At 31.2% G+C, this 72,089-nt stretch overlaps 2 protein-coding genes across 2 annotated transcripts; one reads left to right on the forward strand and one right to left on the reverse strand.

Moving 5' to 3' along the window:
* Nucleotides 1-1,503: 1,503 nt before the first annotated feature.
* Nucleotides 1,504-7,501, reverse strand: LOC139500251 (hillarin-like). The gene is made up of 4 exons (XM_071288990.1): nt 7,343-7,501; nt 3,766-3,828; nt 3,169-3,422; nt 1,504-2,371 (listed from the first exon to the last, which is right to left on the reverse strand). The coding sequence occupies exons 1-4, from the start codon at nt 7,499-7,501 to the stop codon at nt 1,504-1,506; spliced, it is 1,344 nt and encodes a 447-aa protein (XP_071145091.1).
* A 3,526-nt stretch (nt 7,502-11,027) lies between these two features.
* On the forward strand, nt 11,028-34,188 carry LOC139500252 (leucine-rich repeat-containing protein 70-like). Its single transcript, XM_071288992.1, has 9 exons — nt 11,028-11,093; nt 13,580-13,651; nt 14,827-14,898; nt 17,901-17,972; nt 19,204-19,275; nt 20,499-20,570; nt 25,082-25,153; nt 29,233-29,304; nt 34,113-34,188. Exons 2-9 carry the CDS (start codon nt 13,638-13,640, stop codon nt 34,186-34,188), a joined length of 522 nt encoding a protein of 173 aa, XP_071145093.1. The 5' UTR covers nt 11,028-11,093; nt 13,580-13,637.
* Nucleotides 34,189-72,089: the final 37,901 nt, after the last annotated feature.

Raw genomic sequence — 72,089 nt, forward strand, 5'->3', positions numbered from 1 at the left:
TTTCTTCATCCCACAACTATTGGACGAAATAGCATATGCAGATTAGATATCAGTTGCTTTATCATTGATAAACTTTTATTAGATATTTTTTAAGTCAATACATTTATTCATTTATATAATTACTTCTTCTTCATCAGCTGGTTTTCCAAAGAGTAGTAGCACCCTTCTAATGACGTGCTTTTCTTCTGGGATCAAACTACGTTTGTCTAATATATAATGGTTGGCTGGACTGGGAAGAAGAACAGTACATGTTTCTCAAGTGTTTGGTCAGACTTCTTAGGTTTTTATGCATGTCATAAAACCTTTTCTCATATTGACTCTGTCTTACAATAGTTGAACTATCAAATGATTCTTTTGGAAAGATCGTACTGTAGATTTGTGATTTCTCTGTAAAAAAGATGTCAATATTTGAACTATCAAATGATTCTTTTGGAAAGATCGTACTGTAGATTTGTGATTTCTCTGTAAAAAAGATGTCTAAGGTTATGATTACAGTATAATGTCAAGCAATCAATATTTATAGACAACTCTAATTTCTTACTTTTCTACAATACAGTTCAGATACTCAAATATGGCAATTTTCTCTAAATTTTCTTGTGAATTATTATGATTAAGTTTACATGCTTGACGCGTTTTTTTTTTTACAGAACTCGTAAATTAACTTTTCCGTTTGTCAATATTTCTTATTTATATTTTCCGCCGTTTCAAACAGACACATATTAGAATACACATATCTAAATAAGATTATATTATCACTTTTGGATGTCTTTAGTAAAGCAACTTTTCTTCTTGCTTTCTAGATATCGAGGTCGTTTTCATGAAAATGTTTATTTATGCAGTCTTGTATCTTGGTCACTGTTATAAATTATAAACCGCTAGAAGTGCACGAGGAAGGAGAGTGTTTCAAGTTTGCAGACCGAATTCGGCTCAATACTAGTTTCATAGAGATAATAGGAAGATGTCAGTATCTGGAAGTCAATGAATTGTTCTATCTTGTCTGTTTTACACTACTACCATATTATATGGGGAGTTCCGATTGCAAATGCTTAAAGACCATGTATGTTTTTTTTATGTTGCCCCTTTGTTATAGATTCCAAATAAAACTGTCCATGATAATAAAAAAAATGGAGAATCAAGCCTTAGTGTTAAATCATTTTCATGAGAGAGGAACTGCTGTAATAATTTGATTATAAAAATGATAACGTGTGTAATGCTAAGTATACAAAAGACATAACTTTTGTTCTTAGTCTTACCTCAATAAATACTTGTGTTAAAGCTTTATAAACCAGTAAATTGTAGCAAGCACTCGTCCATTTTGTTAATCTTTGTTGGTTAAAAGTTCGAGCATATAGTAACCTGGGTCATCAGGAGTAGTGACAGTAATCGTAACTTCCTTTCCCTGTATGATGTTTCAAATAGAGCGTTCCGTTATGCTAGTGGTATCTCTTTTCAAAATAATCCATTTGAATTGTAAAGATTGGCTTTCATTTTGAAACATTCGGGCTATTTATAACCGACTCGAAATTTTAATTTCAATCTATTATTCATTTCTAATTGAATGGCTCCATTTTTATATGTTGGAGTTATTAATCCACACATTCTCGCAAATGGTCCGGGTACTAATCCAACACATCCAGGATCGACAGCTAGTGGAACAGGGTCTGTGTAGGCTTCCTTACAAATCAAGCTAAATTGAGAAATTGCCGTAAGAGGTTTGTGCAATTTTCCACCATAAAACACAGTTCTGTACGTTCCTTTGACAGGAAGTAAAACTTTGCATACCCAAGAGGTACCATTTCTAACTAGAAAAACAGATCTTTGGAAATAGTCATGGTCCTGTATATTTGAGTCTTTTCTTGTCTCACCGATTGATCCAAGAAGACTTAAATCATACCACAGAACTAGATCGTTCACAGATTGCTCAGTACCATGTAGTGTGATAGATACCTTCCCTTTTGTTGATGTTATTTTGTATTGTCGTCTGCTTGTCAATCGTGGGTCTGTTTCCCACCACGTATGGTAACATAACTCTTGTTTAATTAATTGTTTTTCAGTAATCGGATCAGGTATTAGTTGCCAGTCAGTATCATCAGGGAAGAATTCGTAGATGAACTGCTCTGGCTTTGGGTTAATGTAATAATCTAGGAAAGAGGTTTTGAAAATTTCAACATCGCTCGTTTTCAAGTCCTCATTTTTAGACTTGAACCATCCTTGTGGGAATTTTCCAGAAAGAGCACGACAGATGCGATAAGGATGAACAATTTGCCACGCTTCATTGACATTTACTGCCGCCCATTCTGATGATGCCACATTGTCCAAACCATCAGTTTTGTAGACACCTTTTATTTTGAAACATTTTATGCCAGCAGACCTATATAAAATATAATTTACTGAAAACATCCCGTCATTGTGTTATTGTACTATGGTAAATTTGTGTATTCTTGTCTTTAATTCTTGCTAATATGCTTGGTCTATATGCCATTTTGTGCTTCTTTGTTACATGTTTGTTTGTTTTTATAGTGATTAAGATTATAGAAATGTTGACTGCTGTAACCCTATTTTGACATTTTTACCTATTATGTCTGTTTGGTTTTTTTCAAACTTCGTTGTCAATATAACGGAATTTGATGCGACTGTCATACAAGATAAACGTTTAGCTAGCTTTAAAACCAGGTTTAATTCACCATTTTCTACATAAGAAAATGCATGTACCAAGTCGGGAATATGACAATTGTTATCCATTCGTTTGATGTGTTTGAGCTTTTGATTTTGCCATTTGATTAGGGACTTCCCTTTTTGAATTTTCCTCGTTGTTTAGTATTTTTGTGATTTTACTTTTTACTAAGCACATGCATATATTGTATAACTTTGTTTGCGAAGTTGAGTTGCTGTCTCATAAAAGTACCGTACTCTTCATCTCGTGTTGTCACTTATTTCTTTATACTTTAAATGTGAACATTAGCAATCAGACTGTCCCATTTCTCTATTGCTCTTTTTGTTTAAATTTGAAAATTAAGTGTTCGACTAAGTGATTTTTCATTTACAATATGATTTTTCTCTGACCGCATCTTTTCCATTTATTTTATTATAAAAATTACTGATAATAAAATTTGTTTATTTAGTTCAAATAACCAATTGCAAATTTGATAGTAAACTATTTATACTTACCAACAAAGCAGTATAAATATTGAATTGTAGATATTCATATTTTTCTTTAGTAACTTCAAATACTCATCTGGTGTTCTGCTGTCATTCTCTTTCAGATCCTGCAGAGGTAACGCCTCGGCATCTGAAATATCTAATCCCCCAAGCCATATTAAAAAGGAGCGGATTAGCAGCTGATGTTTGTCCTTTTTATCTTCCAAGGATCTTTCAAAATATCCCAGTAGATTCTTGAAACTTTTAAGGAATGACTTTGGAACCTGAAAAAGTATGAAGTCAAAATATATACTTATGATTCGATATGGACTGTATCTTAACTTATTCCAAAACGTATTTGGGTTTCATGATTTCAAATAATATATGATTTCAAAGGATTTGAGCTGAACGTTCCTTCTTAACGTTATACAGGAACACTTGATGTGCTCTTTCAAATAATTATTATATGTGCTTTGAATCACTTATCCTTACTTATTACCTGTATGCTGGCTTTTCTGTTACCGGTTTTGCCCGTCACATCTATTTCCATGTTCCATTGATTTGAAATGTATGTGTGTGTGTGTGTGTATGTGTTGTGAATCTTTTGACTGTTATTGATCTACATACCTGTTTCGCATGACTGTCGAGATCCTGTACTGTTTCAATACTTTCAGAATTGTTGTCATCGTCCTAAAACAGTTAATTCAAATACTTCACATTTTCAATTTGTGTTGGTAATATTATGACAAGTTCCTTCGATTTATATCGTACATAATTAATGATCTTCACAGTCATTTAAGTCATTCTTTATTGTTTACATTTTGCGTGCTGAATGCAGGGTAAACAATCCTTTTTATTTATTTATTTGAAAGAGACAGTTATCTCTAATTTCCTTTTCTAAATTATGAGGTTGTGAATGGGGGTTGTCGAGAATAATGGGCAAAAAATATAAAGAATAGAGAAAAAAATAGATCAAACAATTAAAGAATATCAAATAATGAAGTGCTTAAATAAAAATAATAGAGAATAACGGGTAAAAAGTATGATAATTATATAGGGAAAACTTGCATAAAAAAATAAAGAATACAGATTTGAAAGACTCCCATCCATACCATTTCATTGTACTTATTTGAACCAAAGTGCATCTTGTACACTGCACAGTCTCCAGAAAATCAGAAGTGACGAATTTTATCTCATAAACATGTATCTTGGAATTACAAAATAATTGACAACATGATAAAACACAATTTTTATCAGAGAATTTAAACACAATGGTGCCACTAGTGTAACAGGAAATGCTAACATTTCCGGTGCATTACATCCCATCCCCGTTTTCAGATGGGTTAGTTTTTCTCATTCTTTAGTTTTCTACGTCTCGTGTTTATTGACTTGTTTGCCTGCTCGTTTTTCTTCTTTCTGTCATAGTTTATGTCTGTCTTTCTTTTTACTTTCGGTTTTTAATCTGACCAATTTTTTATCTTCTCGGATTTTTTTTCAATTTGGTACTTTTTCGTGCTTATACATTTTGTACATGTAGTTTACCGTTTCTAGTACAGCTTAACAGTGGATTAATTTTTAAGCATTACATGCAAGAACAGAGCATAATGACATAATCATAAAAAAAATAATAAGATGTTATAACAGCGAATTATAATAATATCGTTTCTCGTCAACCGAAAAAGTATCTATATCGGTGTCATCATATTCAGCCTCAGAATCATCATTATTGTCAGAAGAAATAACAACGTCAACAATTTTAAATGAGGGCAACAACGCTTCATCTAGGATACTAGCACACATACCCATTGTATATGGTAAACTGTTTATACAGTTACATGTATCCTAGATATTTTCTTAATAATGGACCCATTAGATAGCCCTACGATATCAATGCTACCTATGTTATTCACGCCTCAATGTCCGAAATCTAACGCATTCATTTAGCCAAACAAGGGAATGTTTTGACAAGCGTATTATGTCCAGCTGAACGTCAAAATGATAATTAGTTTTCGCTCCTATACAGACGGAATTTTATAAAACAACATTTTATTTTATGACATGAAAAGTAATACCTGTTAAACAAATAAGCCATAATTTTCTGGTCATATTTTAACAAAGGATGTTTATTAAAATGCTAATTATTTGGCACTGTTTATTATATTACTACACCTTTAAGTTATCAGTTTTAAAATAAATTAAGTTTTAGTGAATTTCAAAGCTAATATGAGGCAGGCATTACCTGTGAATGGGGACGAAGTTTGTTTAAATTATTTTTTTTGTATTTTAAATATTTGTTAAAAAAAAGATACGGAAATACCGTACCGTTTCCGATTTTGGTTCTGTTGTTAGGGATTTTACTTGTGACGTTATTTAAGTTATGACGTCATGTTCAATGTAAACAAAGAAACGCAATGCATCAGGCCTAACGTTTATTCATACCAAAGACAAAGAATGATTAAAAATGAAATATTGGTATTGTGTTCCTTGAGTTCCTATATTTTATTAGACTAATCAAAGTCTCACGACAATAAGACCGGAAGAAGGAAGTAGAGTTATATGTTCTGCGCAGATCCGGAAATTAAAAAACACAACAAAAAAAAAATTGAACGATTTTGAGTTCATTAGGTAGCAATACACAGTTAGAAGTTTAGTTTCGCATTATGGCCCCTGTGAATTTTTTAAATATGAAAGTTTTTGTACAATAAAATTGATTTTTAGATACTTGAAGAATAATATAGCCTTCTTAGTGGGTTTATATGAACATTTAGATTGTTTTTAACATGTTTTATAGGCCATTTATATGATTGACAGTCCGTATTTTCCTATCCGTACCGTCCATAGGTACATAAATTATTGTAGTGTTTATCAACAAAGATTTTGCGCTCGATCTTTTCAATTCAATTTTATGGAAAAACGAGCAGATAGACATATGATTTTTTTTTTGACCACTTGAAAGATATAAACCTATGGATTCAGGAAAGGTATCACTGTAATTGATTGAAATTTTCCTTTAGACCAAATTTTGGAGACTTTTGTGACATGTTCACCCCCCTTTTTTGCTATATTTTGTATCTAAGAAATGCAGATTGTTGCCATGGTTACACCCAAAAGGGATTATATTTCACCCTTATGACCATTAGAAATCAAATAAATAGATTTATTAAACCTTCGAATCCTTTGTGCTTTTTACTAAAAGTTAGGATTTTAATGATTTTGGTTAACAAGACTATAGATGATATGGCTACCGTTCGTATTGCCGGATGTCCGGTGAGTTGTGCCAAATGTTCACTTTCGTTCTGTTGGGCTGACTTAAAGGCTACTTTCTTCTCAAAGGAAGATTTAGCTTTGCTCTTCATCAATATCATCTGACGACTGGACCATCTATTAAACATATTTCAGATCATACTTGATGGTAACAAGAAGGGTACATAAATAACCTAAATAGAAAAATAACATAGGCCAAAACAGATTCTTCTTTTATCTATATTTAAGTTTCAGAGTTACTTTATTCTAAAAGGCTCGTAGAGTAAGGTCAAGTCTAATCTTAGAAGAGAAAATTCAATGAAATTGGGACAAGATTTGACAAATGCTACATCGCGGTAACATTTGAGGCTTTTGAAAAATATCACTCATTTAAGACAGAAAAAACGTCCAAACAAATAACACGACAAAATTTTAAAAATTCTAAAACATAACGATAAAGCGTGCTCTATTATGTGGCGCTGATTTAGCGACTTTCCATCAGTTCGATTTCATATGATCTTCTGACAATCCATTAATCATGGACATCTAGAAACTTGTTGATATTACTCATATCGGTCTTTTATTGTTACTATACGGTATGGGTTTTGCTCATTGTTCAAGGCCATACGATGACCGCAGTTGTCTATATCATTATTGTACTGTTTTGTTTTCAAGGTATGTACCAATAAGCAATCATATCACATTTTCTTGTTGATTTTTATTTTTATTTTAAAGTTGTTTAAACATGTTGCAGTGAAATTATTATTATTATAAAAAGTAACACCGATTACTATTTTGTTTTGAATAATTTTTTTCAAACAGAGCAATTTTTTAAAATTTCATATGATTTTTTTTCTATCAGTTTTTTATTTGGCAATTTTACTTTTGATGGTTTTTTGTTTTTTATTTAATTCTTAAATTTTCTTAAATTTTTCTTGATAATCATCATAAATGTACGTACTTTCTTAAAAGCGTTAAGGGTTTTAGGTTTTGCATCCGAAACTGCATCTATTTCATCTACAGAAAACATTACTGAGTCAGTTTCAGCTGTGACAATGACATCTTCTACTTCTATACTCGGTGAAAGACATTGGTCTAACAGACTAACAGTACTACCCATTTTTGATACTTTATGACACGAGATCTTTCATTTCAGGACTTCTGATCCAACCATGTAGTATGGCATGTTATTGAGATATGGTTTTGGTCGATGGATGTTCATGAAGGACCTGTAGTACAAAGTACATGTATATAACTGGATTTAGCTCTTTGTCTAAGTGTATTATTAAAGTACTTTGCTGTGAGCTCAGTTCATTGTTATGCAATTCATTCTTTGTGAAATAAAGATTTGACAGACAACTCTCATGAACAAGGATTTGTCAAAGTACATGTATTATCACCTCTATGTACAATGTAAGTAAAAGGGAGATGAAAGCATTCTATTTCGATTTGAACCAAACATTTTATGTCAATTGACCAAATTTTAAAAAAGAACAAAGGAGTAGGTCCAGTAAGACCCGTTTTTGGCCCCAAAATATAGCAGTTTTACAAAAGTGATATAATGTAAACTTTTAGTTCTTTACTGGACAGTAGAATGCTTCTGCTACTTAAATATGGGCTGTTTTTGACAATACAATGCACATATATCGGGTACTAGCACCATAAAGTCATGCTTAATTACTGAAATCTTCACAATTCTAGCATTTTAGTTAAATTTTAGACGGTTTTCGTGTAAAACGAAAGTGGCCGCATTCGTTTTCATCCTTAATATTGAAATGAAAATTGTATTTTATGATAATACATAACATATATAAAGGTTGAGGATGAACACGGATGCGGCCACTTTCATTTTTGACAAAAACCAAACCGAAAAGAGACATTTTCCGGCATATTTGGTAAATATTTCATATTTGAGCTTGAATTGGATCGTTTTTAATGACTAAATCAGTTAAAATCTTTCACATAAACTAATTGATTCAAATGAATTAGACACTTGAGTGTTTAAAAAGTGGTCAAAATCTTTCATCAGATGAACCTGAAATTTGAGGCCAAAATCGGTCCTTACCGGACCTATATAGTGAGTACTCCTTTACCCGACAATGCTACTCCCGCTACTAGAAATATGATTCTAGGTTGTTATAATACATCTGTACTGCCTACTGATGACTCGGTCCTGAGTGTAAATGGTCCTTCAATTATGTTTAAAAAAAATTATAAGTCCTTTCTTGCCTAATCGATTTCTAAAACTATATTTTATTGTACATGTTCAACATTTTTCATTCATTTGTTTATTTCTCGATTTGTATGAATTAACATTGTTACAGTAAATGTTAATTACTACACTTTCCTACCACAACAAATTCTATATTTCATTTTGTACATGTATCACTTACATTTGTATCCATATAACAACAAAAAATGAAAAGAGAATAATTGTGCAATACCTTTTGAATACTATAACTTTTTAGATATGTTGACATATTAAGACTAATTAAGTAGATATTGATTATATCCACTTGACATGCTTGAAATTCTATCAGATTAGTTTTGGAGCAGTTATGAGTCTTTGAAGTATGCTCACAAAGGTTCTTTTGGTGAAATCATTTTCATATTGGTCAAAATTGTACTTTGCTTCGACCAGCTATGGAGGAGATATTATCAAAGAATTGATAAAAGTCAACACAAAGGTTTACTTCCTAGCTAATTTAGTTTTTCTATAATAAAAGTCTAATCACTATAAAACATTAAACTCGAAATGGACTTTCTGTTTGCGAATTTTAAAATTATGATTCGATTTCATTTGGTTTACTTTAAGAATGAACAGTAGTTAACCATACGTCTCCTTTAAAGGCACTGGGGTAAAGCTGATGACCGTAACTGCATTCACGGTCATCCCAAGATGTCGAATGAAAAATTAGCTCAGTATCTGTTTTGTCTGTTACAGTGTTTCTATATCATTTTATTTACAAAGGAGACAGTGATACGATGTAAATTTATAAAAGATTCACACAGAAATCACAAATTACTACCGAAAATTGTTCAGGAAACGCGAAATTCAATTTGAAAAAATCGCTAAGATGACCGTAAATCATTATCAAAATATTTTTAAGATGACCGTAACATAAAACAAGGATGACCGTGATTGGTAAACAGATGACCGTAACTTGTAATAGATGACCGTAATTTGTAAAGAATGACTGTAATTTATAAAGGATGATCGTAACTTTTAAATGATGACCCACAATTCTAAGAATATCCGTATTTGCATTCATAGCTTTGTGTTGTGTTTGTCTCAATACGGGCTTAGTTAGCGGATATAAACATGTTTCATCATTTATTTTTAACTGTTTGCCGTATTTTGAGTTCATGACAATGAATGATAGTAAATTGCAAATTTCACGTAAACAATGAAATATTTATTGATAACGACTTTAAAATTTTAATACAAATTGACAGAGATACGACGAAAAGTCCTACTTAAAGTCATCCAACATTTGTTTCGACCTAGCTGTTATAAAATAAGCCCACTAAGATAGCTATTATTGTTTTTAAATTCATTATTTATAAAGCGGTATATGTGTTTAGGAACATCACGAGTTTTTATAGGTTCAAGAGATGACCATGCATTTGTTTTCCTTGTACGTTCACCTGATCGGTTAAGCTATTCACGTATAATTACTATTTAAGACACACATTAGTCAGAATCTATGATATTTATTAACCAGCGTTCAAACATCTCTGCATCACTGTAGTTTTATGACAAATATTTCATTTATAAAATGTAAATTTTACCATGTTAAAGAAATGAAAAATAAGGACGTAATACTAAGGCAATTCAATAATAGATAACCTTATAGATATCACTTTTGTTCATTGAGAGATTACCCGGCATCATTTTATGACAAGTTACTAAACTGCTACAGGAATGATTATAAGAGGCTAAGATTTGTTTGTCATACATGTTTGGATTCTTTGGATAATCGATTTTATTCCAAGTTTATATAAAACATATATAAACAAATATCGATATATTTTAATAAATTACTGATTGTGGTTTAGTCTGAAATGTTTTATACGACTTAAAACAAAAACCTTTTTAATAAGAGGTTTAAAAATAGGCGCATTTGTGCAAAGTTTTAGAGGGTATACACTGACATATTTTAACCCAATTTTTATTTGAAAAAAATAAAAACACAATGAAAACATGTTGCTTAAATTATAATGTATGCATAACAGATTGTATGTATTTCACAGGAACAACTTAAGTAACTGTATTGAAAATTGAGGACTGTTTTCTTTATGTCTGCAAACATCTGCATTGACATAGCTCCAGTAAATAAACGCATCATAGATACCAGGATTACAAAATATGGTTACAAAAACATTGTTTTAAAATTTCAAATTCATCATTCGTTATGCTGTTAATGTCAAGAGGACAAACGAGGTCAGCTTAAGAGTAGATCCTAAAAATGGTATACTCCGACTACTTAAATTGTTAAGTATAAAACACTGTAATTCTGTCTTTTATGCATGCAATAGTTAAATCAATTTTCAAACAGAACAGGTCGTCGCTGCCAGTTGCCTTTGATTTAGAAAAAAAAAATGTTATGCAAAATGCAATTTTAAAATAATATTTTCAGGAATTTGAGGAACAATAACATTACAAGGATTGATGCCAACTCATTTAAAGAATTGTCGGCGCTTACAAAATTGTGAGTAAATTAATTTCGTTAAGAAGAAAAAAAAGTCGCCATCTGCTGTTTGTTATATATAATAAATGCATTATATAATATCTATTATTATTTTATTTATGTTCAATTATATTTTGTTAAAATGATATCTATAGGCATTTCTTCGTTCTTTTTCAATAAGTTAACTGCAACTTTTCGTCAAATAACAAAATTTGTGTGTTAAGTCAATTTGATGTTACGTTCACGTAGACTCTTTCGTAAACGTAAATTCTTTTCTATTTATAAAAATAAAAATACAACGAATCCTTACATTTATCCAGCCACCAATTAAACACACTAGATGCATATTCTTTAAAAGACATTGCAAAAATTCTGCTCCAAAAACGCTATTAGGCTGAACGATTGATATCGACAAGTTTCACGGTCACAATCAGAAATTGGTTGATGGAAACGAACTATATTTTTACTCAATTGATTAATGACATGTTTTTTTAAATCCTACTTCTTTATATTCCTGTATTTTTACCTAGTGTTCTGTTCCCGATTTTGAAATATTGACTCAAAGTGAATTAATATAACTGGTTGGGAATGCATAGTAAGAGACGATTACCTACTTTCAAGAGTTTCTGTTGTCGTACTTTTCAGATTTGTTTTTAAGTTTGTTTGAATTTGTTTAAATCAATTGTGTTGTAAATCTATGATGTATGTTCACACACGTTTGACTGCTTAATACCAATTATTGTCGCGTTTACCAATTATGTCTGTGAAAGTTGCTCATACAATTGCCAGAATTAAAATTGTGTACGCCAGACGATCGTTTTGTCTACGAAATACCGATCAGTGACACCTGAAGAATACACACTTAAACAGGCATAAAAGAACGAAGGTGAAATGTTAATAGGACTCAAAACTCCGAAAGGTTTTGCCAACATTAGTTAAGGCAATATATTCCTTTGGCAGAAAATACTTATTATTTCAATAGATTTCAGTGACAGTTGTTTTTCCATTCGTTCCTTCTTTTTTTAATTAAGCTTGGAATGGATTTAGATATGATTAAATACTGATGACTTTGTTTGTTTTATATAATATCTTATTCTTCAATGTTTAACGAGATTTTACTAGCAATTAAATAGTTTGTGTGTTAATCTAATTTGGTATAAGGTTAAGAAGTACCATGTTTATGAAAAAAAAAAAAAATAATCCGTACATTTTGATGTATGTAAATGAATTGAAAAGATAAAATCAAGTCTACTGAAGTTTTTTGACGGAGTTGTCTGTTTCGTTTGATAACACGATAGTTAACCTGATCACGGATGAGTAAATCATCATGAAAGCCATATCAATTCTTTCTTAAGTGAATATGAACGAATAGTATTATCAATTTTTGATAAGTAATTAACATTTACATTAAAACACGGAGAATGAACTATTTTCTTGTGAATTGCTTTAAGATTATTAAATTGTTAGGATTATTAACTGGAATAAAAGTTATTGTAACAACAAATATCGATATGATACTTTAACATATTTAAAATCCTGACTGCGATCGAGTCTGTAAGAGGCATGAAACTAAAATGAAATTGTTCTATTAAAACTGTATATGGTACCCTTGGTTGAATTGTCGTTCTTTACCTCTTTAACCAATACTACTTCCACAACTATGATTTCCTAAAATACATCAATAAACCTATTGTGCAAATTCATTATATGAGTTAAGAAATATGGATAACTGAATTGCATTTCGTGATTAAAAATCTCAGCCAGTATTCGTTGGTGACTTTATACTTCTTGCACACATTTCCCTTTATCTTTACCCTATTGACATTATTGCAGAAGGGTATCAGAAGATCCTACTTACAGTCCTCTAACATTTGTTTCAACCTAGCTGTCTGAAAAATATGATAATAACTCAAATGCTTGTGTATTCAAATTCATCTTCCGTAATGATGTAAAAGAGTTTTGACGTTTAGAGTTGACCTTTCTATGTTGTGGTGTTACACTATTTTTTGGGGTAAGGGTGAAGGGTGGTACCTATTAAAACGTTTAAATCCGCTTCATTTGTTTTCATCTTTCCTAAGTCAGGAACTTGATGTTCAGTAGTTGTCATTTGTTGTTGTGGTTCTCTTTTTTATATAGATTATACCGTTCGTCTTCCCGTTTGAATGGTTTTACACTAGTCATTTTTTGGGGTCCTTTATAGCTTACTGTTCGGTGTGAGCCAAGGCTCCGTGTTGAAGACCGTACTTTGACCTATAATGGTATATATTTTACAAATTTTGACTGGGATTGAGAGTTGTCTCATTGACACTCAAACCACATCTTGTATATACTTGACAATGTTATTCTCCAATGTAAAGTATTAAGCTTAACAACAATAAAAGTTATGTCATGTATGCATGCAATAATCAAATCAGTATTCAAATATCTCTACGTACTCAACTGCTAGTTGTCTATGTTCTACAAAATTAATGTTATGCAAAAATGATTTTTTTAAATATAATTTTCAGGGATTTGGAGAACAATAACATTATAAAAATAGATACAAACACATTCGAACTATTGTCGATGCTTACAAAATTGTAAGTAATTTAATTCCTCCAAGAAGAACACAAATGCTGCCATGTGGTGCTGGTTTGTTATTGCATTATATCATACATCTTCTGGTATTAATTTATTCATGTTGGATTATTTTTGACCAAAGGTCAATTACAACCTTTCTACAAATGTCAAAATTCGTGTTTTATTAATTTGGTGTTAAGTTCACATTGGTCCCTTTCTTAAATGTAAATCATGTTGTATTTATATAGAAAAAGCATACGATTAAACGTTACATTTCAAATTATCTTAAGTCCTACATCTTTATATGTATATACTAGAACAGTCGAATTATCCGTATTTTTACGGATTATGTCCTGTTCTTGACGGTGAAATTGTGGCTGAATTTTGATAAACATGATGATAAACATGACTGTTGATGAATGCATAGCTAAAAGTAAAAAATAAAAAAATACCGAACTCCGTTTTGCAAACAAATGTTGACGTTTAATAGCAGACATTAAGGATACGAACACTTTAACATAAACCAGTTAAGCACACGGTATAACAAAACAGTGACTATGGGATTGTATCAAAACATATATCAGTACCATATATCAACAAATATCGTTATATTCTAATTGTGGTTTAGTCTGGAATGTTTTATACGACTTAAAACAAAAACTTATTAATAAGAGGTATAAACAAAGGCGCATTTGTACAAAGTTTAAGAGGGTATATACTGAAATATTTTAATCCAATTTGTATTTGAAAAAAAAATCAATGTAAACAAGTTGCTTAAATTATAAGTTATGCATAACAGATTGTTTGGACTTCACAGGTACAACTTCGGTAACTGTATTGAAAATTAATGACTAATTTTCTAAATGTCTGCAAACAGTTGAATTGACATAGCTGCTTTAAATAAACTCATCATAGATACCAAGATAACAAAATACATTTTTTTTATGTATTTAAATTCATCATTCGTTATGCTGTTAAAGGACCAGAGGACAAAAGAGCTCAGCTTAAGAGTAGATCTTGAAAATGGTATACTCCGACTACTTAAATTGTTAAGCATAAAACACTCATTCTGTCTTTTATGGATGCAATAATCAAATCAATTTTCAAACAGACCTACGCCCTTCGCTGCCAGTTGTCTTTGATTTAAAACAAAATAAATGTAATGCAAAATGCAATTTCAAGATAATATTTTCAGGAATTTGAGGAACAATAACATTTCCAGGATTGATGACAACTCATTTAAAGGATTGTCAGCGCTTACAAAATTGTGAGTAAATTGATTTCGTCGAGAAGAAAAAAAGTCGCCATCTGCTGTTTGTTATATATAATAGATGCAAAATATAAACACATCTATAATTATTTTATTCATGTTCAATTATTTTTTGTTAAGATATTATCTATAGGTATTTCTTCATTCTTTTTCAAAAAGTTATCTGCAACTTTTCTTCAAATATCAAAATGTGTGTTAAGTTAATATGATGTTACGTTCACATTAGACCCTTTCGTAAACGTAAATTATTTTGTGTTTATAAAAATAGAAATACAACGAATCATTACATTTCAAAAACATATTTTGTTTATAGTACTAAACAGCTACCAATTAAACACACCAAATGCATATTCTTTAAAAAACATTGCAAAAATTCTGCTCCAAAAGAGCTATCAGGCTGAACAATTGATTTCGACAAGTTTTACGGTCACAATCAGAAATTGGTTGATGACGACGAACTATCTTTTTACTCAATTGATTAATGACATCGTTTTTTTTAAATCCTACTTCTTTATATGCCTGTATTTTTACTAATTGTGTTCTGGTGCCGATTTCGAAATATTGACTCAAAGTGAATTAATATAACTGGTTGGTAATGCATAATAAGAGACGCTTACCTACTTTTAAGAGTTTTTGTTGTCGTACTTTTCCGATAAAAATTTGTTTCTAAGTTTGTTTGAATTTGTTTCAATCAATTGTGTTGTAAATCTATGATGTATGTTCACACAAGTTTGGCTGCTTTATTCCAATTATTGTCGCGTTTACCAATTATGTGTGTAAAGGTTGCTCATACGATTGCCAGAATTAAAATTTTGTACGCCAGACGATCGTTTTGTCTACAAAATACAGATCACTGACACCCGAAGAATAGAAACTTAAACAGGCTAAAAAGAACGAACTTCAAGGTGAAATATAAATAGAACTCAAAACGCCAAAAGGTTTTGCCAAAATTAGTTAAGGTGATATATTCCTTTGGCAGAAAATACTTATTATTTCAATAGGTTTCATCAAAGTGATAGTTGTTTTACCATTCATTCCCTCTTTTTGAATTTATCTTGGAGTCTGTATATGTTTAATTCATGTGGACTACTGTATACGCACCAGCTTTTTCTTCTTTTAAATTTGATACAATCCCCTAGTGTTTGTTTCTTACCTCAAATTGTATTTCTAATCGGTTTATGATTTTTAAACATCGGTAAACCTTTGATAGAATGGATTTAGATATGATTAAATACTGATGACTTTGTTTATTTAATATAATATTATTAATCAATGTTTAACAAAATTTTACTAACATTCAAATAATTTGTGTCTTAATTTAATTTGGTATAAGGTTAAGGTGTACCATGTTTATGAAAAAAATAATAATCCGTACATTTGTATGTATGTAAATGAATTGAAAAGATAAAATCAAGTCCACTGAAGTTTTTTGACGGAGTTGTCTGTTTCGTTTGGTGACAACATAGTTAACTTGATCACGGATGAGTAAATCATCATCAAAGCCATATCAATCCTTTCTTTAGAGAATATAAACGAATATTATTATCAATTTTTAATTAACATTTACATTAAAACACCGAGAATGAACTATTTTCTTGTGAATTGCTTTAAGATTATTAAATTGTTAGGATTATTAACTGGAATAAAAGTTATTGCAACAACAAATATCGATATGATACTTTAAAATATTAAAAATCCTGACTGCGATCGAGTCTGTAAGTAGCATGAAACTAAAATGAAATTGTTCAATTAAAACTGTAAATGGTACTCTTTGTTGAATTGTCGTTCTTTACCTCTTTAACCAATACTACTTCCACCACTATGATTTCCTAAAATACATCAATAAACCTATTGTGCAAATTCATTATATGAGTTAAGAAATATGAATAACTGAATTGCATTTCGTGATTAAAAATCTCAGCCAGTATTCGTTGTTGACTTTATACTACTTGCACACATTTCCATCTATCTTTACCCTATTGACATTATTGCAGAAGGGTATCAGGAGATCCTACTTTTTATTTTGGGCGTCACTAGTAGATCTTGTGTGAACAAAATGCACTTCTGGCGTATTAAAATTTTGAACTTGTTGCCTTTTGTTGGCTGTTGTTCGTGTGTTTCTTTGTCAATTGTGTTCTCCAATTCATTTATACTGTAGTCCTGTGGTGTTGAGTTGTTATTTTAATGTTATATTTCACATGGCTATAGAAGAGAGAAGTTTGGCATGCCACAAAACCAGGTTTAACCCATTATTTTTCCCTTTAAAAATGTCCTGTACCAATTCAGGAATATGGCCATTGTTATATTATAGATCGTTTCTGTGTGTGTGTTACATTTTAACGTTGCGTCGATTGTTTTCTCTTATTTTTTAGTGTAAATTCACATTGCGATAAGACGTGTCACGGTACTTGTCTATCCCAAATTCATGTATTTGGATTCGATGTTATATTTGTTATTCTCGTGTGATTTTGTCTGATGCTTGGTCCGTTTCTGTGTGTGTTACATTGTAGTGTTGTGTTGTTGTTCTCCTCTTAAATTTAATGCGTTTCCCTCAGTTTTAGTTTGTTACCCCGATTTTGTTTTTTGTCCATGGATTTATGAGTTTGAACAGCGTTATACTACTGTTGCCTTTATTTATAGTCCCCTAACATTTGTTTCAACCTAGCTGTCTGTAAAATATGGTAATAACTCAAATGTTTGATAATTCAAATTCATCTTTCGTAATGATGTAAAGAAGTTTTGACGTTTAAGAGTTGACCTTTCTATGTTGTGGTGTAACACTATTGTTTTGGGTAAGGGTGAAGGTTGGTACCTATCAAAACGTTTAAACCCGCTGCATTTGTTTGCATCTGTCCTAAGTCAGGAACCTGATGTTCAGTAGTTGTCATTTGTTGATGTGGTTCTCTTTTTTTATATAGCATGTACAACACTACCAGTTTTCTATGATTTCTACAAAATTAATGTTATGCAAAAATGAATTCTAAAAATATCAATTCCAGGGATTTGAGGCACAATAACATTACAAAGATAGATGCAAACACATTCGAAGGATTGTCGGCGCTTACAGTCTTGTAAGTAACTTAATTCCACCAAGAAGAACACACAAGCTGCCATGTGCTGCTGGTTTGATATGGCATTATATCATACATCTTCTAGTTTTAATTTATTCCTCTTGAATTATTTAAAAAAAAAGTCAATTGTAACTTTTCTACAAATGTCAAAATTCGTGTTATATTAATTTGGTGTTAAGTTCACATTGGCCCCTTTCTCAAACGTAAATTATTTTGTATTTATTTTACAAAAGCATACGACTAATCATTACATTTTAAATTATCTTAAGTCCTAAATATTTATATGCATGTACTAGAACAGTCGAATTATCAGTATTTTCACCGATTATGTCCTGTTCTTGACTGTGAAATTTTACCTGAATTTTGATAAACATGACTGCTGATGAATGCATATCAAAAAGTAAAAAATCAAAAATACCGAACTCCGTTTTAAAAACAAATGTTGACGTTTAATAGCAGACATTAAAGATACGAACACTTTAACATAAACCAGTAAAGCACACGGTATAACAAAACAGTGACTATGGGATTGTATCAAAAACATAAATCAGTACCATTGACACGGTCTACTAAGAAGTACTATGTATTTTAGTGTATGGTTCACATGTAAATGGTACAGTTTGTTTTAGTTTAGGATATGTTTTCCGAGCCAGTGTTAGTATTATGGCTAGTGTTTGAAAAGGGTTAGTGTTAGGGTTAGTTATAAGTAAGAACATTCCATTAAGGTAAACGAATGTGTATGATACAATAAAATATTTTCCTATTCTGAATTGGGATTGACAGTTTGTGTTGGTGGATTACTGTGGTATTATACAAAACATCCTACAAAAATCCTATGATTGTTCAATAACGAAAAATATTGCGCAAAATATAATATAAGCATAAAGGATTGTATGGACTTCACAGGGACAACGTAGGTAACTGAATTGAAAATTGATGACTGAAATTCCTAATGTCTGCAAACAGTTGTATTGACCTAGCTGCTGTAAAATATTGTCACAATGCTGTAAAAGGGTCTGAGGACAAGAGTGTTTAGGTTGAAGAGTAGACCTTGAACAATGTTATTCTCCAACTAAAAGTATTAAGCTTAAAATCACTGTCATTATGTCATGTATGCAATGCAATAAGTAAAGCAGTTATCAAACAGTTCTACGTACAACACTACCAGTTTTCCATGATTTCTACAAAATTAATGTTATGCAAAAATGAATTCTAAAACTATCATTTCCAGGGATTTGGGGAACAATAACATTACGAAGATAGATGCAAACACATTCGAACGATTGTCGACGCTTACAGAATTGTAAGTAATTTATTTCCTCCAAGAAGAACGTAAATGCTGCTATGTGGTGCTGGTTTGTTATTGCATTATATCATACATCTTCTAGTATTAATTTATTCATGTTGAATCATTTTAGAAAAAAAGGTCAATTGCAACTTTTCTACAAATGTCAAAATTCGTGTTATATTAATTTGGTGTTAAGTTCACATTGGCCCCTTTCTTGAACGTAAATCATTTTGTATTTATATAGAAAAAGCATACGACTAATCATTACATTTCAAGTTATCTTAAGTCCTAAATCGTTATATGCATGTTCTAGAACAGTCGAATTATCCGGGTTTTTTTACGGATTATGTCCTGTTCTTGACTGTGAAACTTTAGCTAATTTTGATAAACAGGATTGTTCATGAATGCATAGCAAAAAGTGAAAAATCAAAAAATACCGAACTCCGTTTTGAAAACAAATGTTGACGTTTAAGAGCAGACATTAAAGATACGAACAGTTTAACATAAACCAGTAAAGCACACGGTATAACTAAACAAAGACTATGGTATTGTATCAAAAACATATATCAGTACCATTGACACGGTCTACTTAGGAGTACCATGTATTTAAGTGTTATTGTTCACTTGTAAATGGTACAGTTTGTTTTAGTTTAGGATAAGGTTTCCGAGCCAGTGTTAGTATTATGGCTAGTGTTAGAAAAGGGTTAGTGTTAGGGTTAGTTATAAGTAAGAACATTCCATTAAGGTAAACGAATGAGTATGATACAATAAAATATTTTCCTATTCTGAATGGAGATTGACAGTTTGTGTTGGTGGATTACTGTACATCCTACAAAAATCCTGTGATTGTTCATTAACGAAAAATATTGCGCAAAATATAATATAAGCATAAAGAATTGTATGAACTTCACAGGGACAACTTAGGTAACTGAATTGAAAAATGATGACTGAAATTCTTAATGTCTGCAAACAGTTGTATTGACCTAACTGCTGTAAAATATTGTCACAATGCTGTAAAAGGGTCTGAGGGCAAGAGTGTTTAGGTTTAAGAGTAGACCTTGAAAAATGTTATTCTCCAACTTAAAGTATTAAGCTTAAAAGCAGTGTAATTATGTCATGTATGCAATGCAATAAGTAAAGCAGTTTTCAAACAGTTCTACGTACAACACTACCAGTTTTCTATGATTTCTACAAAATTAATGTTATGCAAAAATGAATTCTAAAACTATCATTTCCAGGGATTTGGGGAACAATAACATTACGAAGATAGATGCAAACACATTCGAAGGATTGTCGGCGCTTTCAGAATTGTAAGTAACTTAATTCCGCCACGAAGTGCACACATGCTGCCATTAGCTGCTGGTTTGCTATTGCATTCTATCATACATCTTCTAGTATTAATTTATTCATGTTGAATTTAAAAAAAAGTCAATTGCAACCTTTCTACAAATGTCAAAATTCGTGTTATATTATTTGGTGTTAAGTTCACATTGGCCCCTTTCTTAATCATGTTAAACGTAAATCATTTTGTATTTATTTAGAAAAAGCAAACGACTAATCGTTACATTTAAAATTATCGTAAGTCCTAAATTTTATATGCATGTACTTACTAGAACAGTCGAATTGTTCGTATTTTAACCGTTTATGTCCTGTTCTTGACTGTGAGATTTTAACTGAATTTTGATGAACAGACCTGTTGATGAATGCATAGTCAAAATTAAAAAATTAAAAATACCGAACTCCGTTTTGAAAACAAATGTTGACGTTTAAGAGCAGACATTAAAGATACGAACAGTTTAACATAAAACAGTTAAGCACACGGTATAACTAAACAAAGACTATGGTATTGTATCAAAAACATATATCAGTACCATTGACACGGTCTACTTAGGAGTACCATGTATTTTAGTGTTATTGTTCACTTGTAAATGGTACAGTTTGTTTTAATTTATATCAGCATTATATCATACATCTTCTAGTATTAATTTATTCATGTTGAATTTAAAAAAAAAAGTCAATTGCAACCTTTCTACAAATGTCAAAATTCGTGTTATAATAATTTGTTGTTAAGTTCACATTGGCCCCTTTCTTAAACGTAGATCATTTTGTATTTATATAGAAAAAGCATACGACTAATCGTTACATTTCAATTTATCTTAAGTCCTACATCTTTATATGTGTATACTAGAACAGTCGAACTATCCGTATTTTTACCGATTATCACTGGGGTAAAGCTGATGACCGTAACTGCATTCACGGTCATCCCAAGATGTCGGATGAAAAATTAGGTCAGTTTCTGTATTGTCTGTTAAAGTGTTTCTATATCATTTTCTTTAAAAATCATACATTGAAATGATGTAAATTTATAAAAGAATCACTCGGAAATCACTAATTACTTCTGAGAAATGTGCATGAAACGGGAAATTCGATTTGAAAAAATCGCCAAGATGACCGTAAATCACAATCGAGATGACCGTAACAGAATCAGCGATTCATAACAAGGCTGACCGTAACTGCTTTTAAGATGACCGTAATTTGTAAATGATGACCGTAATTTTTAAAGGATGACCCTCAATTCTAAGAAATATCCGTATTTATATAACTATCTTTTTGTATCAAATGATTAATCGTGTTGGTATACACATATTAATATGAGAGTTTTATCCTATAGGTAGAAGAAAATAAGACGTGCTTCAAATGCCAAGATTACCATATGTATCTGTTTTACAGTAGAGGGTTTAATTTTTAAAATGAATTTGCCAAAAGACATGCAAATGAACAGGAAGGGAAAACATGCTACAAAAGCGCGATAAAATGACACTTTACAAGCATAATGAAAAAAATGCGGTGCAGAGCCTTCAACTGCTCGACAAAAGATTTTTTGTTCGTTTCTGGGATTCCTTTTAATGACATATAATAAATACACATTTTTAAAAATGCCAAAAAATTCCATGTACACCCATTGATATTATATCGTCTTTCATTTTGTCGTGCAAATAAAATAACAGAAATATTTTGAAAATATCATTCGAATAAACTAGTGAAGGTGAGCTCCAGCAAAGTAGATCCTTAAAATAGTATTGTACGAAAAGCGTATCACAAGGCGGAACGTTGTCAATTTGTATATATACAGAAATGTTATTCATACAGTCAGGATTCTACTTCTTCAAAGTTATCTCCCCATTACGCCAGTTCATGCTCACAATCGTAGAAATGGAAGCCATTGTAGGGATGACGCTCTGCCAATTTTGCTCTTGAAAACTGATAAATTTATCCACGTAGCACCATTACGATCGATCGTTATATGTCAGTTATATTTTAAAAGACAAATGTATCTACTAGCTAATGAGCATTAGTTAATGATCTTGTCTGCATTGATTCAACTTAAAAATATTGTCTGTTCGGATGTCAGATGGAATTTTTGAAAAAATTCTAATTAAATATTTCGTGGAAGGGCAGACTAAACATTTTCAGTGGTTGAAGATTATAAACCCTAGTTATCACACACAAGAAAATCATATTTTGTCGAAGATATCCATTTTCATCATCCAAATTAAAAGACTGTCGTCAAGTACTTTTAGAAAAAATAGCTATTCGAACACACCTACTCTGTTTTTGTGATTCATTAGATAGGTATCTCACTTGACCCATATATTTCATCTTTTCGTACTGTCATTTTTTTACGTTATAAAGTCAACCTGTAGCTTTATATAATAATGATAGAATCTGAAGCGAGATGCTATATAAAATACTCTTGCTTTGTACGTTTTAAAGACAAAATATACACCCCAAACATGCCCTAACATAAAAAGGTGCACTCGATTTTTCTCTTTTCGATACAATCGTTACCTGTTTTGGGGAATTTTTTCTTGATTCACATAATGGAAGGGCAGGCACGAAAATTACTGAACTAAAAGATTGATATGTTCTCCGTCCGTGATAAAAAGAAATCGGAGGTTATGCATTTTCTACATCCAACTTATAGATACTATATATAAAAAAGAAGATGTGGTATTATTGCCAATGAGACAACTATCCAGAAAAGACCAAAATGACAGAAATATTAACAACTATAGGTAACCGTAAGGCCTTCAACAATGAGCAAAACCCATACCGCATAGTCAGCTATAAAAGGCCCCGATAAGAACCATGTCGTCGACTTGATATCTTATTGTTTTGCATTACTATGTAATAGATACATTGAAAACTTTTGCAAATGGTGTTTTTAAAATAAGAAAATTGTCGTTTTATTTGTTTCTATTAACTTTTTAAAATTTTGTTACTATATCAAACATTACAGTTAACATTTATCGCTTTCTCGATAAACACACAGCTTCGATTCTTTTGTTCTATTTCAAAAGTGTTTCTGCCTGCATATATCAAGACAAATTAAGATTTTAATCTGCTTCCTCTGGATCCATACACATGGGCTCGATTACCAAATATTCGTATGTATTATTAATGTTTTTAATGCTCCATTTATTGGCATTATGTTTTTCTGGTCTGTGCGTACGTTCGTCCGTTTGTCCAGCTTCAAGTTAAATAAAATTGAAACTTAGTACACATTTTCCCTATGGTATGATCTTTTTAATTCTATGACAAATTACAGTTTTATCCCATTTTCATAGTCCACTAAACATAGAAAATGATAGTGTAGATGATGCATCCGTGTACTAGGGACACATTCATGTTTCTTCAAATTTTCGTCGTATCGCTGTCAATTTTTGTTAAAATTTTAACGTCGATATCAATAAATATTTCATTGTTTACGAGAAATATGCAATTTACTATCATTGTTTTAAATCCTAAATATGGCCAATTATATTATAGTTTAAAAAAAGAAATTTATGAAACATATTTATATCCGCTAACCGCTATATAAATTACAGTCAGTCTTTACAAATTACGGTCATCCTTTCCAAGTTACGGTCATCTTTTTACCAATCACGGTCATCCTTGTTTTATGTTACGGTCATCTTGAAAATATTTTGATTATGATTTACGGTCATCTTAACGATTTTTTCAAATCGAATTTCCCGTTTCATGCACATTTCACGGAAGTGATTAGTGATTTTCGAGTGATTCTTTTATAAATTTACATCGTTTCAATGTATGATTTGTAAAGAAAATGATATAGAAACACTTTAACAGACAATACAGAAACTGACCTAATTTTTCATCCGACATCTTGGGATGACCGTGAATGCAGTTACGGTCATCAGCTTTACCCCAGTGGATTATGTTCTGTTCTTGACTGTGAAATTTTAACTGAATTTTGATAAACAGGACTGTTGATGAATGCATAGCAAAAAGTAAAAAATAAAAAATACCGAACTCCGTTTTGAAAACAAATGTTGACGTTTAAGAGCAGACATGAAAGATACGAACACTTTAACATAAACCAGTAAAGCACACGGTATAACTAAACAAAGACTATGGTATTGTATCAAAAACATATATCAGTACCATTGACACGGTCTACTAAGGAGTATCATGTATTTTAGTGTTATTGTTCACATGTAAATGGTACAGTTTGTTGTAGTTTAGGATATGTTTTCCGAGCCAGTGTTAGTATAATGGCTAGTGTTTGAAAAGGGTTAGTGTAAGGGTTAGTTATAAGTAAGACCATTCCATTAAGGTAAACTAATGTGTATGATACAATAAAGTATTTCCCTATTTTGAATGGGGATTGACAGCTGAATTACTGTGGTATTATACAAAACCAGTATTCAAATATATCTACGTACTCCACTGCTAGTTGTCTATGATTTCTACAAAATTAATGTAATGCAAAAATGAATTCTAAAAATATTATTTCCAGAGGTTTGGAGAACAATAACATTGCAAAGATAGATGCAAACACATTCGAAGGATTGTCGGCGCTTACAGTCTTGTAAGTAACTTAATTCCGCCATGAAGTACACACAAGCTGCCATGTGCTGCTGGTTTGCTATTGCATTCTATCATACATCTTCTAGTATTAATTTATTTATGTTGAATTTAAAAAAAGTCAATTGCAACCTTTCTACAAATGTCAAAATTCGTGTTATATTAATTTGGTGTTAAGTTCACATTGGCCCCTATCTTAAACGTAAATCATTTTGTATATTTAGAAAAAGCAAACGACTAATCATAACATTTCAAATTATCTTAAGTCCTAAATTTTATATGCATGTACTAGAACAGTCGAAATGTCTGTATTTTAACCGCTTATGTCCTGTTCTTGACTGTGAGATTTTGACTGAATTTTGATAAACAGGACTGTTGATGAATGCATTGTAAAAAGTAAAAAATAAAAAATACCGAACTCCGTTTTAAAAACAAATGTTGACGTTTAAGAGCAGACATTAAAGATACGAACAGTTTAACATAAACCAGTAAAGCACACGGTATAACAAAACTGTGACTATGGTATTGTATCAAAAACATATATCAGTACCATTGACACTGTCTACTTAGGAGTACCATGTATTTTAGTGTTATTGTTCACATGTAAATGGTACAGTTTGTTTTAGTTTAGGATAAAGTTTCCGAGCCAGTGTTAGTATTATGGCTAGTGTTTGAAAAGGGTTAGTGTTAGGGTTAGTTATAAGTAAGAACATTCCATTAAGGTAAACGAATTTGTATGATACAATAAAATATTTTCCTATTCTGAATGGGGATTGACAGTTTGTGTTGGTGGATTACTGTGATATTATACAAAGCATCCTACAAAAATCCTGTGATTGTCCAATAACGAAAAATATTGCACAAAATATAATATAAGCATAAATAATTGTATGGACTTCACAGGGACAACTTAGGTAACTGAATTAAAAATTGATGACTAAAATTCTTAATGTCTGCAAACAGTTGTATTGACCTAACTGCTGTAAAATATTGTCACAATGCTGTAAAAGGGTCTAAGGACAAGAGTGTTTAGGTTTAAGAGTAGACTTTGAAAAATGTTATTCTCCAACATAAAGTATTAAAGGGAAACTTCGCAAAAAAATCAAAAATTGATATTATGTCCATTCTGTATAAAAAGGCTCAAATTTATAGATATTATAGTTTTATTCCGCTAGATAAGAGATCACCATCGATTTTTAATTTTGAGTATCAATTCTCTACGTTCCGCCATTTTGTTACCTTCTCCGATTAAAAGTTACAATATGTCTATAAATTACAAAGGACCAAAATAACAGTAACCGATGTAGTCGTAATTGCGTGTCGATATCTTGTCAGTCGTACGGTTGTTTTATCTGACTTGATACGGAAAATGTTTTTATTTTTTTAAATAACCATAGTCTGTTTTTTTTAAACTGTAATATGGGAATTAGTTAAAAAGTCAAAGTTCAAATCATAAATAAGTGTTCCGTGAAAATTGTTTTCGAAAATCTAATTCGTTCATAATTCTATAAAGTAATAAACTTTATTCAAATAAATTCGGATCTTCCCTCATCTGATCACCAGCATGGCTAAAGGTATTACTCCCCAAGGTATTGTGAGGGGTGTGAGGTGACACGTCCAGGTATTCAATCGATTTCCTGTCGGGCTTGCAAGTTCATGCATCGTTTCACTCCTGTAGGTATTGATCAGTGTACACGGCCGATTACTTTAAACTTTCCATTTTGAACTATCAGGTGTATAATATACATCTCTGTCCTGCGTGTCGAAAGTGATATAATATACTAGTCATTACTTAACTCATACGCTTGTTTATAAATAACTTTTCTGGTGTAAAGAATATTATTTATAAATAAAAATATAAATAATACCAAAAAAAAAAAAAAGATTTGAAGAAATAAAAATCTATTTACATATTTTTCCAATGGTTAATTTGTGAAAATGTAATGTATACTCGTTGTCAATAGTAAAGGACAGATTGGAACATACCAGAAATATTGATTTAAAAAAATGTACGCACTTGTCGACGATTCGTTTATACGCCTGGATAGAAAGTTACGGAACTATAGCGCAATTTAAAATATATACATGTATATACATTGAACCAGAGACATATATGTCTCTGATTGAACATAAGAAAGAAACATACATTTTGTGTAAATTGGGGTAAAAGTTTTGTAAATAGACTAGTCCACGTATGCCAACAGTATATGTAATCAACGAATTCGATAGACTATTGTATACCAAAAGAAGAAGAAGAAGAAGAAGAAAGAACCAATTTGATTTAAATACAGGTCGATATATAACTTGCTTTGGTTCATCGAAGTTATGAACATAGTAAAATCGCAGATTTATATATAAATTAGATTGTTCTCGAATAAAGGAAGAAATTCATCATCAAAATTATTCCGACATTCATGTAATATATATGCAACTGGACGTACACTAATAATCCCCAAGGGATGTGAATATTTTCTAGGAAAACTATTGAGTATTAAAGTTTCAAATCAATTTCGGGATTTATTTTCTTTCTTGATATTCAATGACAGCAATTTAAAGAATAAACTGCTTGTCCGCTTTAGGGGTATTCTTGCCAGTTGAACAGACTAAAAATAGGGAAAGATGACATTAAATTGTCTTTTGTTTTTAAACATCGTTGGTCAAATAGCTATAGTATTATATATATATAAATTGTGAGACGAAGACTATTTGAATACGGACGTTCCCGATTATAAATAAATTTGGTTGACGTTTTTCACACTTGAAAAGAATATCTATTCGTAATTTTTCTATTCCATTCCAAGAAGATCCTTAAATTTTCTGTCAATTTTTTAAAACATCTTTTTTTTTAAATAGCTGAAGTATGAATGCGTTGTGAGATTTAAAATATTTTGATGAGAACATTAATTCCTAAATAGGTAAATAAAGATCGCTTTGGATGGACTATTTATATAATTGCAATTGTTAATGGTTTGTTTGAAATATAAAAGGTTGCCGATTCTAATTTTAAAAAGTACAATTTTTAGTTCATACACTCGTGTTTAGAAGGCTAGTTTTATTTATAAATTTATTCAATTAAAATAATTCAGTATTTTATCGTTACAAAAGTAATCAGAAGTCATAATTTATTTAAAAGTGAGCTTATGCAAAATATATAAAAATATACAACAACTATTCAGTTATTGTGCGACCTTATTACTCCCGTAAATTAATCTTAATTCTATCTTACATTTCTGTGTCTAAAACTATAACTGACTCCCGTATATCATTCATACGAAATATTGTTCACACCTGAAATGGTGAACCGTGACGCCTAGATGTCACTGAATGAAGATCAAAAGATTAGAATTACATAATGCTAATCTTTTAATTACCTTGATTTTTACTACGCATTCAACATTCACTAAGTGTCACAAATTAATACACATTTTATTTCCACAGTACAAGCAAGTGAAAATGTTTGCTGGAATGAAGCAAAAACATGTATTTTTAATACACTATCGATCATGTCAGTTTCATATGTTTGTTTAAAGTATTTGTAGAAAAAAATCATAAAAATGATCTATTGTATTATTTACTTTAATTACTAAACTTCGTATAAAAAAATCCACTCATAAATCCTACAATCTAATTTTAAAAGTTGCATGGCTATCACTTACTTTTCGTTGGTTAATAGCTACACCAAAAGTCGTCGATGCGCTTTAAATAGCGTTATAAGATGGTTAACGAACAAGACTTAAATGAGATTAATTTCACTCCCGGCATGCAAAAGACTTAAACTACGTCACATAAGTCAGGCAGTTTTGAAGAAATAAAATTAGTAATTCCCAATTTTCTTCTTTATTACTTTTCATATCAAAATAAAACTTGGTGAATATGTTTTTTATGGTATTATGAACATAATAAGATGAAAAATGAAAAATCGCGAATTATCCCTTTAAGCTTAAAAGCACTGTCATTATGTCGTGTATGCAATGCAATAAGTAAAGCAGTTTTCAAATATCTCTACGTACTCAATTGCTAGTTGTCTATGTTCTACAAAATTAATGTTATGCAAAAATGATTTTTCTTAAATATAATTTTCAGGGATTTGGAGAACAATAACATTACAAAGATAGATGCAAACACATTCGAACGATTGTCGACGCTTACAGAATTGTAAGTAATTTAATTCCGCCAAGAAGAACACAAATGCTGCTATATGCTGCTGGTTTGTTATTGCATGACATCATGCATCTTCTAGTATTAATTTATTCATGTTGAATTATTTTTGACAAAAGGTCAATTGCAACCTTTCTACAAATGTCAAAATTCGTGTTATATTAATTTTGTGTTAAGTTTACATTGGTACTTTTCTTAAATGTAATTCATTTTGTATTTATATAGAAAAAGCATACGATTAATCGTTACATTTCAGATTAAAAGGCTTTGTTCGTTACCTTGAATTGTAGTATTAAGCGATTTTTTTTATTGTTTAGAAACTTAAAAAAATAGCGAGCCGCTCGAAGGGATATTCCACTAAAGCAGGAGAAATGATAATGAACATGTCATATTTTTTATAATTAAATTAAAAATACGTGTCCATAAAAGAGGGTCTGATTGTATTTGGGTAAATTTACGGAATACAGAATAATGGGCAAATACTGCTTAATAAAAGGCAAAAAACAGAAGATTAGAAAATGAAGCTTAAATATAAAGAATAAAAAATATTAGTAACACAAAATAAATATTAATAAATGAATGACCCTCTATCCAGACCCTTATGCTAAAAAGAACATATCAATACAAAACACCTAATCACCATGAATAATCAACACAAAGAACGATGGAAATTCATAGCATATTCAATATAATTTAGTACCCTCTCGGACCATTTTCTTGAAAACGAAGTCGGTGACAAATACTTAAGAGTAACTTTTCTTTGGCAGCGTATCGTCGCGATGCGGTATGTAGAGTTCATGGTATATTTTCGGAGAGGGGGGGGTACAAATAGACCAAGAGAAGCAGCATGTAAGTGTACATCTTCCGAAATCTGTAGTTTTCAGTCCAACAGAGGGTTGTAAATAGGAACAATGAGTTTCGACAGTTTTCTCATATCACATACATGAAACGTCATAACTATAGTTTTCTATACTACATGTATAAATAATTCATCAAAAATCTCATTTCACTTATATCTATCCGGCGCAGCCTGTCGGGTTAATACAAAGCAGGGTCAAAATTAATATGTTTTAGTTCTGAATTTTGTCTGGATTAAACTTGCCACTGGACGTAAATTATGTGTGAAGTGCTATTTGACACAATATCCAAGCTTGATATATATACTGAATTTGGACTGTGATCAAATTGATGACATAATATAAGTTTCTGACACAAAATAAATATGGTCGAAGGTCTTTAAAAATAACTATTGTGTTATTGGACATTTACTCTTGATATATTTAAAAAAAAATTGAAATTTCAAAAATTTGCAGAAGAAAATTATGACCCCCCCTCATTCCTCTTGTAGTAATTACCCCCAAAACTCAATCCCAGCCTTCCCTTTGTGGTGTGGAACCTTGTAGTACAATTTTAGATAGATCCATACACTCAAACACAAGTTAGTGTAAAATAGTAAAACTAGTAAAATGCTTGTTTTTGAACCCTAATTCCTGAACGTTTGGAGCAATTACATGTACCCCCAACCTCAATTTGTGATATCAAACCTTGTGGTAAGATTTCAGAGAAATTCATTATTTCTCAATGTCATATAAGAAATTAATGAAAATAAAAACGTAATTTACATCAACAGATATAAATAATTCATCAAAGTTGTATGAAAATTGGTAAAAGCATCTTAGAGTTAGAGTACGAAAACTGGAAAATCCCCCTTTTAATGAATAAAACCCCATATCTCGGAATCGTAAAATCGAAAATCTATAGAATTATAAAGGGAGATTATATCAATCGATACAAACAATGCACTAAAGTTTCATGAAAACTACTGAAAGCACTTATTGAGTTAGTGTCCGAAAACTGAAAAAAAAACTTTTTTTAATAGTAAAACCCTATAACTTGGAAGCATAAAATCTAAAATTCATAAAAGACGAAAGGAAGCGCACGCCAATAGATACAAAAAAATCAACAAAGTTTTATACCAATTGGTTGAAGCGTCCGACATGTTGAAGACGGACGGACAGACTGACAACGGTATACCATAATACACGTACGTCCCGTAAACGGGCGTATACAAATTTAACACGTACTGTACATTTGGCTTTAAAAGTCTCCATCAAGAGAAATATTCAACACACACACACATGTATTTATGTAGAGTTACATGTCTCACAGAGGACTGCTTAGCTGTAACCAACACATTAATGGTCCGTCTGGTGAAGGAATATTCCACTCATATAGACAAAAGTTTTGTGCTGATGATCATGTAATATTTGCCACTGAAAATTTTGCAAAATTCATGAAAACAATGGAAAAAAAACTAGTAATGCTAGTTCAGATCACACAATGTGATCACTTGCCTGTCGACAGTGATACAGTCAGATTGTCGGATTCCGACCTGATATAGCAGAGAGTGCTTAAATTGACACACCGATTCAATCAGTTATTTTCAAATCAACTATCATTGATCAGTATTGGCAAAAAAAGTACATATACCATCATGAAAGATAAATGTGTAAAAGAATATACACTTAAAGAAAGAGAGTTGCACCAACAGAACATAGACACTGCAATATTTCTTACTCTTAATTTCATCGGATCTCAAAATGTGTATGTACTCTTTCCAGAATTTTTACTCTATCTAACAGTATAACTCGGAAGTTTCTAAGTGTAACTCTAGCTTTGACTAGAAATCTTACTGGAATAAATGTTCGAAATCAAAATCAAACTCGAACTCAAAATTTACCTGGAAGTCGAACTTAATTTGGTTCGATTATATTTATATATATTGAGCGTTATGTAATTACGGAAATGTTAACCAATTTCAAATTTCTTCCAAAAATGGTGTCATTAAGGGCTTTTTTTTATATAGTGCCGAGTCATTTTGTTTAAAGCCTTTTACTTGTTAAAGTACAACACAAATTTTTATAGGTTTTAGAGCATACCTGACAGATGTTTTCTTTTATTTAACGTCAAATAAATCAGCTATTCACGTATAATTACTATGTATTGTAGGACACACATTTGTCAGAATGTATACTATTTATTGTAGGACACACATTTGTCAGAATGTATACTATGTATTGTAGGACACACATTTGTCAGAATGTATACTATGTATTGTAGGACACACATTTGTCAGAATGTATACTATGTATTGTAGGACACACATTTGTCAGACTGTATACTATGTATTGTAGGACACACATTTGTCAGAATGTATACTATGTATTGACAAGTATTCAAACAATTAGACCTCACTCCATTTTCCACAAATAATTTATTTATTTTGTAAAGTTTACCATTAAAAAAAAATGAAAATTAAGGACGAAAGATATATGCAATTGAGCTATCAAATAACTTAAGGGATATCAGGTTTGTCCATTAAGAATTAACTATGCATCAGTTTGACGACAAAATAGTAAATTGTGACAGGGACGATTATTTTCTTATTACATTTAAGTCAATATCCTAAGACAGGAATACTTTTAACAATCCATTAATTAATTATATATCTTCGATTGATAACTATCATTTTCAGAACAACCAAACCATTTTACTTTGAATAATGATCACGTATCTATCTTAAATTTTGTCATACATGTTTGGAATCATAGGTATTCAACTGTTTACCAATTTTATTTAAGAAGATGTGATATGAGTGCCAATGAAAAACTCTCCATACAAATCATAATTTGTAAAAGTAAACCATTATAGGTCAAAGTACGGTCTTCAACACTGAGCCTTGGCTCACACCGAACAGCAAGCTATAAAGGTCCCAAAAAATGACTAGTATAAAACCATTTAAACGGGAAAACCAACGGTCTATCTATATAAAAAACGAGAAATGAGAAACACTTATGAACTTCATCAATAAACGAGAACTACTAATCATCAGATTGATGACTTAGGACAGGGGCAAACGAATGCAGCGGGTTTAAACGTACCAACCTCCGCCCTTATCTAAAACAATAGTGTAACATCACAACATAGAAAGACGCACTATAAATATCAATTATAATGGCTTAACTCAAAATTAAAAAACATATTAACACAAGTGAACATACAGTGAACGAATAAATTTGATATATGATACAATGTAAATACAAAATTAATTAAATAAGGAGTGAATAAATAAAAGCAATATACCGCTGTGAGATGTTAAACAATTTTAAAAAACCCAATAACCTTGAACAAGACGCCGCCAAATATTGATACATTACGATAGATATCTGTTTTTGTTTTAGTCTGGAATGATTTATACAAGGAATAAATGAAAACGTTTCAATTTAAGCTCTCAAAATGTGCGTAATTATGCAAAGATGTAGTAAATACTGAATCGGCAGGGCAACAAATTTTATCGCAATTTCCAGGTTTCATAAAAAACACAACGAAAATATTGCGCAAATTATGATTAACACTTAAGCATTGTTTGGAATTCAAAAGGACAATTTCGGTAACTGAATTGAAAAGTGTTAACTGATATTCTATGATATTCCTAATGTCTGTCAACAGTTGTATTGACCTGGCAGCTGTTAAATATAATTACAAACACAAATGCTTTGTTAATCAAATTCATACTTCGTAATGCTGTAAAAAGATCTCAGTAGAAGATAATTTAGTTTTAAAAGTAAACTTGAAAATGTTATTCTCTAACTTAAAGTATAAAGCTTACAAACATTGTCATCATATCATGAATGCAATTAATCAAACCAGTTTTTAAACAGACCCACGTACATCACTGCCAGTTGTGTATGAAATCTGAAAAATGAATGTAATGCAAAATGGAATTTAAAAAATATTATTTTCAGGATTTTGAAGGAGAATTACATTACAAGGATTGATGCCAACACATTTAAAGGATTATCAGCGCTAACGAAATTGTAAGTAACTTTACTCCGCCAAGAAGAAAAAAAAAGCCGCCATGTGGTGCTGGTTATCTACATAATAATTGCATTATATCACATATATATAATTAATGTATTCATGTTAACTTTTGTGTTGTTGTTAAGATGATATCCATAGGCATCTCTTCCTTCTAATTGAAAACGTCAATTGAAACTGTTCTACAAAAGTCAAAATTTGTTTCAAATAAATTTGATGATAAGCTCACGTAGGACACTTTTGTAAACGTAAATCCTTTTGTATTAATACAGACAAAATACAACGAATCAGTAAATTTCAAAAACATTGTGTTTACTAAACATCAACCAATTAAACGCACATTCTTTAAAAAGGCTTAAAACAAATTCTCCTCCCAAAGGGCTTTTAGGTTGATCGAATGATATCGACAAGTTTCAGGGTCACAATCACGAATTGGTTGATCGACACGAACTACTATTTAAAATAAACATGACTGGGGATGAATGCATAACAAAAAGTAAAATATAAAAAAATTCGATCTCTAAACGGAAAGTCCTTAATCAAATGGCAAAATCAAAAGCTCTAACAGATCAAACGAATGAAAAACAACTGTCATATCTTGACTTGGTACAGGTATTTCCTTATGTAGAAAATTGTGGATTAAACCTGGTTTTATAGCTACCTTAACGTCTCACTTGTATCAAGAAACGCTTACCAACTTCCACATTTTTGTTGTTGACGTCCTTGTCAGATTTCTTTGAAAGTGTGATTGAATGTGTTTATGTCAATTGTGTTTTATATTTATGATGTATGTTTACACAATTTTGGCTGCTTGCTTCCGATTATATCTTTTTAGAACCGAACTATGAATACCCGGCCACGTCCAATCTGTGTATTTGTTAGGTGTATTTCTGATGAGTTCTTATGTTGTCCTATTATACCACTGTCCCAGGTTAGGGGAAGGGTTTATACCCCGTTAATGTTTAATCCCGCCACATTCCGTTTAATGTGCCTTTTCCAAGTCAGGAGTCTGTAATTTAGTCTAACATATTTGTTTTTCGTTCATTTTTTGTACATAAATTTTCTCGTTTGAATTGTTTTACATTTGTTATTTTGGGGGCTTTTATAGCTGACTATGCGGTATGGGCTTTGTTCATTGTTGAAGGCCGTACGGTGACCTATAGTTGTAAATTTCTGTGTCATTCGGTTTCTTGTGGAGAGTTGTCTGATTTGCAATCATACCACACATTCTCTTTCATATGAATAAACACATCATGGATACCTGATTAAAATTTTAAACGCCAGACTCGCTTTTTGTGTACAAAAAACTCATCACTAAAACATGAATAAAGCATACAGGTGGAAAGCAATGAGGACCTTAATTTGTTCCGAAAGGTTTTGTCAAATACAGCTAAGGGTATCAATTCCTGAGGTAGAAACTCTTTGGTATATCGATAACTGTCATCAAGGTAAACCGCCATTTTTCTTTTGTTAGAACAATTACTGTTCAAAAACAAGAATATGACAGTTCTTTACCATTATTTCCATTGGTTAATATAATCAAGTGTTTGGTTTTACTAGATTTTATGGACCACTTTTCACGGTTAGGGGGACGGTTGGGATCCTGCTGACATGTTTAACCCGGCCATATTCTGTATATATTAGCGTGTCCCAAGTCAGGAGCCTGTAATTCAGTGGTTGTCGTGTGTTGATATGTTACATTTTTATTTTCGTTCATTTTTTGTACATAAACTAGGCCGTTAGTTTTCTCGTTTGAATTGTTTTACATTTGTCATTTCGGGGCCTTTTATAGCTGACTATGCGGTATTGGCTTTGCTTATTGTTGAAGGCCATACGGTGACCTATAGTTGATAATTTCTGTGGTATTTGGTCTCTTGTGGAGAGTTGTCTCAATGGCAATCAAACCACATCTTCTTTTTTATATTCCTTTTTTTGAATTTATTTTGGAGTTCTGTATTTTAATAAATGTATTACAATGTCTCCTATTTTATTTCATGTAATATTTCAGTCTTTGTTTGTTACCATCAAGTGTATTTGTAATCAATTTATAATACTTGAACATTGGCAAACCTCTGACATAAAGATCTAGACTCACTTTCTTAAAGTTCTGTTTTAAATGATTGGAAAAATGTACTTCGAATGAATAAATTTTAAATTAATCTAATTTTAGTATTATGTTTAAGGTGTCAAATGCTTACAAAAACTAAATAAGTACATTTGGATATCTGTAATTAAGCCAACAAAAAAAAAAAAGATTATACATATGTTTTGCTATATTTTAAATGTGCTTCATTTCAACTTATCCATACAAATTTTTACCACACGTTATTCACAGCGGGTCCACAGAGATGGCTCCCATCTGAATGATGTCTAACGCTATATTTCGGTAAAATTCTGACTCTGATCGAGTGCAAATATCAAAACATAATCGTTCCATTAATGCTTAAACAAAATGTACCCCAATCTGAAACGTTTTAGTTAGTTCTTACAGAATAACAAATGGAAACCGTTTTAAGACCAATATTACTTCCCAAATATCCTTTCATAAATAAAACAAAGGAAACCATAAAATATAATGTACGGTTTAAGACTTGTAAGGGTTAATACGAACATTTAAGACAACCGAAATAAACATTATGAACTGATATTTCTGACAGTATCATTGTGTTACTGGTATCTGCTTAGACATAACCCCATTTTCTTTAACCATTACTTCGCTCGTGATTGAAATGTTGAAAATGTTGATATCGAGGACTAAATATGGGAATTAAGATATATCAATACTGATTACGACGAAGCTGATGTAAATCTAAGTATCTATGATCATTGTACTTGTAATCAAATTAATGATCGATAATCCGTTTAAACTGTCTGAAGACAATTTTCAGCCCAACATCAACATGTTATATTTGCATTAATCATTCAAGTCATACATGAACTATAACCTTGTGTTGTATTGTAGACATGTATATCATAGTTTGGAATGAACTACCGTGTTTTCCCAGTGAAATAAAAAACGAGAATTTTACATGTGAAATAGACTAATGTATTTCACTCCCCTGACGTCATACAACAATGGAGTTCCATTATTTTTCCATTTGACAGCTCATTGTCATTTTAATAAAAATAATAACTAATAAAATAAATCAAATATAAAAAAAATATTGAACTCGTCATCGAACAACACGGATGATTAACGCATGTGTTATGTGCTTTCATGAGTAAATGTGTTGTTTGGTCACTCGTTGAATATTTTTCAGAATAGAAATTGTACAAACAGCTCTAAAACGGTATTTCAAAGTTGTCTTTACCTACAACTGAATGGGAAAGGTATTAAATTATCAGTCCAATATCAATTTACCAAAAAGATTTTTGTTAAAATAAATTTAAAGGAAAAGGTTATGCAAAATATAATACATTGCTGGTTTTGCTATCGTATTGTATCACCCGTCTCCTTTACTCATTTTTTTTTCAAGTTACACATATTTTTGAGAAAGCAATATATGAATAAGGTTATTTTTATCTTTAAAAAAACATTAACCAAAGAATTTAAAATATGGATTGATTTAGTTTGTATAATGTTTAAAGTCTTCTATTTTCAAGAAAATGAAAAAAGTTGCTTAAATTGATACTATTAAATAGATCACATATCTGAATGTTATCTGCATCTAGTCAATGGATAGGTTATCTTATAACGTTTTATAATGAAATAGTTAACATGAACAGGGAACTGTTGATTATAATTGAAAATAAACTTCCAAAAGTTATAATGACTGTTTTCATTTCTTCTCTCCTTTATAAAACCCGTCTGAAATTTCAAAGAGAAATGTATAAAATTCCGTTTCAATTTGATTTGGTAGCATTTTTAAGAAATAATGGATAATTGAAGGGAATAAAAATAAAGACCTCCAGATTTATGTTATTGGACCGATGATTTAAGTTATAGGAACCGAAATTTTGACAACGGAGAGGTTTACCTGTAAAATTGAGAATGGAAATTGGGAATGTGTCAAAGAGACTACAATCGGACCAAAGAGTAAAAAACAGCCGAAGGCCACCAATGGGTCTTCAACACAGTAAGAAAATCCCGCCCCCGAAGGCTGACTTCAGTTGGCCCCTAAACAAAAATGTGTACTAGTTCAGTGAAAATGGACGTCATACTAAACTCCAAAACATATAAATGAAATAAAATTAAAAAAGGCATACAGATGTTGTTTCGATGGGTCTTTTTTTTCTGATTTTAGTCATAAATTTGTTAATCATATAAATATAGAAACAGGCTTGCGTTTCACAAAGAATCGTACGATTTACGTTTAAGATTAACCTTATATTAGGCGTAATATTTTACCTACGAGTGTTTCACAAAGGGGATCGCAAATGTAACGTAAACGTAACGTAAACTTGCGATTACAAAGAAAAATGGGTGCTTTCTTTGCCAGCCGCGTTAATGTCTAAAAAGGAATCTTTTTTTTCAAAACCAGGAAGAAAATTCATATCATTGTATTTTAAAATGGTGGTCAATCTTTTTTTTTTTTTTTATGGTAAATAGGTTTTAAAAGGTTAGAATGGTAAATGTCCCGTCTAGTTTTAAGAGATTTATGTGCTTTGGTTTTATTAGAAAAACTGGCTGGTGGTGGGTTTTTTCAAGCGCGGTCTGTTTTTGCTATTGTTGACCGACAGACGAATGATGAAGTTATATAAACAGACAAATTCATTGGGACTTCGGCATATCTTGAATGAATTTCTTGATTGTTTATATGACATTATACGTATCTTTAGATTTTAATCATGAACTGGTATAAAACTTCTTAAGCATTGTGATAGTTTCTGATACGTATCTAGACTTCATTTAAAAAAGGAACCCACTGGCAAGGCAACAAGACTTGGACATGTAAAAAGTATTTGTTGTTTGTATCTGGGAGTTGTAGTTTATCCAATTTCTTATTCATTGTAGTCATTTTTTTTATTTGTTGTATCTATAAAGGACGAATCTTAAATCTTACCACTTCCTACATTTAAAAACGCGAACCTAATAGAGCGCATGGCAACTGGTGTAATTGCATTGAAACTATGGATTCATACCATTCGGCATTATAAATTGTTGTTTTCTCAATTTCTGTACTTTTATTTGTTTTTAAAATAATCGTTATTTATATACAAAAATGTCTCTTCAATAAAGAGCACCGTCCTCCACTGATGTGTATAACCGTAAGACATGCATAAGATAGGGGTTTATGCCAGTTTTAGCTTGACATAAATATGTATTGTTAACTTCATAAAGTCCGTGAGTGATAAATGCTGAGTATGACATAGATTTAAGAACTAGTAAATAAGCGTTTATATTTTTTGTGAGAATATTTAGTACAAAGTTAGGTGCATTCACGACGTACCTACCACCCTTCGTGAATTAAAAACAGATGTCCCTATATAAAGCGCGGTGCTAGATCAATCACTTCTAAGTTTTTATGGTAAAATATTTGGACTTTTGAAAGCAAGGTGCTCGTTTCAGTTAAATTAAAATAAAGTCAAATGTAGAAATGGTAAAAATACAATTATTTCAAGAACTAAAAATGTCAGTAACTTATTATTGTGACATAATAACATGAATGCATGTATTCTGATCATCCAATGGAACTTAATTTTCTGTAAGATAATGCAATGTCGTTGATTTTAACGATTGTTTATGAAACGGTCAAAAACTTACGATTTGACTCTAGACCGACGTAAGATCTAAGATTGTCGTACGATATGTTTTGTTAAACGATGGCCAGGACTGCAATAAGTGGTGCAAAGTTTGTCCCCATTGGAATTCCGATAAGTTGACGATATACGGAATCTCCATACCTATCAAAAATGTTATCTTGTAAAAATTCAATGGCAGTTATAGTATCAAAGCAAGTACAATTGACATAGTTCTTTTGTTTGTTGTTACTAAAACATGACCTAAAAAGTTGAAACATATATAATCGCATTCTAACTATTGAAATGCCCATTTAATAAGATTTGTGATTTTTTTTCTTAAAACGTGATGAGGTAAAGTGGTATATAGGGTAAACAAAATCTAAACTTGGAACAGATTAGAAATCACCAATATAAGCATGCAATTTATCAAGTGCTTCCAACAAAGTTTTGACACTTCCAAAGTAATAAATTCCACTATTTTCAAAGGCCTTATTTGAACAATTTATTACCAGGTGTTTAATTGTACCAAGTGTACTTGTAAGTATAATATACAGTTTAGTATTGAAAAAATAGCTTGAAAACGAAATTACTCTATATTGTAAGTTGTTTTGTGCAGTTCGGGAAGCCAGTACATGGTTGAAACTTTCATTGTATTTGGTTCTGCTTGTAAAGGAGTAGCTATTAGTTTATGTTTGTTACAGATGTCATTTTCTGAAAATGGAGTCAGTTGGAATGTCTTTAAAAGAGACTTCAATAGATAATGTTTTGACAGTTCTGATATAATTACCTGCATTGGCCGGTAGTTAGTTTTAGAACCTTTTTTGTTTTCAAAAGTTCTACATAAAGTAAGCCTTTCATAAACATTATTTTTGTGCACAAAATATGAATGTGTCATAGCAGTAGGATATCATGCTAGTTTAACTAAAATTAACTGCTTTGGCCGTTAAGTCATTATTACACAATGGATGCTTGATTTAATCTCTCATTCAGATATTTGCTTATATGTCTTGCTCATTTAGTTGGTTTTTTTTTAGGTGAAAACAGCCTTTTATTGAAGTTTGATATTGTAATATATATATACTCACTGAAAAGATTGTTGACAAGGACATTGTCTCATTGTTATTTTGCAGAACTTGCTTAGGCTGGTACTGTATTGCAACTTATTTATAGGTTTTTCAAATATTCTTAATCACATTTAGTATTTTCACTGTTAGTTACAAACATAGATTGAGCCTGAACTAATATAGCAAATATGAGAAATTGAACATCTTGTGAAGGCATAAATAACAGGTTAAACATCAAATATGACAAACAGTTTTGGATTTTGCCAAGTGCTTGGCCTTTGTGGGATAGGAAAGATTATTTTATTGCATCTTTCCTGGTGGCTTACAGTGGCGGATCCAGAAACTTTCATAAGTGGGGGCCCACTGACTGACCTAAGAGGGAGCCAGCTCCTGTCACTCTTCAGTGATTCCCTATATAAGCAACCAAATTTTTTCCCAAAAAGGGGGGGCCCGGGCCCCCTGCCCCCCCCCCCCTAAATCCGCCTCTGGCTTAGTTGACACCTTCCTAGGCCAAGCTATTGTATTCTGTATTATTTTATTATCGTTTTATGTTTTGCATTCATTATTATCAGAGACATATAATACATTATATGTCTCTGTTATTATCTTGTTGGAAAATGTATATGTATATATTAAATATTATTTATTTTTGTATGAGAAACATTTTTACTCTGAATAAGTAAAAATATTGCAATTTAACTTCTTGCTTTCTTTTCATTTATGCATTGCCCAAATGGTCCAATAAATGTTAAATACATGAGATACTCGCCGATTCATTCAAGTGAAAGGTAAACCTCTCGTTGTTTGTTTGGGTTGAAGGAGGAAAGTATAAAGGCAAGTTATTTTAATAACTTATTTTATGCAAACGACGAAAACCATTAATTCATTCTTTATGATTATTTTCATAATCCTTTGGGGAACCCCTGCATTACGCTCTTTTGACTGGATGCCCATTGGTTAGTTTCTTCACTATGTATCTTATTACACTTTCTTGCTTATCTACCGTTGTAGCTGTTATCGTCACTTGGACATAATAGTTTGTGTGTATTCAAATGCGGCATTCAGTATATTGAAACACTGTCTAAAGATCAAATTTAATAGAAACTTTGAGCATGTTATTTTGACATATATAATTAACGTCATCCATGATAAATAACTTTTAGAATAATTCATTGTAGTCCTTGTTTTCCAAAGTAAGTATTATTGCATTGATGAATATGAAATATTTTATGCAGAAATACATTTCAAAAATGTTTATTTTGCAGGTACTTGCATTGGAACAAAATTTCAGCACTCGATGTGAATATCTTTCAAGGTTTGACGTCACTCAAGATATTGTAAGTAACTTTATGCCGCAAAAACATAATTTGCCTTCATGTGTTGCTGATTTGCTGTCGCAAAGATTTATCTTCTCTTTTTGAAAACATTTTGCAATTTTCTTACTAAAACTGATAAATGCCTGTTCATTCAATTTGATAAAACGTGTAAGCTTAACCAATTTTTAGAATTAAAAAAATTAGAACATTCAGAATAATGTTTTTGAATTTTTAAGATAAGTCAAGTTGATATAAATGTTTTGAAAACAGAGGTTACCTTGTATCTGTTTAGGGCAACGTAGTTTACTTTTCGAAAAAAAATTGAGACCAAACCTTGCTAGAGAGGAATAGCATAATCGATCTAGTGGTATACATTTGTACATCAGAGATTAGTAGTACATATTTCCAAAACAGTGAAATATTAGCACTTTGACAACTTCAATTTGACTTTGCCCAAAAGAAAGAACAAGAAATGATACAAAGTTACTAGATATCTATAATTGTCATTTCCAACTTTTTTTTCTGCAATATTATTAGAATATGTATAAATTTCGTTTCGATTAATCTGGGTGCCGGGTTTTTTTTCTTCAAAAAGATATGGACGTTTGGATTTTTTAAATGATGAGATTAATCCAAGTACTTTTCTCTCTGACCTTCTTCTTTTTTGTGTTTTTTATGGTAATAACCAAGATAGAACTTTTTATAACATGTATAAGATGATTATACACATCGCTAAATCAGGTTTATATTTCGATAAAATCCAACTCTGATCTGTTACAAAAGTCAAAACATAATTGGTCATTACTTGTATCCCAATCAGCAACGCTTTGGTTAATTCTTACTGACCATGAAAGGGCAACCGTTTTTAGACCAATATTACTCCCAAAAAATCCTATTATAAAAACACAAAGGAAACCATTGTGTAAAAAATAGTGCATGGCTCAAGACTTTCATATGGTTAATACGAACAATTTAGATAACCGAAATAAACATTATGGACTGATATTTCTGCCGGTATCATTTCATCACTGGTGTCTGCCTAGACATAACCCCATTGAGTTGAACCATATCTTCGCTCAAGATTGAGATGTTGAAATGGGAGTTTTGATATCGAGGGATAAAAATGCATATCATTATGTCAACACTGGTGACGACGAAGCTGTAGTAAATATGGTATTAAGATCATTTTGTTTGTATTCAAATTTGTGATCAATTATGTGATTAAACTGTCTGTAGACTGGATTGTTTTAGCCAAACATCAACCTGTTATTTGGTGCATTAATCATTTAAGTCAAAACTATAACCTTGTATTTTGATGTCAACACTTATTACGACGAAGCTGTAGTAAATAAGATAAATGTGTTTGTATTCAAATTTGTGATCGATTGTGTGATTTAACTTTTTAAAGACTTGATATTTTAGCCAAACATCAACATGTAACTGGTTGCAGCAATCATCTACGTCATACATGAACTATAACCTTGTGTTGTAATGTAGATATTTATTACATTGTTTGCAATGAATAACAGTGATTTCCCAGTAAAATAAAAACCGATAACTTCACATGTGAAATAAACGCAATTAGTTCAATCCCCTAACGTCATACAACAATGTGGTTTCTACATTGGTTTCAATTCAAAAGCCCATTGTCAATGTAATAAAAAGAATAACTTATCAATGAATTCAAGTATCAAGAAATATTTAACTCGTGAACACTGATAATTAACGTATACGCTACGCGCATTTGTGAATTATTTGGTCACTCGTTGAATATGTTTCTAGTTATAAATTATAATCCTGGTACATTTGATAACTAATTATTGTCAGCAGTAAAACGGTATTTAATTTGACAAAGTTGTCTTTACGTAATACTTAACGAGAAAGGTAGAAAATTATCAGTCCAATATCACTTTACCAAAAAAATTTAGTGAAATAAATTAAAAGTAAATGGTTATGCAAAATATAATATACCGTAAAGTAATAGATGAGGTTAAAATGGACAACTTAGGTAACTGAACTGAAAATGTCAGCCTTATTCGGAGGTTATTTATTTGTCTGCATGCACAAAACAACGTAATACTTAACGTAATGGTCACTAAATATGGAACTCATTAAAGGGAGGGACAAATGATACAAGTCAGAAGACATCACTTCAAATCTTTAAACACTGTTGTACAAGATGGTCATTGAATTATTTGTATTCAAGTTCATCATTGATAATGCGGTAATACTGTCTAAGAACAACATCGATTTCTATATACTTGAGGGCAGATGTTGAAGATGTTTTCGTCTAATGATAATAGTGGAAGCCATAAATGAATAAAAACTTCATATCATTATATGAAAATCTGCCAGTATGTTGTCAATACATATCAACCAGTTTATAAAGAATATGGATATACTTCTGTTGGTCAATAACAGCAATGACGAATACATTATTTTTTCGGAAAAAATGTTACTGGTTTGATCTTGTATTATATCACCCTCTCCTTCTATTAATTGTTTTTCAAGTAACACAAGATTTTGAAAAAAGCAACATATATAATTAATGTTCTTATCTTTTTAAAAATATTTTCCATCGAGCTTTTAAAATATGGATCGATTTAGTTTGTTGAATGTTTAAAGACAACCATTTTGATGAAAATAAACAAACGTCGTTTAAATTGATGGTCATAAATTGCCATTTGTTTTCAAAAGATATATTAATTTGTGTCAATTGTATTTAGTAGTACAAGTAAAATTTGAAATATATGCAAGAAATAACAATTAAGGTTATTGAATTGCTGGTATACGGTAAGGAGTCTGAATTTGTAAATGGAGAGGTTTGCCTTTATCTGATTAGGACTAGATAGTTTACAGGATTAAAGACGACAGCATTCTTAATAAAATTTAGATAAAACCTTGATGAATAGGAAAAGCCTTATCGATCTTTTTATGTTTCAAATAACTAAATACAACCACCTGGTTGTAAGTACATTGTATGTATATTTGAACAGCACACGATTTGAGTGTCGAGGTAAACACGTTCCTCTGCCACCCTCAAACAGTGACGTTACAAAATAACAATGAGAATAAACTTTACAAATAATCTGAAGAAATTTATTTAACAAATCAACATGAAGGATCTGTCAGTAATACCTTTAATTGGTTTTCAAACAGATATACTATACTTCAATTTTTCTCCTTTTTATTCTGTAAATATGCATGGATTGAGGAATACAAAATATTTTATGCAGACATATGTTGAAAAAATATTATTTTACAGGTGGCTGAGTTCTAATCAAATTGAAACGCTTGACGAAAATATCTTTTATGGTTAATAACAAATAATGACTTTAGATTTATGATATTGTATTGCTGTTATTAGTTAAGGGGGATAGACATTGTGACATTGGAGAGGTTTCCCTGTATTTGGGTAGGACAATATAGTTTACACGGGGGGGGGGGGGGGTAACTTCCTATTATTGGGTATACGGGGATGTGCCAAAAATATTGGTCATAATTTTGCGAGATTTTATGTAAAAATGACTCTCCTTTTTAATGACATCCTATATCAAAATGCATTTACGTTTGATAACTGTATATTGATTTGGGGTATAATCTACATATCATATATAAATATGCTATTGCGAATCTTACATTAATTCATTAATGGTCAATTATTATATTAAATTAAATCAACTCATTTGAAAGTTCACCTTTCAAATAAGTTCCCAAATGAACCCCGGTCATAATCTATACTACTTTACGCCATGGCCACTGACTTTGAACATGCTTAAATGACAGAACAATCAAACACGGTAGAAGACCACACGTATGATCTGCCGGCACTGCTGTAAAATATGGTCATTGAATTATTTGTTATTAAATTAATCTTGCGTAAAATTGTCTAAGAACAACGTTGATTTTTTATAGATTTAAGGGCAGACATTGAAGATATTTGTCTTATAATGATAATGTTAGACATAATTGGAAAATAACTGTGTATTATATTATGAAAATCTGTCACTATGTTTCTGTTGTTCCGTTTTTTTCCTTTTATAGTTAATGTGCTCCTCTCGGCTTTAGTTTGTAACCCGGATTTGTTTTCTCTCAATCGATTGATGACGTTTGAAAGAGCTACACTACTATTGCCTTTATTTGCAATATATCAACTAGTTTACAAACCGATATATTAGACATCCGCTGGCCAATGTATTGCAATGTTAATCTGTTTGCATTTACGAATATGCCAAATGTAATGATGAAATACGTTATGCTATATTGTAGGTCCCTACAGACCAATCAAATTACAAAATTCCCCATGTATTGCTAGATTGCTCTAGTATTATAATACCCCTATTATTTTATTCATTGTTTTTAAAGTAAAAAAAAAATTAAGAAAGCAATATAAATAATCAGTGTTTTATTTTTTTCTTCTTCAAATAATGCAATTTTCCGAAAGATTTAAATACTGTTTAATTTATTTGGTATATCATATAAAGTCAACTGTTTTCAAAAAATGAAGATGCCATTTAAATGATGCTATGTGATAGATCAGATAACGCAATGCCATCTGCATTTTGTCAATAGAGAGGCTACCATGTGACTTTCATGGTTTTGTAGACGAAACGTGCGTCTGGCGTATACAAAAAATGTAGTCCTGGTATCTACGACGAGTTTATTCAAAAAAAATTATCCAAAACAAATGTTAGAAAATTGATAAAACAGTTAAAGTGAATTTAGAAAACATAGACTGTCTTGTAATATATCTTATCTTTCGTAAATGAATGTATGAGGCTCAAACGCACCACTTAGATAACTAAACTTAAATCGTTCTGCCAGCATCCTTCGGGAGCTATCGTAGGTTAGGCATTAAAACAATACACAAAAACATATATTATATACAGCAATACACAACAACCCTTGACTTATGTGCTGACATTCGCCAAAAGGATTAAATTTCAAATTAGACCAAAATAACAGAAAGCGAATTGATATGTTTTAGATATTTTATGACAGTATCTTATGAACCTTTATTTAATCATTCAGAATAGACAAACCAAGTACATAATGATTGATTTTATTTGAATTTTATGATAATTTAAGATGATAAGACATTTGTCAATGAACAGCGGTATACTACTGTTTCCTTTATTTGTCCTGTATCTGTTTAGGACAAGATGGTGTACTTGACATAGATGATAGTATCATTTCAAATTGAGACCAAACCTCTTTAGAGAGGAAAACAATTATCACTCCGGCGCTATACGTCCTCGAACAGTTTTCACATTTTCCGAACAAACACAACATTTTATTCGAATTACTTCCAAGTGCCTTTATTTTCTCCTTCTTTAGAATAATTAACCAGATACAAAGTAATCTTAAACATGCATAAGAAATTTCAAGATATAACGATAATATGTGAATCAACATTTAGAGCGAAAGTATTCATAAAAAAAGTTGAATCTCAACTTTGCATCGTACAAATGTATTTCTAAAACAGTAATACATTTGAAAAACTTGTTGGAAGTTACTATAGAATACGAAAGGCAAATCATTTTCAAAGCAATATTACTTCCAAAGATAAACTCATCAAAAACACAAAAGAAACCGTTGAGCCAAATTTGGTATATGAGTGTAGGATTTAATGGGGTTAATATGGTCAACTGAATTGAAAAAAAAATTGAACAGCCTAATTTTTTTTTCATTATTTTTGTATTCATATTCAGCATTGAGAATGACGTGAAACTGTAAATTAATGTATGATGTTCAAACGCACCACTTCGGTAACTAAACTTAATCGTTCTGCCAGCATCCTTCGGGGACTATCGTTGGTTAGGCATTAAAACAATACACAAAAACATATATTTAATACAACAATACACAACAACTATTGACTTATGTGCTGACATTCGCCAAAAGGATTAAATTTCTAATAAGACCAAAATAACAGAAAGCGAATTGATATGTTTTAGATATTTTATGAAAGTATATTATGAACCTTTATCTAATCATTCAGAATAGACAAACCAAGTACATAATGATTGATTTTATTTAAATTTTATGATAATTTAAGATGATAAGACATTTGTCAATGAACAGCGGTATAATACTGTTTCCTTTATTTGTCCTGTATCTGTTTAGGACAAGATGGTGTACTTGACACAGATGATAGTATCATTTCAAATTGAGACCAAACCTCCTTAAAGAGGAAAACAATTATCACTTAGGCGCTATACGTCCTCGAATAGTTTTCACATTTTCTGAACAAACACAACATTTTATTCGAACTACTTCCAAGTACCTTTATTTTCTCCTTCTTTAGGATAATTAACCAGATACAAAGTAATATAACACATGCATAAGAAATTCAAGATATAACGATAAAATGTAAATCAACATTTAGAGCGAAAGTGTGTATAAATAAAACTTGAATCTTAACTTTGCATCGTACAAATGTATTTCTAAGTAATACATTTTAGAAAATTGTGGGAAGTAACTATTGAATACGAAAGGCAAATAATTTTCAAAGCAATATTACATCCCAAGATAAACTCATCAGAAACACAAAAGAAACCGTTGAGCCAAATTTGGTGTAGGATTTTATTGGGTTAATATAGTCAACTGAATTAAAAAAATTGAACAGCTGATTTTTTTTTCATTATTTTTGTATTCATATTCAGCATTGAGAATGACGTGAAACTGTATAAAAATCTAATTTTTGGTAGATATTTAAGATGTTATTTTTAACATTGATCATTTGAATAGATATAATGTATGGCAAATAAGACAATTTGAATTTTATCAATTTCCCCCAGCTTAGTAGCAATCGACCAAATTAACCTGCATATGGGATATAAATTTCCCAACTCATTCAGTATTCAAAAACCATGGTTGTGTTATCTTACCTAAGTTTAATCCTTGATCCTATCTTAAAGTTGTCAAAACCCTATGAGAATCGAAGCTAAGAAAGTAACCAGATTTATTTTATTTTCAATCGGCACATATGTGGAGTTAGAAATAAACATGTGGTTACGAAAGCTCTTGCAATATCTTAAAAAAGTAAAACGTTAGAGTATCCACCCTTTTTTTCCTCATGACATTCGTATGCACCATGATTTTTTTTCAAGATTTGTGAACACTTTCAGTATAAAAATGAAAAACAAACATTGTTCTACATCTTTAATGTTTCCATTTCTAGTCGAAAACTATCACAATGTCATTTAATATTTATTTCCCGGCACGTTGATACCACAAAGGGGAATAATCGATCTGAATCATTTCAGTGTTTAAATGTCGCCATGAGAGGACTTGAGTATCATTTATTTATAAAGATCGCATTGGCGCACCCCGTTAATAATTATTGATCTCTTTAAAACTTGGCATGTTTATTTTTGGAAAGCTCATAAATACCAAGATTGCCGTTTCTTGTTTATAAAATGAATACAACATTTTCAAAATTGACAAGAAAGTTGACTTTTGGTGTTGGCATGGTTTGATTTTATGTCAATTCTGTAATTTTTTTTATAAAAGGGCAAATTTAAAGAAAAAAACAGCTGTAACAGGAAAGATAACATATTTGTCAACCAAATTCAACTTTGTTTCATTCATTGGTGTAGTTCTTTCGGGTGTGTCGGCTCTTGAAGTTGAAGGTGCACACGCCATCTTTGAATATCGCCGGTTACCATGGTAACGAGGTGGGGAGTTTGTCGACACCAGAAATTAAAAGTTTGGATTGTATAAGGGATGATCATAATTAGTTTCGGGTATACAAGTTTCCTGACTAAAATTCTAACCAATTTCAAATTTCAATGATTTTTAATGAATAAATAGCCCTTTTGCCCTAGAACAGCATTAACCTACCTGCGAATATCATGGAACTTTATGCGACTGACATAGTGAGAGGTTCAGCTTGCCATAAAACCTGCTTGAATCCATCATCCTTTATATAAGGAAATGACTGTACCAAGTCAGGAATATGACAGTTGTTTTCCTTTGTTTGAGCTTTTGATTTAGTCATTTGATACGTGACCTTCCTGTGCTGAATTTTCCTTGGAGTTCGGTATTTTTGTGATTTTACTTTTATAGTCATTCATAAAAAAATATGCATTGTATTATAAATATATGTTAGTAAGTATGCAATATTTCAATCAGTTTTTACAGATAGTCCACGCTTCCATGGTTCTTCGTTTTCCAGGTTAAATGTTAAAATTGATGAATATAAAAATTAAATGCAAAAATAAGATTTAATTCATTTTTAAAAATTATTTTGAAACTTTCCAAATAAGATTAATAAATGTGTGTTCGTTTGATTTGGTATTAATGTAAACTGTACATTTTCACGAAATCACCAATCAGGCCGTGAAGATTTAAGTTATTGATTTTATTTTCATAAACTTTCAGGGGGATTGTTTTCAGTAGAGAGGTTCCCTGTATCTGTTTGGGACAAGGAAGTTTACTTCAGCGGAGATGAACAAATCATTTCAAATTCACACTAAACCTCTTTTAATAGAAATAATACGGCTCTCTACGTATTCGAAAAGTCAATTTACATTATCAGAACAATTACAACATTGTTCTTCGCCCTTTTCCATGTGACTGTTTCTATTTACTCCTAATCTATGATAATTAACCAGATACAAATTTATATAAAATACGTATTATCAAATATCTATGTATCACGATATAACTACAATTTGCATGTAGGGTGACAGTTTTTATTAAACTGATACCTGAACTTTTCATCATAGATCTATAACGGTACACCATTTATCAAATTTGTCGAAAATTACTGCTGAATGAAAAAAGCTTACCATTTTCAAAATTAAAATTATTTGATTACCAAAAACACAAAGGAAACAGTTGCATTTTGTATCTTGTTTACATACATCGTGCTCCGTGTAAATTCACCATATAATTTCACATATAACAGCTCCATATCAAAATGATAAAATGATGAAATGATGTTTTAATACTTGGGGTAAGAAGAACCAAATTTAAGTATAGCTACACTGGTATCGTTATAGCTGTTGAAAAATATCGCCACTTTGACATATTTTCAAATCCGGCATTGAGTTAAAAGAAACACTGTCGAAAGACCAGATTTAAAAGAAGACTTTGAGCACGTTATTTTTACATATTATATAATTTAAGTCATCCATGATAAATAACTTTCATAATAATTCATTGTATTCCTCGTTTTCCAAGGTAAGTATTATTGCATTGATGAATATGAAATATTTTATGCAGAAACCGTTTCAAAAATGTTATTTTGCAGGTACTTAAATGGCAACAAAATTTCAGCACTAGACGTGAATATCTTTCAAGGTTTGACGTCACTCAAGACATTGTAAGTAACTTTATGCCGTAAAAACATAATTTGCATTTACAAAATGTATGTGTTGCTGATTTGCTGTCGCAAAGATTTATCTTCTTTTTTTGAAAACATTTTGCAATTTTCCTACTAAAATTGATGAATGCCTGTTCATTTAATTTGGTATAACGTGTAAGCTTAACCAATTTTAGAATTCAAAAAATTTTAACATTCAGATAAATATTATTGAATTTTTAAGATGAGTCAAGGTGATATAAATGTTTTGAAAACAGAGGTTACCTTGTATCTGTTAAGGGCAACGTAGTTTACTTTTCGAAAAAAAAAATTGAGACCAAACCTTGCTAGAGAGGAATAGCATAATCGACCTAGTAGTATACATTTGCACATCAGAGATAGTAGTACATATTTCTAAAACAGTAAAAGTTTTGCACTTGACAGACAACTTCAATTTGAATTTGCCCCAAAGAAAGAACAGGAAAAAATGATAAAAAGTTACTAAATATCAATAGTCATTTTCCACCTTTTTTCAGCAATTTTCTTAGAATATGTATAAATTTCGCTTCGATTAATATGGCTGCCGGTTTTTTGTTCAATAAAGATATGGACGTTTGGATTTAAGTTCTTTAAATGATGAGATTAATCCAAGTACTTTTATCTCTGACCTCCTTCTTTTTTTTTTTATGGTAATAACCAAGATGTGACTTTTTTATAACATGTATAAGATGATTATACACATCGCTATATCAGTTGTATATTTCGATAAAATCCGACACTGATCTGTTACAAAAGTCAAAACATAATTGGTCCATTGCAGCTCATAACTTGTATCCCAATCAGCAACGTTTTGGTTAAATCTTACTGAACATGAAAGGGAAACCGTTTTTAGACCAATATTACTCCCCGAAAATCCTCTGATAAAAAACACAAAGGAAACCATTGTGTAAAAAATGATGCATGGTTCGAGGCTTTCATATGGTTAATACGAACAACTTAGATAACAGAAATAAGATTATGGACTAATACAGATGGGTGCAGTCCTAACCTGTACAGCAAGTTAACTTGATAACCAGTCATTTGGACTGGTCAAAGTTAACCTGTGACCAAATTTAGGACTGCTCTGACCAGTCCTAGGACCAAAATCTAGTTAACTTGAAAAGCGGACTTGGTCCTAGGACTGTTTTTATGTCTGCCAAAAAGTTAACTTCGAAACAGGTCCGCTATTGATATAAGTTAACTTCGAACCAGTCCTGCCGTAAAGTTAACATAAGTTAACTTCGAAACCAGTCCTGCCATAAAGTTAACATAAGTTAACTTCGAGACCAGTCCTGCCACAAAGTTAACTTTTGCTTTGACAAATCCGATCGAAACCAGACCTGTTCCCAAGTTAACTTTTGACTGGTCTGCTCAGCACTAAGTTAACTTGTAACCAGGACCGCTCTACATCGATTTTTAAAGAATATTTTTAATATCTTTGTTTCGTAGTATAAACATCGAAAATAAAGTAAAACTAATACTTCTGTTTTATAAACAGGATTTAATACAAATATTTGAAAATAAAGTTCGCATAAAACGTTGCTTGAAACACAAATTTATTTGTGATCTGCCAATCTATCAATTAAAAAACGATCTTGGTTACATTGATAACGGGCACTGAATATATATTCCAATACCTATCAAATTCAACCATATTTGCACTTTATTTATATGTATATCTATGAAAGGACTTATTTTAGAGGAAAGCATCATTTTAACACATGACTACAAATTTTTGTTCGCATAAATTTAGGGTGCCAGCATGTCCTCCTTTTATTAAAAATATTGATGCATAAAAAAATTTAGTTACGTTTTGATACCTCATGCTGACTTGTACAACAAAATTATTTGACCGCGTTGACCAAAACTGACCATGTGTGCACTTTTATTTATAAATCTATATACCTGCATAGTAAATCATCCATATTTTTTCAAATGTTTGTTCGCATAAATTTAGGGTACCAGCATGTCCTCCTTTTATTCAAAATTTTGATACGTAACAAAATTTTAGGAGTTTTGATACATTTTGTACCTCATACTGACTTGTACAACAAAATTATTTGACTGCATCAACTAAAAGTGACCATATGTGCACTTTAATTTGTAAATCTATATACCAGCATAGTAAATCAGCCATATTTGTTATGTCAGGATTCAATGTATATTACAATGGACAGCAATATTGCTATACAATAACAACAATTTTTTGTTTGCATAAATTTAGGGTGCCAGCATATGTCCTCCTTTTATTCAAAATATTGATACGTAACAAATTTTCAGTAGTTTTGATACCTCTTGCTGACTTGTGCAACACAATTATTTGACCGTGTTGACCAAAACTGACCATGTGTGCACTTTTTTTTATAAATCTATATACCTGCATAGTTAATCAGCCATATTTTTTCAAATTTTTGTTCGCATAAATTTAGGGTGCCAGCATGTCCTCCTTTTATTCAAAATTTTGATACGTAACAAAATTTCAGTAGTTTTGATACCTCATGTTGACTTGTACAACAAAATTATTTGAATGCATCAACTAAAAGTGACCATATGTGCACTTTATTTGTAAATCTATATACCAGCATAGTAAATCAGCCATATTTGTTATGTCAGGATTCAATGTATATTACAATGGACAGCAATATTGCTATACAATAACAACAATTTTTTGTTTGCATAAATTTAGGGTGCCAGCATATGTCCTCCTTTTATTCAAAATATTGATACGTAACAAATTTTCAGTAGTTTTGATACCTCTTGCTGACTTGTGCAACAAAATTATTTGACCGTGTTGACCAAAACTGACCATGTGTGCACTTTTTTTTATAAATCTATATACCTGTATAGTTAATCAGCCATATTTTTTCAAATTTTTGTTCGCATAAATTTAGGGTGCCAGCATGTCCTCCTTTTATTCAAAATTTTGATACGTAACAAATGTTCAGTAGTTTTGATACCTCTTGCTGACTTGTGCAACAAAATTATTTGACCGTGTTGACCAAAACTGACCATGTGTGCACTTTTTTTTATAAATCTATATACCTGCATAGTTAATCAGCCATATTTTTTCAAATTTTTGTTCGCATAAATTTAGGGTGCCAGCATGTCCTCCTTTTATTCAAAATTTTGATACGTAACAAAATTTCAGTAGTTTTGATACCTCATGTTGACTTGTACAACAAAATTATTTGACTGCATCAACTAAAAGCGACCATATGTGCACTTTAATTTGTAAATCTATATACCAGCATAGTAAATCAGCCATATTTGTTATGTCAGGATTCAATGTATATTACAATGGACAGCAATATTGCTAAACAATAACAACAATTTTTTGTTTGCATAAATTTAGGGGGCCAGCATATGTCCTCCTTTTATTCAAAATATTGATATGTAACAAATTTTCAGTAGTTTTGATACCTCTTGCTGACTTGTGCAACAAAATTATTTGACCGTGTTGACCAAAACTGACCATGTGTGCACTTTTTTTTATAAATCTATATACCTGCATAGTTAATCAGCCATATTTTTTCAAATTTTTGTTCGCATAAATTTAGGGTGCCAGCATGTCCTCCTTTTATTCAAAATTTTGATACGTAACAAAATTTCAGTAGTTTTGATACCTCATGTTGACTTGTAAAACAAAATTATTTGAATGCATCAACTAAAAGTGACCATATGTGCACTTTAATTTGTAAATCTATATACCAGCATAGTAAATCAGCCATATTTGTTATGTCAGGATTCAATGTATATTACAATGGACAGCAATATTGCTATACAATAACAACAATTTTTTGTTTGCATAAATTTAGGGTGCCAGCATATGTCCTCCTTTTATTCAAAATATTGATACGTAACAAATTTTCAGTAGTTTTGATACCTCTTGCTGACTTGTGCAACAAAATTATTTGACCGTGTTGACCAAAACTGACCATGTGTGCACTTTTTTTTATAAATCTATATACCTGCATAGTTAATCAGCCATATTTTTTCAAATTTTTGTTCGCATAAATTTAGGGTGCCAGCATGTCCTCCTTTTATTCAAAATATTGATACGTAACAAATTTTCAGTAGTTTTGATACCTCTTGCTGACTTGTGCAACAAAATTATTTGACCGTGTTGACCAAAACTGACCATGTGTGCACTTTTTTTTATAAATCTATATACCTGCATAGTTAATCAGCCATATTTTTTCAAATTTTTGTTCGCATAAATTTAGGGTGCCAGCATGTCCTCCTTTTATTCAAAATTTTGATACGTAACAAAATTTCAGTAGTTTTGATACCTCATGTTGACTTGTACAACAAAATTATTTGACTGCATCAACTAAAAGTGACCATATGTGCACTTTAATTTGTAAATCTATATACCAGCATAGTAAATCAGCCATATTTGTTATGTCAGGATTCAATGTATATTACAATGGACAGCAATATTGCTATACAATAACAACAATTTTTTGTTTGCATAAATTTAGGGTGCCAGCATATGTCCTCCTTTTATTCAAAATATTGATACGTAACAAATTTTCAGTAGTTTTGATACCTCTTGCTGACTTGTGCAACAAAATTATTTGACCGTGTTGACCAAAACTGACCATGTGTGCACTTTTTTTTATAAATCTATATACCTGCATAGTTAATCAGCCATATTTTTTCAAATTTTTGTTCGCATAAATTTAGGGTGCCAGCATGTCCTCCTTTTATTCAAAATTTTGATACGTAACAAAATTTCAGTAGTTTTGATACCTCATGTTGACTTGTACAACAAAATTATTTGAATGCATCAACTAAAAGTGACCATATGTGCACTTTAATTTGTAAATCTATATACCAGCATAGTAAATCAGCCATATTTGTTATGTCAGGATTCAATGTATATTACAATGGACAGCAATATTGCTATACAATAACAACAATTTTTTGTTTGCATAAATTTAGGGTGCCAGCATATGTCCTCCTTTTATTCAAAATATTGATACGTAACAAATGTTCAGTAGTTTTGATACCTCTTGCTGACTTGTGCAACAAAATTATTTGACCGTGTTGACCAAAACTGACCATGTGTGCACTTTTTTTTATAAATCTATATACCTGCATAGTTAATCAGCCATATTTTTTCAAATTTTTGTTCGCATAAATTTAGGGTGCCAGCATGTCCTCCTTTTATTCAAAATTTTGATACGTAACAAATGTTCAGTAGTTTTGATACCTCTTGCTGACTTGTGCAACAAAATTATTTGACCGTGTTGACCAAAACTGACCATGTGTGCACTTTTTTTTATAAATCTATATACCTGCATAGTTAATCAGCCATATTTTTTCAAATTTTTGTTCGCATAAATTTAGGGTGCCAGCATGTCCTCCTTTTATTCAAAATTTTGATACGTAACAAAATTTCAGTAGTTTTGATACCTCATGTTGACTTGTACAACAAAATTATTTGACTGCATCAACTAAAAGCGACCATATGTGCACTTTAATTTGTAAATCTATATACCAGCATAGTAAATCAGCCATATTTGTTAGGCTTATGGCACTGGCTACGGTTACATGGAAATGTAACAATAAGAAAAATATTATTGTTACATTGGGGACTAAATGCCGGAATGTATGGTTGGAGAAGGAACCGATTAATTACCAATGTAACAATAATTATTGAGGCTACGGTTACATTGCGTTATTGTTACATGAAAAACAGCGATGTTCGATGGGACTAGTAATATGTACTAAATAATAAAAGTTGAAGACAGTATCTTATATTTACAATACATACAAGTATAACATACAATTGTTTGATTTTTTTTATAGTACGTCTTCCATGGATTCTGAAATCGGACTCGGACATCTTTTAAACTGAGTTTTACTACGCGTAGTGTTGTGCGTTTGTTTTTTTCTACATTGGCTAGAGGTATAGGGGAGGGATGAGATCTCATAAACATAAACATTAAATTTTTCACTCAAACAAAATTGGTAATAGGAATCTCTTCATCTTTTGTTCAAAGTATAATGACGGTAATACGAGTAGGTGTGCAGTTAAATACTTAAAAGTGAACAGTTTTCTCAGCCCGAGTTTTCAACAACAAACCATTGAACTATATTTTTCGCCTTTGGCACTACTAATTTGAAGTAGTATCTTTAAGAACATCAAATTTAAACACCATTTGTTGAATAATAATATTTATTATTTATTATTAGAACATACTCACCCCTTCTCGTCCAATGAAAAGTCAGTTTTTTGCCCTCTAATTTTCATAGTACATGGTTTTCCATGCACTATGAAATGCTATACATGAATGACTTTTCATTGTCAGTTAATTAATTATGAAAACTCTTAATAGCTGCACTAACGAAGTGTACAATCCCCTAAGGCATCTTCCTTGGGAAAATAGCCTACTGATTACAGATGAATGAGAAAAGATTAAAATAAAAACATTTTGAATTTTGCAAAATTTCATGCATTTTCTAATGGTACACATAATAGAATACACAAAAAAAATATGGTAAGGATAAATAAAATGATATTTCTTTAATTTATATACCATGTTACATTCGAGGGAATTATTTTTCTTTCCTTCAAAAAACACAATGCCAGACTGCTGATATATAAAGCAAAGGGTTGTTGTCGGAGAAACGCAATACATTTAAATTTATCAATAAAACGTAAGCATTTAATGTTTAATGGTCTGAATTCAAATATTCATACAGAGAGTTTTATATCTATAAAAAAAGATCAAAGGGGATTTCTATAACATTGTGTTGCTTTTTAAAATAAAAAAAATGTAAAAGATGTATGAGCATTAAAATTTACCTGAAGCAAAAGAAACACAATTTATCCTTCACCAACTATGTCCGTGCTATTTCATTTCATTCATTGAAATGATCATTACCTATGTTTTATATTTAGTTCATTATAAAAAGTGAACTCTTATTTAGGTTTGAATATTACAATGGGAAAGGAAAATTTTGTAAGGTCACTCGAAAGTGTGAATATGTTCTAAATTGGTTAGACAATACTTGGTCATGTTTTATGAAGATTTAAGCCCAAGGCGTACATTGCTGTTTTTCATGTAACAATAACGCAATGTAACCGTAGCCTCAATAATTATTGTTACATTCGTAATTAATCGGTTCCTTACCCAACTTTGCATTCCGGCAATTAGTCTCCAATGTAACAATAATATTTTTATTATTGTTACATTTCCATGTAACCGTAGCCAGTGCCTATTTGTTATGTCAGGATTCAATGTATATTACAATGGACAGCAATATTGCTAAACAATAACAACAATTTTTTGTTTGCATAAATTTAGGGGGCCAGCATATGTCCTCCTTTTATTCAAAATATTGATATGTAACAAATTTTCAGTAGTTTTGATACCTCTTGCTGACTTGTGCAACAAAATTATTTGACCGTGTTGACCAAAACTGACCATGTGTGCACTTTTTTTTATAAATCTATATACCTGCATAGTTAATCAGCCATATTTTTTCAAATTTTTGTTCACATAAATTTAGGGTGCTAGCATGTCCTCCTTTTATTCAAAATTTTGATACGTAACAAAATTTCAGTAGTTTTGATACCTCATGTTGACTTGTACAACAAAATTATTTGACTGCATCAACTAAAAGCGACCATATGTGCACTTTAATTTGTAAATCTATATACCAGCATAGTAAATCAGCCATATTTGTTATGTCAGGATTCAATGTATATTACAATGGACAGCAATATTGCTATACAATAACAACAATTTTTTGTTTGCATAAATTTAGGGTGCCAGCATATGTCCTCCTTTTATTCAAAATATTGATACGTAACAAATTTTCAGTAGTTTTGATACCTCTTGCTGACTTGTGCAACAAAATTATTTGACCGTGTTGACCAAAACTGACCATGTGTGCACTTTTTTTTATAAATCTATATACCTGCATAGTTAATCAGCCATATTTTTTCAAATTTTTGTTCGCATAAATTTAGGGTGCCAGCATGTCCTCCTTTTATTCAAAATATTGATACGTAACAAATTTTCAGTAGTTTTGATACCTCTTGCTGACTTGTGCAACAAAATTATTTGACCGTGTTGACCAAAACTGACCATGTGTGCACTTTTTTTTATAAATCTATATACCTGCATAGTTAATCAGCCATATTTTTTCAAATTTTTGTTCGCATAAATTTAGGGTGCCAGCATGTCCTCCTTTTATTCAAAATTTTGATACGTAACAAAATTTCAGTAGTTTTGATACCTCATGTTGACTTGTACAACAAAATTATTTGACTGCATCAACTAAAAGTGACCATATGTGCACTTTAATTTGTAAATCTATATACCAGCATAGTAAATCAGCCATATTTGTTATGTCAGGATTCAATGTATATTACAATGGACAGCAATATTGCTATACAATAACAACAATTTTTTGTTTGCATAAATTTAGGGTGCCAGCATATGTCCTCCTTTTATTCAAAATATTGATACGTAACAAATTTTCAGTAGTTTTGATACCTCTTGCTGACTTGTGCAACAAAATTATTTGACCGTGTTGACCAAAACTGACCATGTGTGCACTTTTTTTTATAAATCTATATACCTGCATAGTTAATCAGCCATATTTTTTCAAATTTTTGTTCGCATAAATTTAGGGTGCCAGCATGTCCTCCTTTTATTCAAAATTTTGATACGTAACAAAATTTCAGTAGTTTTGATACCTCATGTTGACTTGTACAACAAAATTATTTGAATGCATCAACTAAAAGTGACCATATGTGCACTTTAATTTGTAAATCTATATACCAGCATAGTAAATCAGCCATATTTGTTATGTCAGGATTCAATGTATATTACAATGGACAGCAATATTGCTATACAATAACAACAATTTTTTGTTTGCATAAATTTAGGGTGCCAGCATATGTCCTCCTTTTATTCAAAATATTGATACGTAACAAATTTTCAGTAGTTTTGATACCTCTTGCTGACTTGTGCAACAAAATTATTTGACCGTGTTGACAAAAACTGACCATGTGTGCACTTTTTTTTATAAATCTATATACCTGCATAGTTAATCAGCCATATTTTTTCAAATTTTTGTTCGCATAAATTTAGGGTGCCAGCATGTCCTCCTTTTATTCAAAATTTTGATACGTAACAAAATTTCAGTAGTTTTGATACCTCATGTTGACTTGTACAACAAAATTATTTGACTGCATCAACTAAAAGTGACCATATGTGCACTTTAATTTGTAAATCTATATACCAGCATAGTAAATCAGCCATATTTGTTATGTCAGGATTCAATGTATATTACAATGGACAGCAATATTGCTAAACAATAACAACAATTTTTTGTTTGCATAAATTTAGGGGGCCAGCATATGTCCTCCTTTTATTCAAAATATTGATATGTAACAAATTTTCAGTAGTTTTGATACCTCTTGCTGACTTGTGCAACAAAATTATTTGACCGTGTTGACCAAAACTGACCATGTGTGCACTTTTTTTTATAAATCTATATACCTGCATAGTTAATCAGCCATATTTTTTCAAATTTTTGTTCGCATAAATTTAGGGTGCCAGCATGTCCTCCTTTTATTCAAAATTTTGATACGTAACAAAATTTCAGTAGTTTTGATACCTCATGTTGACTTGTACAACAAAATTATTTGAATGTATCAACTAAAAGTGACCATATGTGCACTTTAATTTGTAAATCTATATACCAGCATAGTAAATCAGCCATATTTGTTATGTCAGGATTCAATGTATATTACAATGGACAGCAATATTGCTATACAATAACAACAATTTTTTGTTTGCATAAATTTAGGGTGCCAGCATATGTCCTCCTTTTATTCAAAATATTGATACGTAACAAATTTTCAGTAGTTTTGATACCTCTTGCTGACTTGTGCAACAAAATTATTTGACCGTGTTGACCAAAACTGACCATGTGTGCACTTTTTTTTATAAATCTATATACCTGTATAGTTAATCAGCCATATTTTTTCAAATTTTTGTTCGCATAAATTTAGGGTGCCAGCATGTCCTCCTTTTATTCAAAATATTGATACGTAACAAATTTTCAGTAGTTTTGATACCTCTTGCTGACTTGTGCAACAAAATTATTTGACCGTGTTGACCAAAACTGACCATGTGTGCACTTTTTTTTATAAATCTATATACCTGCATAGTTAATCAGCCATATTTTTTCAAATTTTTGTTCGCATAAATTTAGGGTGCCAGCATGTCCTCCTTTTATTCAAAATTTTGATACGTAACAAAATTTCAGTAGTTTTGATACCTCATGTTCACTTGTACAACAAAATTATTTGACTGCATCAACTAAAAGTGACCATATGTGCACTTTCATTTGTAAATCTATATACCAGCATAGTAAATCAGCCATATTTGTTATGTCAGGATTCAATGTACATTGTATATTACAATGGACAACAATATTGCTATACAATAACGACAATTTTTTGTTTGCATAAATTTAGGGTGCCAACATATGTCCTCCTTTTATTCAAAATATTGATGCGTAACAAAATTTCAGTAGTTTTGATACCTCTTGCTGACTTGTGCAACAAAATTATTTGACCGTGTTGACCAAAACTGACCATGTGAGCACTTTTATTCATAAATCTATATACCAGCATACTTATATCAGCAAATTTTTTCAAATTTTTGTTTGCATAAATTTAGGGTGCCTTCATGTCCTCCTTTTATTCAAAATTTTGATACGTAACAAAATTTCAGTAGTTTTGATACCTCATGCTGACTTGTACAACAAAATTATTTGACTGCATCAACTAAAACTGACAATGTGTGCACTTTAATTTCTAAATCTATATACCAGCATAGTTATTCAGCCATATTTTTTTATGTCAGGATTCAATGTATAATACAATGGACAGCAAGATTGTAATACAATTACAACAAATTTTTGTTCGCATAAATTAAGGGTGACAGCATGTCCTCCTTTTATTCAAAATATTAATAAGTAACAAAATTACAATAGTTTTGATACCTCATGCTGACTTGTCCGGCAAAATTATTTGACCGCATCAACTTAAACTGACCATATGTGCACTTTAATTTGTAAATCTATATATCCGCATAGTATATCAGCCATATTTTTTATGTCAGGATTCAATGTATAATACAACGGACAGCAATATTGCAATACAATAACACCAAATTTGTGTTCGCATAAATTTAGGGTGCCAGCATGTCCTCCTTTAATTCAAAATATTGATAAGTAACAAAATTTCAGTAGTTTTGATACCTCATGCTGACCATGCTGACTTGTACAACAAAATTATTTGACCGCATCAACTAAAACTGACCATATGTACACTTTAATTTGTAAAGTTATATACCTGTATAGTAAATCAGCCATATTTTTTGTGTTAGGATTCAATGTACAATACAATGGACAGCAATATTGCAATACAATAACAACAAATTTGTGTTCGCATACATTTAGGGTGCTAGAATGTCCTCCTTTAATTCAAAATATTGATAAGTAACAAAATTTCAGTAGTTTTGATACCTCATGCTGACCATGCTGACTTGTACAACAACATTATTTGACCGCATCAACTAAAACTGACCATATGTACACTTTAATTTGTAAAGTTATATACCTGTATAGTAAATCAGCCATATTTTTTGTGTTAGGATTCAATGTACAATACAATGGACAGCAATATTGCAATACAATAACAACAAATTTGTGTTCGCATACATTTAGGGTGCTAGAATGTCCTCCTTTTATTCAAAATATTGATATGTATCAAAATTACAGTGTTTTGATACCTCATGCTGTCTTGTACAACAAAATATTTTGAGCGCTTCCACCAAAACTGACCATATGTGCACTTAAATTTGTAAATCTATATACCATATATACCCCCATAGTAATTCAGCCATATTTTTTATGTCAGGATTCAATGTATAATACAATGGATTGCAATATTGCAATACAATAACCAGCTGATAACAACAAATTTTTGTTTCGCATAAATTTAGGGTGCCAGCATATCCTCCTTATATTCAAAATATTGATACGTAACAAAATTTCAATAGTTTTGATACCTCATTCTGACTTGTACAATGAAATAATTTGACCGTATTGACCAAGACCAAAACTGACCATATGTGCACTCTAATTTGTAAATCTATATGCCAGCATAGTAAATCAGCCATATTTTTTCATGTCAGGATTCAATGTATAATACAATGGACAGCTATATTGCAATACAATAAGAACATGAACAACAAATTTTTGTTCGCATAAATTTAGGGTGCCAGCATGTCCTCCTTTTATTCAAAATATTGATACGTAACAAAATTTCAGTAGTTTTGATACCTCATGCTCACTTGTACAACAAAATGATTTGACTGCATTGACCAAAACTGACCATAAATAATTATGTGCACTTTAATTTGTAAATCTATATACCATGTATACCGGCATAGTAAATAAGCCATATTTTTTATGCCAGGATTCAATGTATAATACAATGGACAGTAATATTGCAATATAATAACAACAAATTTTTGTTCGCATTAATTTAGGATGTCAGCATGTCCTCCTTTTATTCAAAATATTGATACGTAACAAAATTTCAGTAGATTTGATACCTCATGCTGACTTATACAACAAAATTATTTGACTGCATCGACCAAAAACTGACCTGCATATGTGCACTTTAATTTAAAAATCTACATGTATATATATCCGCATAGTAAATCAGCCATATTTTTTATGTTTGGATTCAATGTATAAAATAAATGGCCGCTGTTGGGATGGCGCCTAATTATGTCTTCTCCTGGCACTCCTGTGAACATGTTAGTAGGACGGCAAATGTAAGCAATAAGGAAAACAATTAATGCAAATTTTTTTTCGCATACATTGAGAATGTCAGCGTTTCATCTCTGTATTCATAATATTGAACAGTCACTAGGGTGTGTAAAACGAAACTATTAGGCCGAATCATCCAAGTACATGTACCAACACTGACATGTTGGTGCATTTGTGATTTTTAATAAAAAAATGTATTTGAGGTTCTCTTCTGGTAATAGTATACTGTTAATCTATTATGTCGGCTGATTGATTTTGTTTGTAGTTAAACGTCAAGTGACAACTATTTCATTCATGTGCACAAATCTCTCGACAAATCTGACGAATTTGACGAGATTGTTGGTAGTTTAACACATCGTACATATCCGGACACTGTACAACTGTACAATTTTCGTTAGAATATTCTGCGGAAAAAGAATAGTAAATCCAATCCAAATAAGTAGAATAACAATGAAATATCCATGCATGTATAAATGCGTAAAGTTAAAATTATGAAGGGACAGGTAAAAAACGGGGAACGAAGTAACGTCGACAAAGATGTTGATATCCCATGATATACGAATGTTGTTCCGATGCGTGGGATAACCCTAATTTCTATCCGCCTTCTAATTAAAAAAATATGATAGCTCTATGTAATTGACTAATGTTTATAAGAATATATAAAAAGAAAAAAAAGAAAGAATTGTGTTGTTATTAATAATGTCTAGTAGAGTATAGCGAGTAAAGAAATTTGCTATCAGAGGCCTTCTTGGGAAGAACAATGCGAATGTTGTTTATACATATTTTAATAAAGCTCAAGTCTGATATGAAAAGTCGCAAAAACGATAACATTTCATAAGCAGACATGTCCCCAGGTCTGGTCAATAGCAGACTTGTCCACAGGTCTGGTCAGAAGCAGACCTGTCCACAGGTTTGGTCAGAAGCAGACCTGTCCACAGGTCTGGTCAGAAGCAGACCTGTCCTCAGGACTGGTCAAAAGCAGACTTGTACACAGGTCTGGTCTGGAACAGACCCGTCGATAGGTCTGCAGCAGTCATAAAAAAGCGGACCGTAGGTCTGGTCCACCGTAGACGAAGTTAACTTGCTGGTCTGCTTAAAAATTCTCAAGTTAACTTAAAAAGCAGTCAACAAGTTAACTCTAAGTTAACTTCTGTCAAGGTTAGGACCGCACCCATCTGTATTTCTTTCGGCATCATTTCATCACTGGTGTCTGCCTAGACATAACACCATTTAGTTTAACCATATCTTCGCTCGTGATTGAGATGTTAAAATGGGTGTTTTCGTAACGAGGCCTAAATATGCGTATTATTATGTCAACACTGGTTACGACGAAGCTGTAGTCAATATGTTCTTAAGATCATTTTGTTGGTATTCAAATGTGTGATCGATAAGGTGATTTAACTTTCTAAAGACTTAATTTTTTAGCCAAACATCAACATATTATTTGTTACATTAATCATCTACGTCATATATGAACTATAACCTTGTGTTGTTATGTAGACATTTATTACATTGTTTGCAATGAATAACAATGAAATCCCAGTAAAATAAAAACCGATAATTTCACATGTGAAATAAAGACAATTATTTCACTCCCCTAACGTCATACAACAATGGGGTTCCTACATTATTTCAATTAAAAAGCCCATTGTCAATGTCATAAAAGGAATAAGTGATCAAGTAATTCAAGTATAAGAAAATATTGAACTCGTGATTGACCAACACTGATAATTAACGTATATGCTACACCGCATTCGTGATTTTATTGGTTGTTTTGTCCCTCGTTGCATATTTGTCTAATTAGAAATTATGTATTCTCAGCAGTAAAACGGTTTTTCTTTGGCAAAGTTATCTTCACCTAATACTGAATGATAAAGGTAAAAAATTATCAGACCAATATCAATTTACCAAAAATATGTTAGTGAAATAAATTAAAAGTAAATGATTATGCAAAATATAATATAGGGAAAATTAATAGGTGATGTTGAAATGGACAACTTAGGTAGCTGAACTAAAACTGTTATGTCAGCATTTTTCGGGGGCTATTATCTGCATGCATACAACAACGTCATACTTAACGTCATGGTCACCGAGTATGCAACTCATACAATGGCGTGATAAATGAAACACGTCAGTAGACCTAACGTCAAATCTGCAAACACTATTGTAAAAGATGGTCATTGAATTATTTGTATTCAAATTCATCATTGATATGCGGTTATACTGACTAAAACAACCTCGATTTTTATTTACTTGAGGGCAGATATTGAAGATGTGTTCGTCTAATAATAATGTAAGCCATAGATGAAAAACAACTTTATAAAATATTGTGAAAATCTGCATGTATGTTGTCAATATATATCAACCAGTTAAAAAAACATATGTACTAGACTTACGTTGGCCAATAACTACAATGACGAATACCATAACTGTACTAAAAATGTTACTGGTTTTATGTCGTATTATATCACCCTCTCCTTTTATTAAGTTTTTTTTCAAGTATCACAAGTTTTTGAGAAAGCAATATATATAATAAATGTGTTCATCTTTTTTGAAAACTTTCCACCAAGATATTAGAATATGGATTTATTGAGTTTGTTTAATGTTTAAAAATAACCATTTTTATGAAAATAAAAAAAGCTTTTAAATTGATCATATTGAATAGACCAGATAACTGAATGTCATCAATTGCAATTGTCTTTCAAAGATATATTAGTTTGTGTCAATTGGATTTAGTATTACAAGTTTATTTAACAATATGAAAGAAGAAAAAAGACTTTCGTGTTATGTTATTGAAATACTGGCATAATGTAAGGGGTAAAAAAATTTAAACAGAGAGGTTTGCCTATACATTAATATGTTTAGGACAAGATAGTTTACATGAGGAAAACTGACAGAATTCTAAATCAATTGAAAACTAAACCTTAAATAATGGCAATAGTAGTTTATTGATATTAAAACGTCATAACGTCGATTGAGCGAAAACAAATCCGGGTTACAAACTATAACCGAGGGATACACTTCAACTACAAGATGAAAACAAAGGAACAAAAGGAACTCTGAATTGAACAAAATACAAACGCCAACATACACAGACGAATAAAGAGAAATAACATTTTTAATCTGGTGCAATGCATTTGTACACTTATTTTCGTAGTTCAAAACGATACACAATGCACATTGGTCTATTTCAGTTTGACTAACTTGTATATAGAAAATTTACAAAACAGTTTAAATGAAAAACGTGAATTCAGATGACCATTGATGCTTGATTCAACAAATGATACTTGACGGAAGAACATACCAAGACATTTCTCAACACTTGACTTCTTTAGGAATGAAGCATGCATCAGCGTGAACAATAAGCCGTTTTTGTCCTGAAAATGGAATTATTAATTAAGCGATGCGGAGTAGACGAAGGAGCATTTACCCATATCGTGGCTGAATGTGTCAAACATGTTAGAAAAGAAGGGATAATATTAGAATATTGTCCATGCCAGTTTCTGTACATGCTCAAGGAGCAGGGTTCGCGGGTGGAGTGGGGTTGGGAGGGATGGGTTTAAGTGTTATATTAATTTGATCACTGCGCTATTTTTTTGTTTTCAAATTTGTAATTTTCTGCATTGTACAGCATTTCCTGATTTTGAATCTGTTTTACAAACTTGTTTTTCTCAAGCTTATAATATTCACAATTCTCTGTCGCAGAATATCAAATAAGCATCATCTTATAAAAGAAAATATGAAATTAAATTACATGCATGTATGTGTGGTAAATGTATATTTCGAAGGATGAATGACTTCTTATATTTTCTTTTACCGGAGAAAAAAAATGTAGCAAAGAATATATCATAATTATGTAAATAATATTTCAACAAACATAAAACAGTTCCATGAGGTTCTGTTTTATGTACATTCTATTGCTTTTTATTCAATATGATTTTAGGTGTCAGACCACCAATTACTCCCTCCAATTTAGAACGTATGTAAAAGTAGCCCTACTAAATATATCTAGATCATTTTGAGCCAAAATTTACTTGTCTATGAGTTTGTATTAAAAATTGAGGATTAATGCGCTAGTATACTAATTTTAGATTTCCAGAAAACCAGGTTTTTGTTTTGGAGTACCTCTGTTTAAATGTCAGTTATTTTGTTAGAAGGCTTTAAAGGTATGGTGAAAATTGGCATGTAGAAAGCTGATACATGTACGATCAAGGATATACCTGGTTTCTATGAAGTTAAACTTAAGGTGAAATATTTAGAAAGCTGTCAAATTGCTAAATTTGGTTGAACAGATAGGGATTTTTAATTGGTGGTCTGACACCTTTAAGAGAAATGCAGTGAAACCCAAAATTCAGAAAACAATTGATTTTTTGGTCTTAACTGAGTAGCCACATTTTAATCTTTTTTGGAGCAAAAAGTCACATATTGCAAATTTAGAGCCTTAAACCTGAATGTGTGCTATTTTTAGCTTTTCCCACCCTGACAATGTGCTTTCATATAAAAAATGTTATAAATTGTTATAAATGCACAGTAAGTTGTTTCTGTGGTGTTAAACATTTAAACATAGGTTGATTGCTACCCCAAAAAAATTGTCGTCATGAAGATTTGATGAAATTATTTGATGTTTACCCCTTATATCAATGCGGCATACCATGGATATGGCAGTTAACATAGCCTGAAATAAACACTGCATAAACTCACAAAATCTCATTTATTATCCCAAATGAAAGTTATATACTTTAGATTGTATTGACTGATAGTAAATAAAACAGTTAAATGACCATGACTGCACTTTTGATCAGTTAATAGTCCCATTACTGACACCAGGTGAAAAAAAGGGGGGTCAATATTCCTTGACTCTTCAATACTTTGGATTTTTTATTAAATTCATTGTAAAAATTGTGGAAAGTCTTTAAAGCAGTAGAACAAACAAGGAAAAATCAACAAAAGCTGATCTTGATATTGAAAGTTTATGTTTCTCTAGACCAAAATGAGATTTTTAAGTATTTTCTATCAAAGGCTTACATTACAGTCAGTTTAAATTGAGCTGTGAAAATTGTAATATGAGTCGTATTATGCTCAGAAAGGATGTTTTTAACTTCAAATTGACTAAGGATTAAGAATAAACAAAACAAAAGATTTCTGATCAACTTTTTTTGCTCTTTAGGTGTCAGACCACCAATTATTCCCTCCAATTTAGAACGTATGTAAAAGTAGCCCTACTCTGACAAAAAATAGTGCTTTTGATGTCCTTGTTTACTTAAACTAACCAACAAATTTGCAGAAATGAAACTTTTGGTGAAAGAGAAATATATCTAGATCATTTTGAGCCAAAATTTACTTGTCTATGAGTTTGTATTAAAAATTTAGGATTAATGCGCTCCATAGTATACTAATTTTAGATTTCCAGAAGACCAGGTTTTTGTTTTGGAGTACCTCTGTTTAAAGGTCAGTTATTTTGTTAGAAGGCTTTAAAGGTATGGTGAAAATTGGCATGTAGAAAGCTGATACATGTACAATCAAGGATATACCTGGTTTCTATGAAGTTAAACTTAAGGTGAAATATTTAGAAAGCTGTGAAAATTGCAAAATTTGGTAAACTGATAGGAATTTTTAATCGGTGGTCTGACACCTTTTACATCTTTAATACGTGAAGCAGAACGAGTGTTATAGGACAAATATGTCGACAGAAAAAATGGGACTCAGTCAGTGACAATCTTATGTAAAGTAAAGCATTAGCGACAGTTAATCCTCACTATCATCATTTACGACAGCAGCAGTGGCGGATCCTGAATTTTTCATAAGGGGGGGGGGGGCACTGAATGACCTAAAGAGGGGGGCCGCAGAGGCGGATCCAGCCATTTAAAAAAGGGGGGTCCCAACCCAGAGTAAAGGGGGGGGGGTTCCAACTATATGCTCCATTCAAATGCATTGATTGACAAAAAAAAAGGGGGGGGGTTCCAACCCCCGGCCCCCCCCCTGGATCCGCCACTGGGCCGCTACAGTCATGCTTCAGTGATTCCCAATATAATCAATAAAATTTTCCCAACAAAGGGGGGCGATCCACAAACGGAAATACATAGTGTTTCAACTTCTGCAATGATGACAGAATACAGTACACATGGTCGACGCTTCCAGACAGCCAAGTAATAAGGGACGACATCAAAAGTCCAATGCAGGATAAAAAAAGACTGTTATGCGTATTTAAATCATACAATTATTTCTTGAGCATTGACAGAAAATTGATATATCCTCTGATTTTCTCTTTTTTTTTGTAGACTGTTCAATAAGTCGGATACATATATCATTTGGAAATGTTATTTATTTGAGGTCGAGTTGACAATATTCTACTTTCGTTTTTGACCTTGATTCTCTGAACACCACGTGGGTTTTGAAAAATTAACTTCAAAAGATACTGTTTTCCAGATTCTGAACAATATGATCTACTACACTTTTTTAATTTGACTGATATTATTCCATAACATAAGATTGTCATCTTATCTGATTGTCTTTGTTTTAAAAGCTAAAAAAAAAAAGCCAACGAGTTAATGACCATCGGAACTTCTCTATTGTTATCTTTCAATGACCACCGGAACGTCTCTCTTGTTATCTTTGAAAAGAAACGATGCATTCTGACTTCAAATAGACAACCAATCAGTGACCTGAATTCATGTGAACTATATTTAGCCCAAGGTAAACACTGACTTTTCATCCTTGTTTATCGTGACCGCGACTTTGCGACAATACGTCTCTCGGCTGCCTGTAAATATTTGAAAAAGATATTTTTTCTTTTTGAATTTATATTTTTGTCAGTAAAGAAGCCCGCACTTGAAGCCACCGTAAACGGCGGATTTCTGCCGCCTACTGGCTTCAATTGAAAGCCCTGTGTACACATAACTATATACATGTAAGACTAAAATTTTAAAGTACATGTACATATATAAGACTAAAACTGACATTCTGTCATTACTGACAACTTCATTCCCCAAGTCATTTTCAAATCTGACTTCATGATAAAATAAGATTCCATATCTACATGTACAACCAATGAAAATCAAATATCCCTGTATTAGACTAGCATTGAAATCCCAGTTTTCTAAAATGGTAGCTAGGTGGAACCTAAAACTAAAAAAATTGAAACAATATATCTTAAATATTTCAAATGCATGTACATGACTGTAATAATATAAATATTCCAAAATTCGCTATATTTTTCTTTTTTTTGTCTTCTGTTCCAGACTGTATATTGACCTATAGATGTCTTTCAATTACATTCAGTTTGGTGTGTGTTGATGTTTGATTGTTGTACATATTACAACCAGATGCTCCGCAGGATGCAGCTTTATACACAGCAGAGGTCGAACCCCGATCAGTTGGGGAACCCCAAGAATTCAATTTTTGAAAAATCTAATAAAGTTCAGTTTTGAACCCTTTAGACCTTAATGACGTAGACCAATTTAAAAATGAAAAAATATCAAGATTATAAATACACGATTAGATTCAGCATTTCAAGGTACACCAATAATTAAATTTTAATGAAATCAAACAAAGTTAATTTTGAACCCTTTTGGCCTCTATTTCCTACACTGTTGGGACCAAAACTCCCAAAATCAATTC

This window comes from Mytilus edulis, chromosome 13, assembly GCF_963676685.1.
Source record: "Mytilus edulis chromosome 13, xbMytEdul2.2, whole genome shotgun sequence".
NCBI lineage: Eukaryota > Metazoa > Mollusca > Bivalvia > Mytilida > Mytilidae > Mytilus > Mytilus edulis.

What these genes read in the sequence shown, in the direction of transcription:
- LOC139500252 (XM_071288992.1), top strand. An exon ending in TTGTCAGCGCTTACAAAATT is followed by an intron (nt 14,899 to 17,900) that starts GTGAGTAAATTG and finishes TATCAATTCCAG; the next exon opens with GGATTTGAGGCACAATAACA. An exon ending in TTGTCGGCGCTTACAGTCTT is followed by an intron (nt 17,973 to 19,203) that starts GTAAGTAACTTA and finishes TATCATTTCCAG; the next exon opens with GGATTTGGGGAACAATAACA.
- LOC139500251 (XM_071288990.1), bottom strand. Translation starts at nt 7,501, where the DNA reads ATGGGTAGTACTGTTAGTCTGTTAGACCAATGTCTTTCACCGAGTATA. An exon ending in TCGACAGTCATGCGAAACAG is followed by an intron (nt 3,423 to 3,765) that starts GTATGTAGATCA and finishes ATACTTTTTCAG; the next exon opens with GTTCCAAAGTCATTCCTTAA. An exon ending in ATATTTATACTGCTTTGTTG is followed by an intron (nt 2,372 to 3,168) that starts GTAAGTATAAAT and finishes TATTTTATATAG; the next exon opens with GTCTGCTGGCATAAAATGTT.